Source organism: Panthera pardus, unplaced genomic scaffold, assembly GCF_024362965.1.
Source record: "Panthera pardus isolate Hobbes unplaced genomic scaffold, ASM2436296v1 HiC_scaffold_3, whole genome shotgun sequence".
NCBI lineage: Eukaryota > Metazoa > Chordata > Mammalia > Carnivora > Felidae > Panthera > Panthera pardus.
In genome coordinates this window covers 33,598-105,686 of record NW_026526876.1, presented here as the reverse complement: position 1 = coordinate 105,686, position 72,089 = coordinate 33,598, and the positions used below count along the sequence as shown (strand labels likewise).

Sequence of the window (72,089 nt, the reverse complement as noted above, 5' to 3'; positions counted from 1 at the left end):
GGTGGGTGGTTAACAGGCAAGGGCTGCGTGCTGCCGGTCTGTCCTCCTTTATCTCCTCGGTGGATAACGGAAGGCACGGGACAGGTGCAGGAAGGAAATGGAAAAGGGGCCTTTGGCTTCTACCTTAAGGGAATGTAATCAATTGGAAATTGTGAAACTTGAAAGGATAGACACTAAGATGACACTAAGATAGACACTAAGATCTGTCAAGGACAGATCCCATTTCAAAGCCCAGATAAATTCCCTTGCTGTCTTGAAACGTTAACGACATTTTCCTTCTTTATTTTTTTAAAGTATAGGTGGCACACAATGTTACGTTAGGTTCCAGTATACAACATAGTGATTCGACAAGTCTATGCATTATGCTGTGCCCACTGCAGTGTGCCTACCGTGGGTCACCATCCGTCGCTATGACAACACCATTGACTGTATCCCCTCTGCTGTGCCTTTTATCCCCATGACTTACTCATGCCAGAACCGGAAGCCTGTATCTCCCACTCCCCGTCACCCATTTTGCTCATTCTTCCTGCTAAAGACCCTTTCTGCTTCCATGCGCTCATACATGCTGCTACTGCAAATTCTCTTCGACTTTTTACTTTCTCATTGTAATGAAATATACATAATATTTATCCCTTCAATAATTTGTAAGTACGTTTGACTTTTGAACAACACGGGTTTGAAGAGTGCAGATTCACTTATATCGGGAATTTTCCCCAGTAAAGACACAGGAAAATGTTTCGAAGCATTGTGACAATTTGAAAAAACTTGCGGAGAAACTACATAACCGAGAAATATTTTAAAAATTAAGAAGAGATATGTGATGAATGCAAAAAATATATGTCGATATGAATCTATTTTATCACTTAGTATCATAAAACACGCACAAATCCATCATAAAAAGTTAGGATTTTTTAAATCCTTTGCATACAAACACAGACCATCTGGGGGCCCTTCTTAGTCTAGAGGAATGTACACAAGGGTAAAGGTGCAGAATCCACTCATAACTGCATAAAATTCACGGTAGTCACACTGTGCTGCGGTCATTTCATAACCACCTCCTGTTTTCATGGTTTTTGTTTACTTATTTTCTATCTTACAAAGAAAGAGAGAGCTTGAGCTGGGGAGAAGGGCAGAGGGAGGGAGACAGAACCTCAAGCAGGCTCCAAGCTCAGCCTGTATGTGGGGCTCGATCTACTGCCCTGGGATCAAGACTTGAGCTGAGATCAAGACTCGGTCTCTTGGGGCGCCTGGGTGGTTCAGTGGGTTGAGCATCTGACTTGGGCTCAGGTCGTGATCTCACGGTTTGTGAGTCTGAGTCCCGCGTCGGGCTCTGTGCTGACAGCTCAGAGCCTGGAGCCTGCTTCCGATTCTGTGTCTCGTTCTCTCTCTGCCCCTCCCCACTTGTGCTCTGTCTCTCTCTGTCTCTCAAAAATAAATAGATGTTAAAAAAAAAAAATTAAGAGCCAGTCTCTCAATTTCCTGAGCCACGCCGGTGCCCCTCATAACTCCCTCCTAGCGCTATTACTGAGAGCTCAGGTGTTGGGAGTATCTGCTTAAAACACTGGGACACTAATCTTTCCACGTGAGAAGCTTGTCTCTCTGGAAAATTCTTAATTGCAGTAAAAAGTCATCTCTGATGGGTCTTACATACTTTTCATTGTTGTCAGCACAATACCGAAAACCTGGAAAGAACATGGGGACGCCTACAAGGTGCCACTAGCGATCCTTGAACGGCTCTCTGGAAGCAGATTAAAGTCATGACGTGACTCAAAAGTAGAATTGCTTGATATGTACCGTAAGTTGAGATTACTATCCAAAGTACACAACTCCTACAACTCAATAGAAAAAGGTCTACACAATCCAACTTCAGTTTAGACGGAGGAATGGAATAGAAAACTTTCAGAGCAGACGTCGAGATGGCCAACAGGTAGGTACATGAAAAGGTGCCCCGCATCACTAATCATCAGGGAAGTGCAAATCCAGAGCAAGGCTCTGCACAGTCTCCTTCTGCACAGTCTCGTCCCTCCGCACCGTCTCCTCTTTCCGCCCACTCCCCGCACCCCCTCCCCCCACCCCGCACTCTTGATTTCCTGACCCCGCTTGTGTCTGCCCAGCACAGATCCTTCCAACGTGCTGCGGGCTGCTTATGTTCGTCTCCCCTCCACAGCCTGGCTTCACAGGAGCAGCAGGGGGGTGGTCTGTCTCATTCTCTGCCTTGCCTACGGCCTAGGCCAGTGCCAGGCACATGGCAGGGGCTCAATCAACAGTGAATGAACAACCCTTATTTCTCCTTGAAACGTTGCTGTTTGTGGTTTCCCTGTTGGGTGAACGTCTGTGCCCTCTAGAACATCAGGACTGTGATGTTTCCTAGCTGAGTCCCTGCCCCTAGCACAGACCTGGCACATACTGAATACTCGACAAGCTTTATGGGGAATGAATATGCCAGTCACTGTGCTTAACACAAGGACCCACCAATGCTAAACAGGGTTACTGCACTCAAGAGACTGTTAAAAACAAGGCAATACGCCCCAATTTGAGTTGCTTCCGGTAAGCCCCACATCACCAAATTGAGAATTAACTTTGTAACAGTTTCAGCTCTCCCAGAAAAGGAAACTGAAACCAGCTAGTCAGGTTTCCCTGATTAGCACAAGTCCGGTAATCTGCCTGGTAGACCTTGATTTCCCAAAGGGAAGTAACCTTGTGGTAACCATCCAGCTTTTTTAGGAGTAGGAGCATAACTTTCTGATTCCCATTCCTTTCTTCCTATAAACGTCTTTCACTATGTACAGCTCCTTGGAGCTCCTTTCTGTCTGCCAGATTGGTTGCTGCCTGATTCATGAAAACTTGAATAAAACGAAAGATCTTTAGGGGTGCATCGGTGGCTCAGTCAGAAGAGCATGAGCTCTTTTGATCTCAGGGTGGTGAGTTTGAGCCCCACGTTGGGTGTATGTGCTATCAAAACAACAACAACAACAACAACAACTGTAAAACTTACTCAGGTGTTTTTTGTTTGTTCAACAGACTTATAGGCTGGGAGAAAAGAAAGTGCAAAGGCCCTGAGGCCATGGTGAGCTGCATGTTTAGAGTCTTGGTTGTTAGTCAGGATTCTTAGTTTTCTCTTGAGTCTGTATAAAATGCTTTTATTTGTAATCCTTGGTATTACTTTCTTGGCTGAATAACCTGAGCTTTGTGAAATATGTCTTGATTTCAGCAAATTCTATTCTAGTGATTCAAAGTGGAAACAGAGGTGGACTTGGTCTGGTTAACACATATTCACTGAGTGGCCTTCCTGAGCCTGGTGCTCCAGGAGGAACTAGGAGGCTGTGAAATGGAAGGGCTGGGTCTCCACCTTGATGACTGCAGTTAATGAACCTCCTCTGTGTCCTCAGGCCCCTTCCACTGTGCCTCCTCCCCATCTCACATGGGTCACAATCTCCAACCCTGCCCTCTGTCAGGGTTGTCCCCAGCTTTGTCCCCTATGCTCAGCTGCTCCCAGCCCTCTCTGCCCAATCGTCCCTAGAGCTTCTCAAAGTTTGTGTGTTCCAAACTGACCTCCTCCCTTGCCTCACCATTGCCTCCTCTTTGGGAAGTTCCTCTCAGTGCAGGAAGCCCCTGATAGCCTCATCCTCAAGCCTCCAGGCCCAGGCTCTGCCCACCCCCACCCCAGCGCGTCCCCTGCCATAATTGTGCTGCTGCACCACTGTCACTCTCTCTTTCCTTTGGTTGACTTGGGCTATACATCAACCCCCACTCTGCAGAAAGTGGGGACAATTTCCCTTGAGGGGAGTACAATTACACGTGGGGACACTGAGTCTACACAGTCAAGGGTTGCTGGGAACGAGAAGCAGTATCCCAGGGAAGAGGACAGACAAGGGCTCCCTGAGCCACCAGGGCTCAAGCTAGTGTGGCAGCAAGGTGCCCACAAAGGGGGTGAGGCTGGCATCATGCTGCAGCCCCTCCCCTCTGTTCCCCCAGTGTGTCCTGTGTCTCCATGGCTCGGCCTGAATGAGCTGGCCCTCCTCATGTTGTGTTAGGGGAATGCCATTCATTCATTCATTCGTTCATGCACTGATTCATTCATTCATTCATTCATTCATTCATCTTGTATTTGGTTCCTGCTCAGTGCCATGCTTTGTCTAAATGATAACTCATCTGGGAGACCCAGTTCAGAAGTCACTTCTTCCTTGAAGCCTTTCTTGATCCCCACCCCTCCTCCTTGCACCCTCTGGCCTCGTGTGGGACCCCTAAATGTTGTGATCACACTTGATGACCTCTTCAGCCTGTAAACTCTGTGAGGACACTGGGCCCGATGCAGAAAGGGGTTCAGGAAAATGTGCTGGTGCCTCAGTGACTGAAAGATGAAAGGATTTAATGTAGGCCACTTATGGGTCAAGTTCACCAAAAGTCAGATTCTTCTCCTTCCCTTCCTGCAGGACCAGCAGACCAAGGGACTTGCTCTCACCCTCATCTCCTCTTGAGGATTTTATCTTTTTTTTTTTTTTAACGTTTATTTATTATTGAGAGACAGAGAGAGACAGAGCATGAACATGGGAGGGGCACAGAGAGGAGGAGACACAGAATCCGAAGCAGGCGCCAGGCTCCGAGCTGTCAGCACAGAACCTGACGCGGGGCTCGAACTCACAAACCACGAGATCATGACCTGAGCCGAAGTCGGACGCTTAACCGACTGAGCCACCCAGGCGCCCCAAGGGTTTTTATCTTTAACTTTACTTGTTGTTTCTACTTTGAAGACATTTCGTGACTGAACCCCTCGATATTGAGAAACTTAATGATCACTTAAGGGCAGGGATCCCCCTATTGTGTCTGGTGCCTGAGCCAACACTGGACAACATGGAAGCTTAGAATGTTGAGGAGGAGATGGCTCAGTGGCTGGGTCTCAGGGCAGCAGGAAATGGGGAAACAAACAGCTGGAGGCAGAAGCTCCCCCCTTCCCCCTCCCCCATCGTGACACCTGCCTCCTTTTTTGTATCGAACCAACCTAACTGTAATTACCTGGCGACCAACCCGTGTCCTTGGCAGACGATCTGTTCTTTGGGGACAGCTTTAGAGGCCACCTGACCTAGGTTCAAAGCCCTGTGTATGACTTAGGACCAGTTGCTGGCAACTCTGGAGCCTCTGTTCTAATCCTAAGTGAATCTGACAGTGATGCTGTGCTGGACCAGCTGCTGGAAGTGGGGCGGGGCAGAGGCAGGTCGCTGGTCACTGTGAGAGGCTGCCACTCTTGCTGTACCCTGTGACTACTGTCCCTGGAATCCCAGCCTGCAACGTAGCTATGCGTGGGGAATGCCGGGATGGGGCAGTGCAGGAGTGAGTCAGAGAAGCGCAGGTGCTTCTGGGGCAGCATTGAAACCCAGGAGACTTGACTTTCCTCAACCGTTTCCAGCTGACCCAGGCCCTGATGATGAGGGGCCAGAAGGCAAGCTGACACCCCACAATCACCACCACCCCCAGGTGGGATATGTGTGATAGCCCTCCGGTACCCCGACTGCTCAAGAACACAGGAAAGAAAGGAAAACAAGTTGCTAACTGATAGAGATGTCAGTCAGGCAAGACAGAGTCTCCATCAGTTTACAGACACCTTAGTGAATTACGAGAAAAGGTCAACCTTATCAATAGCTGAATCTCCAGAAACCTACAGATTCAATTTCCTGGAGTCCCAACATCACCCTCCCCTCCATAGTGATGTGGGGAACAAAGGCAAGAAGGAAATGGCGGGTAAAATTAAATCGCTTTATAACCTGCAGCCCACTGACAAATACTTGGGGCAAACACAAAGTATAACATTTCTCCAGAAACCCCTTACTGTCATAATGTTAATGCCTTACTAGAGGAAAAAAACCACCTTAGTTTGACAATAGCTAGGCCTCAGATATCTTTGGAGTCCTCTTTAGCATATGAAAGTCTTTCTGGAGGCCTCCTTTTTACCTTTACCTCCCCCAACTCCAGAGTATATAACCAGTCACTCTCTCCAACCCCAGTGTAGCTCTTTCTGCCCAGGGGTCCCCTTGCTTTAATAAAATCACCTTTGTACACCAAGGACCTCTCAAGAATTCTTTCCTGGCAGTCAGCTCCAGACCCCCACCACTCCAAAATGCCATCGCTGACACCACTGACCACAAACCCTGAGTGTGCACCATCTCCTAGGAACTCAGAAGGCACAACCTGATGATCTGGCCCGCAGAGCAATGGAGGAGGTGTTACCAGCACCCTGCCCACAGCAGCTGAAGATCACAGGGCTCCTTGAAGCACCCATCCGTGGGTGGAGCCTGGCATGGCAGGGCTGCGTAGCATAGACTCTTAGGGTGCCTGAGCTGCCGGTATCTCTGCTTGTGAAGACACCCAATGGCTCCTGATCTCACAAGCTAGGCAAGGTCAGACGTAGTCAGTACTTGGTTGTGAGAACAATAGGCAACTCCATACAGACAAAAACACCCTGGTAGTTGCCAAGAGAAGCGAGAGGGTGGAATGGAAAGTGACTGTTAATGGATAGTGGGTTGCTTTTTGAGGTGAAGTGTTCTAGATTAGGGAGAGATGAATTGTGTGCTTTTCAAAAGTGAATTTTATCGTATGTGAATTACGTCCCCATTTGAAACACTGGGATACACAAATCAAATAACTCTTAAAAAAAGTATTAACATGAGAAATGCATATTATCCTGAGTGCTTGTCTTGGTTCCCACTCTACTAACCAATGCAGACGTGAAGATTTCCCGAAGACCAGGCGCTTATTCAGAGCTATTCCACGTAGCAAGGGAGTCGGCCATCACATGTGCGCTTGGCAGAAGCCAAGGGAGGCGGAGGAGAGGGACAGCTCTGTGATGGGAAAGGAGGAAGCCTGTGCTGATCTCAGGTTGTGGTGTGGAGAAGCTGGAGACGGGCTGACTTACAAGGCAGGCATCTGACCCGATGGCTTAGGGGAACAGATTTGGCTTTCCCTCATGTGGTTTTAAATGGAAAGAAGGATTAAAAGTGAGGAAGCTGTCAGTCAGTGGGCAAGTCCTGACAGTTTGGGGCTGTCCCTGCACACGTTGTGCTGGTCTGGCTTTCTGGGCCGATGGTGCAGATTATTGTCAGGGCCTGGGGATTGGAGAGAGAGAGAGAGAGAGAGAGAGAGAGAGAGAGAGAGAGAGAGAGAAAGAAAAAGAGAGAGAAGAAGAGATATTCCCTGGTCTCTGGGGGGATTAGAACATTTTGCATACCAAAGTCTGGAGGAACTAGTTACATAAAAGTACGCAGCAGGTGTTGCCTGACACTTGGTAACATATCAGTGGGGTGGATCCGGATGGAGGGGTTAGTGGTGAACGGTGAGTTCCTCAGACACCCCATCTTGCCCTCGCCCACCTGTTGCCTCTCAGCCAGACAAAAGTGGAGTGTCTCTAGCACCAACGTAGCTGTCTACCTCCAGGACCTTGGCCGACACGGCCAATCCCGGCAGCAGAGAAAGGGCTTGGAAATGTTTTTCAGGAGGTCCTTGAGACATTTATTTTCTGCAGAGATGGCTACCGGGAGCCTCTCCGTGTAATTCTCTGCAGGTGGGGGCTGCCTCTGAGCTCCGGAGGGGACATGCAGATTTTCCTGAAGAGGTCAGGATATCCTTTGTAGTCTGTCTCCTCTTTCTCTCTCTCTCTCTCTCTCTCTCTCTCTCTCTGCCCCTTCCTCTCATGCTCTCTCTCTCTCTCAAAAATAAACATTTTTAAAAGTTCCATTTATCCTATATTTTACTCAGGATCAATGTGTTCCCATTTTAAAGGATACTAGAAAAGAAGACGTCTATTTGGATCAGTATATTGGGCTCCTAATTGCATTCTAATTTAATTTTAAGTAATCCAAAGCAATTCAAAAGAACACACTCTTACCATAAAAACTAGCATTTCACAAACTGTTTTATAGTTTACCTACACTATTGATAATGTTGAAGCAAAATGTATTTATAAATGCCTAAGATAAATACAAAATGTATTGATCTATAATGAACTTTTAAGAGGAAATGTATCAGGCTCAAGAATACCTAGAAGGTGCATGAAAACGCTTGATTCCTTTTGCATTTACTAACAGAAAAATGATATAATTCTAATAATTGGTTATTTTCATTGTTGTACTTTGGGTGTGTGTTTAAAAATGTTTATGTATTTATTTTGAGAGAGAGAGAGAGCACATAAACAGGGATAGGCACAGAGAGGAGGAGAGAGAGATTCCCAAGTAGGCTCCATGCTGCCAGCACAGAGTCCAATGTGGGGCTTGATATCATGAGCCATGAGACTACGACCCAAGCTGAAATCAGAGTCCAACACTGCAGCATCATAGAATGGGAGGCGTCCCTCCACGCTTTCTACCTGTACTTTCATGGTTTCAGTTTTTCGGTCCCCGCCCACCCTACCCCTGCAGATGTCCTGTCCATCTAGGACACCGAGAAGCAGCACTGTCGCTCTGCGAAAGAAGGTGGGCTATGGGACGCGGACGTGCCGGCGACTCTGGGGAATTTTGCGCCGGCTCACGAGTCGCCGCCTCCAGTCTGTCCCCTTCCCGCCCGCCGTCCCAGGCAGGGGAAGGCGATTCCAGGGAGATTTCCAGAAAAAGGTGTTCAAACTCCCCCTTCTGCTGTAGGTGCCGAGCCCTGTCAGGCAGGGCCGATCCATCCAGGCAGGGCCGATCCATCCAGGCAGGGAACTCCTGGGGGGAGGGCGGAGGCGGATACTACCCGGGGCCCCGCGGGACACCCTCCGCTCACCTGGCGCGGGGAAGCGCCTTCCGAGGGGACCGGGACGAGATCGGACTCGCAGGCGGCCGGTGGTGCGCCCTCGCCCGCCTGCGGTCCGGAGCCGGCCCGGTTGTCTAGCGCCACCTGGCGCCCGCCTCTCTAGCCTTTTCCCCCGGAGCTCCGCAACACTAGCGACGGCTGGGATTCGGCCGCAGTGAGCGCCGCAGAGTTCCAGGGGGCCGGCAGCGCCAGCAGGATCTGCTCGGCGGTGCCACGGCGTCGGCGGGTCTTGCCTTCGCTGGGGATTGGGCGAGTAGGTCTCTTAGGGAGGCTGTCGTCGCGTCTCCGGCAGGGGTTGTGGGGCTGCCCAGACGGGTCGACCAGCACACGCCGCTCGCCGCCTGTCGGCTCGCGGGAAGCGACCGCGGCCGCGGCGGGTAAGGGGAGAGGGCGGCCCGGGCTCGGAGACGGGGACCGGGCGCCACGGGTTTTCCCGTGGTCCTACGTGCACCACTGCCGTCGCACTTACCCGCGAGCGCGAATCCTCCTGGATTCCCGCTTCTTTCCCCACCTCGCCGTGGCTCAACGTGGGCGGGGACGGGGTTGGGGAGCCTTGGCAATGATGGAGAAAGGGGATGGGGGGCGGCTCGAGACTTCTAGTGTGCGACTGATGTGGCTGTTGCAGGGAGCGTGTGTGACCAAAGAGCCAGGTTGGATGCTGCCTTGCATGCCTCTTTCCGCAGCCCAGGTTGACCAGCAGTCTGCTAGGCTGGGGCTTGAGGGGGGAGGGGGGGGGCTTGGAGGGGGGAGGGGGGGGGGGTTTGGGGGGTTGACCAGCAAGCCGTCAGGATTCGTGCATGGATTGTTTGAATATGCTTGAGGTTTCGAATAATTGTTTGCACACAGTCACCCCCTGGGTCATTGGAAAATCGTCTTCAACTCTGGCTCCAAGATGCCTTCGAAATAAGCGGTCTTCATCTCTGGTGCCAAAATGAGGCATCCAAAACTTTTTTGGTCTCTCTCTCTCTCTGTCTCTCTCTCTCTCTCTCTCTTTCTCTCTCTCTCTCGCGCGCACACACACACACACACACACACACACAGAAGGTAGACCAGATGGAGGGACTGGAACCCCAAATAGACACTTTGACAGTTAAGGGTGAGATTTGTCTGGCAGGTGGAATAGGTATGTGTCCCGAGATTCACATCAATGATCATTTTTATTACCAACATAATTTATTATAAATACACAAATGGTAGACATTTTAAATACATAGGAATTCTATGAATTTCTAAAACTATAAATATGGAATACTAGAAATAGTAAAGAATGACGATTTTTGTCATTGCTCTAATCACATTATCGTGATGACTAGGAATATTATTTGTTGGTTTCTCTACCTACGAAGGGTATCCAATGGACTGCAGCTGAGGGGAAAGAATGAGTTTCGGTCTGTGGAAATTTCTGAATGATACCCGTGAGACCGGGGACCACTCACACCGGTGGGGGGGGGGGGCAAGAAACGGTCCAAGTTGGACCAGGATGTGCCTGGGAGAGTCCATCCTTTACCTGGCCGACGTCTCTGGCCCGGGGCCCCGCGGACCAATTTTCCAAGGCCCCCTTGGTTGTCGGTGTTGCATCTTTACAGCCAGTGCGGGCTGGGAAGCTCAGTAAAATACACTAGCCGTTAATGGATGAATACACAGGTGATTCTACCTTTGTTACCTCTGTGAAATCCATGCCGGCTTAAACTTTAGCTCGTATAAACTATCCTCCCTTTGGCGGTATAAAAAAATTCTTTTATGTATTCTTTTAAAAATCATTTTTCTCTATTTCAAACGTTTAAGACTTTTAGGCAAATTTACCTATGTGATATGCGGAGTGGTCTAGTCCATTAAAAAATACTTGAAGGTCATGTAATCGTAATTAGTGATGCCACATGCATTGTGCCTAAGTTTCCTCTAATTCCTCTCCAAAATTAAACTATGTCTGCTCTGAGGAGTGGAGTGAGGCTTCCGATGTAATCAAGGAAATGGACATGCTGTCTTTAAGGCTTTTTAAGTGAATTTTACTAAGGCGGGATGCTCCTTCTGACAAAGCGATTCACTGACATTTTTGGCACTTATTTTTCTCCTGACATATAAGGCTCCTATACCAAAAATGAAAAATGAAAACCCAAGAGATCTTGAAACCAATCGAGAGAGCATGGAAAGCACCGGTCACAGCACACTCCCCCCGGAGACCTAGGCTGACTTCTTCATAAGGGATTTGATTTTCCTGAGCCACAAAAGCCATCCATTTGAGCACAGAATTTAGAGGAAAAACTTACAACAGAAGGAGGAGGCATGCGGTGAGGATAATCAGTGGTAAGCAGAGAATCCATTCTCTCTGGGTTGTTTGTGCTTAATGTTAAGGCCAATGATAAATCGCCCGATTTACAGAATATTCACTTGAATAGAGAGAGGAGAGTCTGAGATAAGTAGACGCATATTGAAAGCAATCTAGACTTGATATCAAAATGAAATCATCATGAGAAACTAACATGATAGGTTCACGACCTTGGGGAACCCATTTTCTTTGCCAGATTTCACATTCTCACGGCTTCACACTGATCTTTTTCTTGTAACGAATTCATCAATTGAGAAAAGCTGTGTTTCGGTGCAGCTGTGTCATCTGCTGAGTCGAGCTGAAGATTCCAGCATTTTCCACATACCAGCGATTCAAATTCAAAATACCTTTGGCCTCTTGTACTGAGTGAGCACATGGCTTGTCTTGGACCATTGGTAAATAAGAAAAGGGATACATTGTATAATTGTGGGTGCACAAACAGCTGAGTGCAGTTCATTTCTAGCATTTCTCAGTCATCTTCCCAAGAGGCACTGACACACAACTATTACCTCTGAGATCCTTGGTAGTATTTCCAGTTTTTCAAGATATTATCCGCCTTCAAGTTTTCTTACATTCAAATGGCATTCTCACTTTTTTTTTTAAAGTAATCTCTACACCCACTGTGGGGAGCACCCTGAGATCGAGAGTTGCGTGCCACACCGCCTAAGCCAGCCAGGCAGCCCTCAAGATGACATTCTCCAATGGCACTGCCTTGACACAAAATCTGTGGTCAGCACGACCACTGTCAGGGCTTTCGCTACGGAACTCTGACCACACACTGGTCTCGCGAGAGTTCATGAGGCCTCCATAAATCAGATCCTAGTCTGGTCATGGAGGTGGCGGTCCCTTACAGCAAGGTGCTCTAAAATACTGATAATCCATGTACAGAAACACCTCAGTTATTGGAGAGCAGACATCTGGCAGCCCGAAGTACTGAGAATAGCTCGGAACAAGGGGGCAAAAAGCCGCATCTCTGATGCCAGTGCGCCAATGAGTTTTATTATAAAAATTTGATTATCACTTTGTTGATTTACCAACTACTTTATTAATTTAGTACATTGCTCATAAATATCATATTTATTATAAAAATGTTTAATGTTTATTTATTTTTGAGAGAGGCAGTGGGGGCGGGGCAGAGAGAGGGTGGCGGAGGACCCTATGCAGGCTCCGCGCTGACAGCAGAGAGCCCGATGCAGGGGCTCGAACCCATGAACTATGAGATCATGATTCAGATGAATCATGACCTGTGAGATCATGACCTGAGCTGAAGCCAGACACTTGACTGAGTGAGCCACCCAGGTGCCCTTATCATAATTATAAATATGTATAATTACAAATGTATTATAAAGTGGTGTGATAGAAATATAGATTATACAATTTTATAGATATTAACATTTACATCTCTCAAACAACATGTATATGATTACAATTAGTTTATCATTTTGTTTCACTGTGACAAATACGCAAACGAAACTATAGAACCTCAAACCTCAGGTTGAGGAACGGTGCCATCAGGTGAGCCCATACCCTCCCTGGGGCTTCAGGGAGGCTGAGAGGACCACGAATGGGACACCTAGCTTCCAGTCAGCCTGGGACCCTACAGTGTCCCCTCCTCGATACCAGGCCCTACCAAGCGCCCACAGGGATGGCAAATGGGGCTAGGTGAGTTGTCTGCATGAGCGCTGGGGTCCCGTGTCTCCTTCATGCTGTTCGCAGGAGGCCTGAATTGGGGGAGCCTCATCACACCTAATGATTCACTGGGGATGCTCCCTGCTGACGTGAGCAGATTGGGAGGGTAGGGCTGGACGGAGCAGACTAAGACTTTGGGCAAGTGCAGGGGAACTCCTCACACGGAGTAATGCACAGCTCATCCTCCGGTCCTGCCCATGGTGGCGCTCCAGGCACCCACAGCCCTCCCTCCAAATGAAGCAGCCATCGGAGGAGGTAGCCCAGCACCTCAGTGGGCTCCTATGCATGGGGCACCCCTTCCCTGGGGAAGATGTGCTCAGGGCATCCTTGAGTTGCCTGCACAGATCATCACCATCCGTTGTCTGCATTTCTGTGCCCGCATGCCACAGAGACCACCCCAGTGTTTCGGCTGGTTTCCCAGAAGGGCCAACCAGAAAGTCAGGGAATTGATGGAGAATATGTGCACCTGTTGGCCTTACCCTTCACATCCCAAACACCCCACATTCTCGTTTCCTTCTCCTGTTCTTCTTCACCGCAGATTCCTTCCTGTTCTCTCCTCTTGAATCCAGAATTGACAAGCCGAAGGAAGAGGAGAGGGGGCAGATCCAGAGCCACCCAGGGCAGGAAAAGACCATGTGGGGAGTGCCCAGGGCACAGCAGACTTCCCGGGGGGCCCCAGCAGGGATGGGCTTCCCTCTTCTGGCTCCCAGCCCAGTTCCCTGCTGGGGACAGTCAGGGCTGCTCAGCAGGATTCAGTGGTTCAGACCCAGGCTCGGGAGCCAGGACACTACCGTGAGTGTGGGTGAGGGGTGCTGCAGAGCGATTTGTGGACATTGAAGATTCAAGGACCTCAAGTACCTGACTGAGCCCTGGTCCTTCAGGATGAGCATCATAAGGGGAGGAAAAGGGGAAGAGCTACAAGGAGGAGCTTATGGATGGAAAGGACAAATGAAAAAGTGATGAGGGAAGAAATGCTCACCTGAAGGATGTTGTTCCTGCCGCTGGAGTCATCCAGACCCACGAGTGGTCTTCAGGTGTCCAGGCAGCAACAGTGTTGGGGTGGCCAAGGGAACGGGAAGAGATTTTGTTGAGGTGAGAACTCAGGTTCCCACTGCTCCTGGGATTACGTCCTCAGCCGTGCAGTCCTCCTATGGTCGCGGTCCCTTCACCTCTGCAATGAGGGAGGTGATCTCTGATCTCAGCCCTCCCATTCTCTAAATGACCGGGAGTGAATGCCTGGGTCTTCCTGTCCCTCCTACAGGCAGTCACGGTCCCCATGGGCTTCTGTGTGTGTGGGGGGTGGGGGGGGGAGGGAGCATTGTTTTTCCTCTCTCCTGGCTCTCTGCCCCCACTGCTCACCTTCCTCTCATCTCTCCTAATTATGGTCCACTTGCTTTCTGCCTGTCCACCTCCAACAATCATATTGTTGTCCACTGTGGGAACACTGGAGGAAAGGTAAAAGAGACACCACTACCTACCTCAATAAACCCATCCATCCCTTCCTGTGTCCGGAGCACTGGTAAGGGGGCTGGGATTCCTGTGGACCTGAGGGACAGACTGACAACCAACTCCACCTGTGCAGTGTCTGCTCTGTGCCTGCGGTGACCTCACCTGGGAGACATCTTAACCTTAGACAAGACCAAACGTTCCTGGAACCATTAGAGAGGATGAACCCGAAATCAGAGTAAAAAACTTGTCCAGTGTCCCTTAGTCTACGTCCCTTAGACAGTCCCCAACCTCAGACACAAGAACCCACACCACCTCAGTGTCATAGTTGTTTTCAGGGACTGTAGAACACGGCTGGCTGTAGCTCTTTACTGGATAATCATGTTTTCACTACATCCCCGATCCTCTCTGAAAGCAGAAAGGTGGAATCAGGGCTTCTCTCTAGACCAAAGCAGGCAAGAAAGCCCCACCTTGTTCATCACCTCGATTTTACTTCAGAAAGTGAGTGATTCCAGAATATGTACTATTTCCGCTTATTCTTTCCTCCACCCGTGATTAGATAAAAACCAAAACCCCTGTGAGGATGCCATTGTGCTGTGCACTGTCGGCACAGGTCGCTGTTCTCTCGATGACGTTATAAAATCAGACAAGACAGGACATAGTGGTACAGTCAATGGCCCGGGGAGAAAATATAGAGAAGAAGCTTTTCCTGGAAGATCTCTCACGTGTATTTTGTTTCAGTTGGTTCTAGATTTTCACTCAACATTCTCCCAAACAAGGAAGTCATGGATATCATCTATGATGTCCACGGTCAGATCTTCTGCATGCGTGATGCAGAAAATGCAATCTGCATCCGATTGCAAAAGATGGAAATGGAGCAGCATTTCTATGTCAGACAAGGAAAGGAAAGCTTGCCTTGGGCAGAGATGGAACCTCTTCCTTTGCCTGTCGCCAGGCAGGTTTTGTCACAGGCCCCCATGGGGGGATTAGAGGACGCAGAGAAACCGTCAGCGCATTGGTGGCGCTGCTCAGGAGCTACTCGGGGAGTTTTGCCTGATGTGGCCTGGGAGCCAGGGGACGGAGGTGGGTGGTTAACAGGCAAGGGCTGCGTGCTGCCGGTCTGTCCTCCTTTATCTCCTCGGTGGATAACGGAAGGCACGGGACAGGTGCAGGAAGGAAATGGAAAAGGGGCCTTTGGCTTCTACCTTAAGGGAATGTAATCAATTGGAAATTGTGAAACTTGAAAGGATAGACACTAAGATGACACTAAGATAGACACTAAGATCTGTCAAGGACAGATCCCATTTCAAAGCCCAGATAAATTCCCTTGCTGTCTTGAAACGTTAACGACATTTTCCTTCTTTATTTTTTTAAAGTATAGGTGGCACACAATGTTACGTTAGGTTCCAGTATACAACATAGTGATTCGACAAGTCTATGCATTATGCTGTGCCCACTGCAGTGTGCCTACCGTGGGTCACCATCCGTCGCTATGACAACACCATTGACTGTATCCCCTCTGCTGTGCCTTTTATCCCCATGACTTACTCATGCCAGAACCGGAAGCCTGTATCTCCCACTCCCCGTCACCCATTTTGCTCATTCTTCCTGCTAAAGACCCTTTCTGCTTCCATGCGCTCATACATGCTGCTACTGCAAATTCTCTTCGACTTTTTACTTTCTCATTGTAATGAAATATACATAATATTTATCCCTTCAATAATTTGTAAGTACGTTTGACTTTTGAACAACACGGGTTTGAAGAGTGCAGATTCACTTATATCGGGAATTTTCCCCAGTAAAGACACAGGAAAATGTTTCGAAGCATTGTGACAATTTGAAAAAACTTGCGGAGAAACTACATAACCGAGAAATATTTTAAAAATTAAGAAGAGATATGTGATGAATGCAAAAAATATATGTCGATATGAATCTATTTTATCACTTAGTATCATAAAACACGCACAAATCCATCATAAAAAGTTAGGATTTTTTAAATCCTTTGCATACAAACACAGACCATCTGGGGGCCCTTCTTAGTCTAGAGGAATGTACACAAGGGTAAAGGTGCAGAATCCACTCATAACTGCATAAAATTCACGGTAGTCACACTGTGCTGCGGTCATTTCATAACCACCTCCTGTTTTCATGGTTTTTGTTTACTTATTTTCTATCTTACAAAGAAAGAGAGAGCTTGAGCTGGGGAGAAGGGCAGAGGGAGGGAGACAGAACCTCAAGCAGGCTCCAAGCTCAGCCTGTATGTGGGGCTCGATCTACTGCCCTGGGATCAAGACTTGAGCTGAGATCAAGACTCGGTCTCTTGGGGCGCCTGGGTGGTTCAGTGGGTTGAGCATCTGACTTGGGCTCAGGTCGTGATCTCACGGTTTGTGAGTCTGAGTCCCGCGTCGGGCTCTGTGCTGACAGCTCAGAGCCTGGAGCCTGCTTCCGATTCTGTGTCTCGTTCTCTCTCTGCCCCTCCCCACTTGTGCTCTGTCTCTCTCTGTCTCTCAAAAATAAATAGATGTTAAAAAAAAAAAATTAAGAGCCAGTCTCTCAATTTCCTGAGCCACGCCGGTGCCCCTCATAACTCCCTCCTAGCGCTATTACTGAGAGCTCAGGTGTTGGGAGTATCTGCTTAAAACACTGGGACACTAATCTTTCCACGTGAGAAGCTTGTCTCTCTGGAAAATTCTTAATTGCAGTAAAAAGTCATCTCTGATGGGTCTTACATACTTTTCATTGTTGTCAGCACAATACCGAAAACCTGGAAAGAACATGGGGACGCCTACAAGGTGCCACTAGCGATCCTTGAACGGCTCTCTGGAAGCAGATTAAAGTCATGACGTGACTCAAAAGTAGAATTGCTTGATATGCACCGTAAGTTGAGATTACTATCCAAAGTACACAACTCCTACAACTCAATAGAAAAAGGTCTACACAATTCAACTTCAGTTTAGACGGAGGAATGGAATAGAAAACTTTCAGAGCAGACGTCGAGATGGCCAACAGGTAGGTACATGAAAAGGTGCCCCGCATCACTAATCATCAGGGAAGTGCAAATCCAGAGCAAGGCTCTGCACAGTCTCCTTCTGCACAGTCTCGTCCCTCCGCACCGTCTCCTCTTTCCGCCCACTCCCCGCACCCCCTCCCCCCACCCCGCACTCTTGATTTCCTGACCCCGCTTGTGTCTGCCCAGCACAGATCCTTCCAACGTGCTGCGGGCTGCTTATGTTCGTCTCCCCTCCACAGCCTGGCTTCACAGGAGCAGCAGGGGGGTGGTCTGTCTCATTCTCTGCCTTGCCTACGGCCTAGGCCAGTGCCAGGCACATGGCAGGGGCTCAATCAACAGTGAATGAACAACCCTTATTTCTCCTTGAAACGTTGCTGTTTGTGGTTTCCCTGTTGGGTGAACGTCTGTGCCCTCTAGAACATCAGGACTGTGATGTTTCCTAGCTGAGTCCCTGCCCCTAGCACAGACCTGGCACATACTGAATACTCGACAAGCTTTATGGGGAATGAATATGCCAGTCACTGTGCTTAACACAAGGACCCACCAATGCTAAACAGGGTTACTGCACTCAAGAGACTGTTAAAAACAAGGCAATACGCCCCAATTTGAGTTGCTTCCGGTAAGCCCCACATCACCAAATTGAGAATTAACTTTGTAACAGTTTCAGCTCTCCCAGAAAAGGAAACTGAAACCAGCTAGTCAGGTTTCCCTGATTAGCACAAGTCCGGTAATCTGCCTGGTAGACCTTGATTTCCCAAAGGGAAGTAACCTTGTGGTAACCATCCAGCTTTTTTAGGAGTAGGAGCATAACTTTCTGATTCCCATTCCTTTCTTCCTATAAACGTCTTTCACTATGTACAGCTCCTTGGAGCTCCTTTCTGTCTGCCAGATTGGTTGCTGCCTGATTCATGAAAACTCGAATAAAACGAAAGATCTTTAGGGGTGCATCGGTGGCTCAGTCAGAAGAGCATGAGCTCTTTTGATCTCAGGGTGGTGAGTTTGAGCCCCACGTTGGGTGTATGTGCTATCAAAACAACAACAACAACAACAACAACAACAACAACAACAACAACAACTGTAAAACTTACCCAGGTGTTTTTTGTTTGTTCAACAGACTTATAGGCTGGGAGAAAAAAAAGTGCAAAGGCCCTGAGGCCATGGTGAGCTGCATGTTTAGAGTCTTGGTTGTTAGTCAGGATTCTTAGTTTTCTCTTGAGTCTGTATAAAATGCTTTTATTTGTAATCCTTGGTATTACTTTCTTGGCTGAATAACCTGAGCTTTGTGAAACACCTCTTATTTCAGCAAATTCTATTCTAGTGATTCAAAGTGGAAACAGAGGTGGACTTGGTCTGGTTAACACATATTCACTGAGTGGCCTTCCTGAGCCTGGTGCTCCAGGAGGAACTAGGAGGCTGTGAAATGGAAGGGCTGGGTCTCCACCTTGATGACTGCAGTTAATGAACCTCCTCTGTGTCCTCAGGCCCCTTCCACTGTGCCTCCTCCCCATCTCACATGGGTCACAATCTCCAACCCTGCCCTCTGTCAGGGTTGTCCCCAGCTTTGTCCCCTATGCTCAGCTGCTCCCAGCCCTCTCTGCCCAATCGTCCCTAGAGCTTCTCAAAGTTTGTGTGTTCCAAACTGACCTCCTCCCTTGCCTCACCATTGCCTCCTCTTTGGGAAGTTCCTCTCAGTGCAGGAAGCCCCTGATAGCCTCATCCTCAAGCCTCCAGGCCCAGGCTCTGCCCACCCCCACCCCAGCGCGTCCCCTGCCATAATTGTGCTGCTGCACCACTGTCACTCTCTCTTTCCTTTGGTTGACTTGGGCTATACATCAACCCCCACTCTGCAGAAAGTGGGGACAATTTCCCTTGAGGGGAGTACAATTACACGTGGGGACACTGAGTCTACACAGTCAAGGGTTGCTGGGAACGAGAAGCAGTATCCCAGGGAAGAGGACAGACAAGGGCTCCCTGAGCCACCAGGGCTCAAGCTAGTGTGGCAGCAAGGTGCCCACAAAGGGGGTGAGGCTGGCATCATGCTGCAGCCCCTCCCCTCTGTTCCCCCAGTGTGTCCTGTGTCTCCATGGCTCGGCCTGAATGAGCTGGCCCTCCTCATGTTGTGTTAGGGGAATGCCATTCATTCATTCATTCGTTCATGCACTGATTCATTCATTCATTCATTCATTCATCTTGTATTTGGTTCCTGCTCAGTGCCATGCTTTGCCTAAATGATAACTCATCTGGGAGACCCAGTTCAGAAGTCACTTCTTCCTTGAAGCCTTTCTTGATCCCCACCCCTCCTCCTTGCACCCTCTGGCCTCGTGTGGGACCCCTAAATGTTGTGATCACACTTGATGACCTCTTCAGCCTGTAAACTCTGTGAGGACACTGGGCCAGATGCAGAAAGGGGTTCAGGAAAATGTGCTGGTGCCTCAGTGACTGAAAGATGAAAGGATTTAATGTAGGCCACTTATGGGTCAAGTTCACCAAAAGTCAGATTCTTCTCCTTCCCTTCCTGCAGGACCAGCAGACCAAGGGACTTGCTCTCACCCTCATCTCCTCTTGAGGATTTTATCTTTTTTTTTTTTTAACGTTTATTTATTATTGAGAGACAGAGAGAGACAGAGCATGAACATGGGAGGGGCACAGAGAGGAGGAGACACAGAATCCGAAGCAGGCGCCAGGCTCCGAGCTGTCAGCACAGAACCTGACGCGGGGCTCGAACTCACAAACCACGAGATCATGACCTGAGCCGAAGTCGGACGCTTAACCGACTGAGCCACCCAGGCGCCCCAAGGGTTTTTATCTTTAACTTTACTTGTTGTTTCTACTTTGAAGACATTTCGTGACTGAACCCCTCGATATTGAGAAACTTAATGATCACTTAAGGGCAGGGATCCCCCTATTGTGTCTGGTGCCTGAGCCAACACTGGACAACATGGAAGCTTAGAATGTTGAGGAGGAGATGGCTCAGTGGCTGGGTCTGAGGGCAGCAGGAAATGGGGAAACAAACAGCTGGAGGCAGAAGCTCCCCCCTTCCCCCTCCCCCATCGTGACACCTGCCTCCTTTTTTGTATCGAACCAACCTAACTGTAATTACCTGGCGACCAACCCGTGTCCTTGGCAGACGATCTGTTCTTTGGGGACAGCTTTAGAGGCCACCTGACCTAGGTTCAAAGCCCTGTGTATGACTTAGGACCAGTTGCTGGCAACTCTGGAGCCTCTGTTCTAATCCTAAGTGAATCTGACAGTGATGCTGTGCTGGACCAGCTGCTGGAAGTGGGGCGGGGCAGAGGCAGGTCGCTGGTCACTGTGAGAGGCTGCCACTCTTGCTGTACCCTGTGACTACTGTCCCTGGAATCCCAGCCTGCAACGTAGCTATGCGTGGGGAATGCCGGGATGGGGCAGTGCAGGAGTGAGTCAGAGAAGCGCAGGTGCTTCTGGGGCAGCACTGAAACCCAGGAGACTTGACTTTCCTCAACCGTTTCCAGCTGACCCAGGCCCTGATGATGAGGGGCCAGAAGGCAAGCTGACACCCCACAATCACCACCACCCCCAGGTGGGATATGTGTGATAGCCCTCCGGTACCCCGACTGCTCAAGAACACAGGAAAGAAAGGAAAACAAGTTGCTAACTGATAGAGATGTCAGTCAGGCAAGACAGAGTCTCCATCAGTTTACAGACACCTTAGTGAATTACGAGAAAAGGTCAACTTTATCAATAGCTGAATCTCCAGAAACCTACAGATTCAATTTCCTGGAGTCCCAACATCACCCTCCCCTCCATAGTGATGTGGGGAACAAAGGCAAGAAGGAAATGGCGGGTAAAATTAAATCGCTTTATAACCTGCAGCCCACTGACAAATACTTGGGGCAAACACAAAGTATAACATTTCTCCAGAAACCCCTTACTGTCATAATGTTAATGCCTTACTAGAGGAAAAAAACCACCTTAGTTTGACAATAGCTAGGCCTCAGATATCTTTGGAGTCCTCTTTAGCATATGAAAGTCTTTCTGGAGGCCTCCTTTTTACCTTTACCTCCCCCAACTCCAGAGTATATAACCAGTCACTCTCTCCAACCCCAGTGTAGCTCTTTCTGCCCAGGGGTCCCCTTGCTTTAATAAAATCACCTTTGTACACCAAGGACCTCTCAAGAATTCTTTCCTGGCAGTCAGCTCCAGACCCCCACCACTCCAAAATGCCATCGCTGACACCACTGACCACAAACCCTGAGTGTGCACCATCTCCTAGGAACTCAGAAGGCACAACCTGATGATCTGGCCCGCAGAGCAATGGAGGAGGTGTTACCAGCACCCTGCCCACAGCAGCTGAAGATCACAGGGCTCCTTGAAGCACCCATCCGTGGGTGGAGCCTGGCATGGCAGGGCTGCGTAGCATAGACTCTTAGGGTGCCTGAGCTGCCGGTATCTCTGCTTGTGAAGACACCCAATGGCTCCTGATCTCACAAGCTAGGCAAGGTCAGACGTAGTCAGTACTTGGTTGTGAGAACAATAGGCAACTCCATACAGACAAAAACACCCTGGTAGTTGCCAAGAGAAGCGAGAGGGTGGAATGGAAAGTGACTGTTAATGGATAGTGGGTTGCTTTTTGAGGTGAAGTGTTCTAGATTAGGGAGAGATGAATTGTGTGCTTTTCAAAAGTGAATTTTATCGTATGTGAATTACGTCCCCATTTGAAACACTGGGATACACAAATAAAATAACTCTTAAAAAAAGTATTAACATGAGAAATGCATATTATCCTGAGTGCTTGTCTTGGTTCCCACTCTACTAACCAATGCAGACGTGAAGATTCCCGAAGACCAGGCGCTTATTCAGAGCTATTCCACGTAGCAAGGGAGTCGGCCATCACATGTGCGCTTGGCAGAAGCCAAGGGAGGCGGAGGAGAGGGACAGCTCTGTGATGGGAAAGGAGGAAGCCTGTGCTGATCTCAGGTTGTGGTGTGGAGAAGCTGGAGACGGGCTGACTTACAAGGCAGGCATCTGACCCGATGGCTTAGGGGAACAGATTTGGCTTTCCCTCATGTGCTTTTAAATGGAAAGAAGGATTAAAAGTGAGGAAGCTGTCAGTCAGTGGGCAAGTCCTGACAGTTTGGGGCTGTCCCTGCACATGTTGTGCTGGTCTGGCTTTCTGGGCCGATGGTGCAGATTACTGTCAGGGCCTGGGGATTGGACAGAGAGAGAGAGAGAGAGAGAGGGAAAGAAAAAGAGAGAGAAGAAGAGATATTCCCTGGTCTCTGGGGGGATTAGAACATTTTGCATACCAAAGTCCCTCCTTCGTTATCTTCATTCAATCAGAAACCGTGTGGATACAGAAATTTTATTCAGTGTTTTTATCATCAACTGCAAGCAATAATGATGAAACAATGACAATAGTCGTTGGTAGTACCACAAACTTCAGGATTTGCCACCTTGCTAATGTCTACCTTGTTTCTTGTTTGTTTCGTATCAGCAAGAAAATTCTTAAATCACTCCCTTTTTTTTCACCCCCCACTGCTATCCAGCTATCGAGTGGCTCTTCTGGACCAGCCACCAGGTCACACCCAGCTGGTGAGAATGTCACCAGGAGGATCCCAGGATGCCACTAGGATGATCCCACCCTTGCAGACGGCCTCCCAAAGTCAATCTCTGGCAAAGCATTCAGGTCCACCCCCACGAATGTTTCCCGGGGAGCTCTGGGGAAATCTCCGAACTGCTGACAGGTAACGCACTACGACCTAGTAAGTCGGCACTGGATGGATTGAGGACAGGAGGTGAGGGGAATACATGGCCAGGTGGGACCACGGTCTTCTAGAGTCTCATCATTAGAAAGACAGGGAGGCCCTGGGAGGTCCTCTGCACGGTCCCTTGCCTCCGCCATGCCACGTTGCCTCCACTGCTAGGGAGAGGGGACTTATGGTAAATCTGACGTTCCCATGACTGGGATCCACCACTGTCGTGCTACTGGTGCTCTCCCAACCCCCGGGGGGAGGCCCCACCTCCAGATAAGTTGTGGAAAGATTGGGAAACGAAAGGACCACTGGGACCCACGAAGGAGGGCATAGGGCTTGGACACTGTCTCCTGTTGGCCTGTGGCAGTACTCTTAGTCCCCCTGCAGGCAGAGGGGCGCCAGAGCCTGCTGGTTGACCAACACATGCCAACCCCTAACAACCTCAGAGCACGGTGTGGGCCACACAGCGCACACTGCCACACATCCAACTGGGGCAAATGTGCCAACACCACAGCACAGCCTCCTGGAAGCTGCTTCCCACGCGGCGAATCCCATCCCTTGCTAATTTCACCAGCGCTCTGGAGGAACTAGTTACATAAAAGTACACAGCAGGTGTTGCCTGACACTTGGTAACATATCAGTGGGGTGGATCCGGATGGAGGGGTTAGTGGTGAACGGTGAGTTCCTCAGACACCCCATCTTGCCCTCGCCCACCTGTTGCCTCTCAGCCAGACAAAAGTGGAGTGTCTCTAGCACCAACGTAGCTGTCTACCTCCAGGACCTTGGCCGACACGGCCAATCCCGGCAGCAGAGAAAGGGCTTGGAAATGTTTTTCAGGAGGTCCTTGAGACATTTATTTTCTGCAGAGATGGCTACCGGGAGCCTCTCCGTGTAATTCTCTGCAGGTGGGGGCTGCCTCTGAGCTCCGGAGGGGACATGCAGATTTTCCTGAAGAGGTCAGGATATCCTTTGTAGTCTGTCTCCTCTTTCTCTCTCTCTCTCTCTCTCTCTCTCTCTCTCTCTCTCTCTCTGCCCCTTCCTCTCATGCTCTCTCTCTCTCTCAAAAATAAACATTTTTAAAAGTTCCATTTATCTTATATTTTACTCAGGATCAATGTGTTCCCATTTTAAAGGATACTAGAAAAGAAGACGTCTATTTGGATCAGTATATTGGGCTCCTAATTGCATTCTAATTTAATTTTAAGTAATCCAAAGCAATTCAAAAGAACACACTCTTACCATAAAAACTAGCATTTCACAAACTGTTTTATAGTTTACCTACACTATTGATAATGTTGAAGCAAAATGTATTTATAAATGCCTAAGATAAATACAAAATGTATTGATCTATAATGAACTTTTAAGAGGAAATGTATCAGGCTCAAGAATACCTAGAAGGTGCATGAAAACGCTTGAATCCTTTTGCATTTACTAACAGAAAAATGATATAATTCTAATAATTGGTTATTTTCATTGTTGTACTTTGGGTGTGTGTTTAAAAATGTTTATGTATTTATTTTGAGAGAGAGAGAGAGCACATAAGCAGGGATAGGCACAGAGAGGAGGAGAGAGAGATTCCCAAGTAGGCTCCATGCTGCCAGCACAGAGTCCAATGTGGGGCTTGATATCATGAGCCATGAGACTACGACCCAAGCTGAAATCAGAGTCCAACACTGCAGCATCATAGAATGGGAGGCGTCCCTCCACGCTTTCTACCTGTACTTTCATGGTTTCAGTTTTTCGGTCCCCGCCCACCCTACCCCTGCAGATGTCCTGTCCATCTAGGACACCGAGAAGCAGCACTGTCGCTCTGCGAAAGAAGGTGGGCTATGGGACGCGGACGTGCCGGCGACTCTGGGGAATTTTGCGCCGGCTCACGAGTCGCCGCCTCCAGTCTGTCCCCTTCCCGCCCGCCGTCCCAGGCAGGGGAAGGCGATTCCAGGGAGATTTCCAGAAAAAGGTGTTCAAACTCCCCCTTCTGCTGTAGGTGCCGAGCCCTGTCAGGCAGGGCCGATCCATCCAGGCAGGGCCGATCCATCCAGGCAGGGAACTCCTGGGGGGAGGGCGGAGGCGGATACTACCCGGGGCCCCGCGGGACACCCTCCGCTCACCTGGCGCGGGGAAGCGCCTTCCGAGGGGACCGGGACGAGATCGGACTCGCAGGCGGCCGGTGGTGCGCCCTCGCCCGCCTGCGGTCCGGAGCCGGCCCGGTTGTCTAGCGCCACCTGGCGCCCGCCTCTCTAGCCTTTTCCCCCGGAGCTCCGCAACACTAGCGACGGCTGGGATTCGGCCGCAGTGAGCGCCGCAGAGTTCCAGGGGGCCGGCAGCGCCAGCAGGATCTGCTCGGCGGTGCCACGGCGTCGGCGGGTCTTGCCTTCGCTGGGGATTGGGCGAGTAGGTCTCTTAGGGAGGCTGTCGTCGCGTCTCCGGCAGGGGTTGTGGGGCTGCCCAGACGGGTCGACCAGCACACGCCGCTCGCCGCCTGTCGGCTCGCGGGAAGCGACCGCGGCCGCGGCGGGTAAGGGGAGAGGGCGGCCCGGGCTCGGAGACGGGGACCGGGCGCCACGGGTTTTCCCGTGGTCCTACGTGCACCACTGCCGTCGCACTTACCCGCGAGCGCGAATCCTCCTGGATTCCCGCTTCTTTCCCCACCTCGCCGTGGCTCAACGTGGGCGGGGACGGGGTTGGGGAGCCTTGGCAATGATGGAGAAAGGGGATGGGGGGCGGCTCGAGACTTCTAGTGTGCGACTGTTGTGGCTGTTGCACGGTGCGAGTGTGAGGAAAGAGCCGGGTTGGACGCTGCCTTGCATGCCTCCCTCTGCAGTCCAGGTTGACCAGCAGTCTGCTAGGCTGGGGCTTGGGGGGGCGGGGTTTGGGCGGTTGACCAGCAAGCCGTCAGGATTCGTGCATGGATTATTTCCATATATTTGAGGTTTCAAATAACTTTTTGCACACAGTCACCCCCTGGGTCATTGGAAAATCGGTCTTCAACTCTGGCTCCAAGATGCCTTCGAAATAAGCGGACTTCCTCTCTGGTGCCAAAATGAGGCATCCAAAACTTTTTTGGTCTCTCTCTCTCTGTCTCTCTGTCTCTCTCTCTGTCTCTCTCTCTCTCTCTCTCTCTCTCGCGCGCACACACACACACACACACACACACGGAAGGTAGACCAGATGGAGGGACTGTTATCCCAAATAGACACTTTGACAGTTAAGGGTGAGATTTGTCTGGCAGGTGGAATAGGTATGTGTCCCGAGATTCACATCAATGATCATTTTTATTACCAACATAGTTTATTATAAATACACAAATGGTAGACATTTTATATACATAGGAATTCTATGAATTTCTAAAACTATAAATATGGAATACTAGAAATAGTAAAGAATGACGATTTTTGTCATTGCTCTAATCACATTATCGTGATGACTAGGAATATTATTTGTTAGTTTCTCTACCCACGAAGGGTATGCAATGGACTGCAGATGAGGAAGAAAGAATGAGTCTGTGGAAATTTGGTCTGTGGAAATTTCTGAATGATACCCGTGAGACCGGGGACCACTCACACTGGTTGGGGTGGGGGCAAGAAACGGTCCAAGTTGGACCAGGATGTGCCTGGGAGAGTCCATCCTTTACCTGGCCGACATGCCTGGACGGACAAATTTTCCAAGGCCCCCTTGGTTGTGGGTGTTGCACCTTTACAGCCAGTGCGGGCTGGAGAGCTCAGTAAAATACACTAGCCGTTAATGGATAAATACACAGGTGATTCTACCTTTGTTACCTCTGTGAAATCCATGCCGGCTTAAACTTTAGCTCGTATAAACTATCCTCCCTTTGGCGGTGTAAAAAAATTCTTTTATGTATTCTTTTAAAAATCATTTTTCTCTATTTCAAACGTTTAAGACTTTTAGGCAAATATACCTATGTGATATGCAGAGTGGTCTAGTCCATTAAAAAATACTTGAAGGTCATGTAATTGTAATTAGTGATGCCACATGCATTGTGCCTAAGTTTCCTCTAATTCCTCTCCAAAATTAAACTATGTCTGCTCTGAGGAGTGGAGTGAGGCTTCCGATGTAATCAAGGAAATGGACATGCTGTCTTTAAGGCTTTTTAAGTGAATTTTACTAAGGCGGGATGCTCCTTCTGACAAAGCGATTCACTGACATTTTTGGCACTTATTTTTCTCCTGACATATAAGGCTCCTATACCAAAAATGAAAAATGAAAACCCAAGAGATCTTGAAACCAATCGAGATAGCATGGAAAGCACCGGTCACAGCACACTCCCCCCGGAGACCTAGGCTGACTTCTTCATAAGGGATTTGATTTTCCTGAGCCACAAAAGCCATCCATTTGAGCACAGAATTTAGAGGAAAAACTTACAACAGAAGGAGGAGGCATGCGGTGAGGATAATCAGTGGTAAGCAGAGAATCCATTCTCTCTGGGTTGTTTGTGCTTAATGTTAAGGCCAATGATAAATCGCCCGATTTACAGAATATTCACTTGAATAGAGAGAGGAGAGTCTGAGATAAGTAGACGCATATTGAAAGCAATCTAGACTTGATATCAAAATGAAATCATCATGAGAAACTAACATGATAGGTTCACGACCTTGGGGAACCCATTTTCTTTGCCAGATTTCGCATTCTCACGGCTTCACACTGATCTTTTTCTTGTAACGAATTCATCAATTGAGAAAAGCTGGGTTTCGGTGCAGCTGAGTCGAGCTGAAGATTCCAGCATTTTCCACATACCAGCGATTCAAATTCAAAATACCTTTGGCCTCTTGTACTGAGTGAGCACATGGCTTGTCTTGGACCATTGGTAAATAAGAAAAGGGATACATTGTATAATTGTGGGTGCACAAACAGCTGAGTGCAGTTCATTTCTAGCATTTCTCAGTCATCTTCCCAAGAGGCACTGACACACAACTATTACCTCTGAGATCCTTGGTAGTATTTCCAGTTTTTCAAGATATTATCCGCCTTCAAGTTTTCTTACATTCAAATGGCATTCTCACTTTTTTTTTTAAAGTAATCTCTACACCCACTGTGGGGAGCACCCTGAGATCGAGAGTTGCGTGCCACACCGCCTAAGCCAGCCAGGCAGCCCTCAAGATGACATTCTCCAATGGCACTGCCTTGACACAAAATCTGTGGTCAGCACGACCACTGTCAGGGCTTTCGCTACGGAACTCTGACCACACACTGGTCTCGCGAGAGTTCATGAGGCCTCCATAAATCAGATCCTAGTCTGGTCATGGAGGTGGCGGTCCCTTACAGCAAGGTGCTCTAAAATACTGATAATCCATGTACAGAAACACCTCAGTTATTGGAGAGCAGACATCTGGCAGCCCGAAGTACTGAGAATAGCTCGGAACAAGGGGGCAAAAAGCAGCATCTCTGATGCCAGTGCGCCAATGAGTTTTATTATAAAAATTTGATTATCACTTTGTTGATTTACCAACTACTTTATTAATTTAGTACATTGCTCATAAATATCATATTTATTATAAAAATGTTTAATGTTTATTTATTTTTGAGAGAGGCAGTGGTGGCGGGGCAGAGAGAGGGTGGCGGAGGACCCTATGCAGGCTCCGCGCTGACAGCAGAGAGCCCGATGCAGGGGCTCGAACCCATGAACTATGAGATCATGATTCAGATGAATCATGACCTGTGAGATCATGACCTGAGCTGAAGCCAGACACTTGACTGAGTGAGCCACCCAGGTGCCCTTATCATAATTATAAATATGTATAATTACAAATGTATTATAAAGTGGTGTGATAGAAATATAGATTATACAATTTTATAGATATTAACATTTACATCTCTCAAACAACATGTATATGATTACAATTAGTTTATCATTTTGTTTCACTGTGACAAATACGCAAACGAAACTATAGAACCTCAAACCTCAGGTTGAGGAACGGTGCCATCAGGTGAGCCCATACCCTCCCTGGGGCTTCAGGGAGGCTGAGAGGACCACGAATGGGACACCTAGCTTCCAGTCAGCCTGGGACCCTACAGTGTCCCCTCCTCGATACCAGGCCCTACCAAGCGCCCACAGGGATGGCAAATGGGGCTAGGTGAGTTGTCTGCATGAGCGCTGGGGTCCCGTGTCTCCTTCATGCTGTTCGCAGGAGGCCTGAATTGGGGGAGCCTCATCACACCTAATGATTCACTGGGGATGCTCCCTGCTGACGTGAGCAGATTGGGAGGGTAGGGCTGGACGGAGCAGACTAAGACTTTGGGCAAGTGCAGGGGCACTCCTCACACGGAGTAATGCACAGCTCATCCTCCGGTCCTGCCCATGGTGGCCCTCCAGGCACCCACAGCCCTCCCTCCAAATGAAGCAGCCATCGGAGGAGGTAGCCCAGCACCTCAGTGGGCTCCTATGCATGGGGCACCCCTTCCCTGGGGAAGATGTGCTCAGGGCATCCTTGAGTTGCCTGCACAGATCATCACCATCCGTTGTCTGCATTTCTGTGCCCGCATGCCACAGAGACCACCCCAGTGTTTCGGCTGGTTTCCCAGAAGGGCCAACCAGAAAGTCAGGGAATTGATGGAGAATATGTGCACCTGTTGGCCTTACCCTTCACATCCCAAACACCCCACATTCTCGTTTCCTTCTCCTGTTCTTCTTCACCGCAGATTCCTTCCTGTTCTCTCCTCTTGAATCCAGAATTGACAAGCCGAAGGAAGAGGAGAGGGGGCAGATCCAGAGCCACCCAGGGCAGGAAAAGACCATGTGGGGAGTGCCCAGGGCACAGCAGACTTCCCGGGGGGCCCCAGCAGGGATGGGCTTCCCTCTTCTGGCTCCCAGCCCAGTTCCCTGCTGGGGACAGTCAGGGCTGCTCAGCAGGATTCAGTGGTTCAGACCCAGGCTCGGGAGCCAGGACACTACCGTGAGTGTGGGTGAGGGGTGCTGCAGAGCGATTTGTGGACATTGAAGATTCAAGGACCTCAAGTACCTGACTGAGCCCTGGTCCTTCAGGATGAGCATCATAAGGGGAGGAAAAGGGGAAGAGCTACAAGGAGGAGCTTATGGATGGAAAGGACAAATGAAAAAGTGATGAGGGAAGAAATGCTCACCTGAAGGATGTTGTTCCTGCCGCTGGAGTCATCCAGACCCACGAGTGGTCTTCAGGTGTCCAGGCAGCAACAGTGTTGGGGTGGCCAAGGGAACGGGAAGAGATTTTGTTGAGGTGAGAACTCAGGTTCCCACTGCTCCTGGGATTACGTCCTCAGCCGTGCAGTCCTCCTATGGTCGCGGTCCCTTCACCTCTGCAATGAGGGAGGTGATCTCTGATCTCAGCCCTCCCATTCTCTAAATGACCGGGAGTGAATGCCTGGGTCTTCCTGTCCCTCCTACAGGCAGTCACGGTCCCCGTGGGCTTCTGTGTGTGTGTGGGGGGGGGGGGGGGGGGGAGGGAGCATTGTTTTTCCTCTCTCCTGGCTCTCTGCCCCCACTGCTCACCTTCCTCTCATCTCTCCTAATTATGGTCCACTTGCTTTCTGCCTGTCCACCTCCAACAATCATATTGTTGTCCACTGTGGGAACACTGGAGGAAAGGTAAAAGAGACACCACTACCTACCCCAATAAACCCATCCATCCCTTCCTGTGTCCGGAGCACTGGTAAGGGGGCTGGGATTCCTGTGGACCTGAGGGACAGACTGACAACCAACTCCACCTGTGCAGTGTCTGCTCTGTGCCTGCGGTGACCTCACCTGGGAGACATCTTAACCTTAGACAAGACCAAACGTTCCTGGAACCATTAGAGAGGATGAACCCGAAATCAGAGTAAAAAACTTGTCCAGTGTCCCTTAGTCTACGTCCCTTAGACAGTCCCCAACCTCAGACACAAGAACCCACACCACCTCAGTGTCATAGTTGTTTTCAGGGACTGTAGAACACGGCTGGCTGTAGCTCTTTACTGGATAATCATGTTTTCACTACATCCCCGGTCCTCTCTGAAAGCAGAAAGGTGGAATCAGGGCTTCTCTCTAGACCAAAGCAGGCAAGAAAGCCCCACCTTGTTCATCACCTCGATTTTACTTCAGAAAGTGAGTGATTCCAGAATATGTACTATTTCCGCTTATTCTTTCCTCCACCCGTGATTAGATAAAAACCAAAACCCCTGTGAGGATGCCATTGTGCTGTGCACTGTCGGCACAGGTCGCTGTTCTCTCGATGACGTTATAAAATCAGACAAGACAGGACATAGTGGTACAGTCAATGGCCCGGGGAGAAAATATAGAGAAGAAGCTTTTCCTGGAAGATCTCTCACGTGTATTTTGTTTCAGTTGGTTCTAGATTTTCACTCAACATTCTCCCAAACAAGGAAGTCATGGATATCATCTATGATGTCCACGGTCAGATCTTCTGCATGCGTGATGCAGAAAATGCAATCTGCATCCGATTGCAAAAGATGGAAATGGAGCAGCATTTCTATGTCAGACAAGGAAAGGAAAGCTTGCCTTGGGCAGAGATGGAACCTCTTCCTTTGCCTGTCGCCAGGCAGGTTTTGCCACAGGCCCCCATGGGGGGATTAGAGGATGCAGAGAAACTGTCAGCGCATTGGTGGCGCTGCTCAGGAGCTACTCGGGGAGTTTTGCCTGATGTGGCCTGGGAGCCAGGGGACGGAGGTGGGTGGTTAACAGGCAAGGGCTGCGTGCTGCCAGTCTGTCCTCCTTTATCTCCTCGGTGGATAACGGAAGGCACGGGACAGGTGCAGGAAGGAAATGAGAAAAGGGGCCTTTGGCTTCTACCTTAAGGGAATGTAATCAATTGGAAATTGTGAAACTTGAAAGGATAGACACTAAGATGTGTGCCATGTGTCAAGGACAGATCCCATTTCAAAGCCCAGATAAATTGCCTTGCTGTCTTGAAACGTTAACGACATTTTCCTTCTTTATTTTTTTAAAGTATAGGTGGCACACAATGTTACGTTAGGTTCCAGTATACAACATAGTGATTCGACAAGTCTATGCATTATGCTGTGCCCACTGCAGTGTGCCTACCGTGGGTCACCATCCGTCGCTATGACAACACCATTGACTGTATCCCCTCTGCTGTGCCTTTTATCCCCATGACTTACTCATGCCAGAACCGGAAGCCTGTATCTCCCACTCCCCGTCACCCATTTTGCTCATTCTTCCTGCTAAAGACCCTTTCTGCTTCCATGCGCTCATACATGCTGCTACTGCAAATTCTCTTCGACTTTTTACTTTCTCATTGTAATGAAATATACATAATATTTATCCCTTCAATAATTTGTAAGTACGTTTGACTTTTGAACAACACGGGTTTGAAGAGTGCAGATTCACTTATATCGGGAATTTTCCCCAGTAAAGGCACAGGAAAATGTTTCGAAGCATTGTGACAATTTGAAAAAACTTGCGGAGAAACTACATAACCGAGAAATATTTTAAAAATTAAGAAGAGATATGTGATGAATGCAAAAAATATATGTCGATATGAATCTATTTTATCACTTAGTATCATAAAACACGCACAAATCCATCATAAAAAGTTAGGATTTTTTAAATCCTTTGCATACAAACACAGACCATCTGGGGGCCCTTCTTAGTCTAGAGGAATGTACACAAGGGTAAAGGTGCAGAATCCACTCATAACTGCATAAAATTCACGGTAGTCACACTGTGCTGCGGTCATTTCATAACCACCTCCTGTTTTCATGGTTTTTGTTTACTTATTTTCTATCTTACAAAGAAAGAGAGAGCTTGAGCTGGGGAGAAGGGCAGAGGGAGGGAGACAGAACCTCAAGCAGGCTCCAAGCTCAGCCTGTATGTGGGGCTCGATCTACTGCCCTGGGATCAAGACTTGAGCTGAGATCAAGACTCGGTCTCTTGGGGCGCCTGGGTGGTTCAGTGGGTTGAGCATCTGACTTGGGCTCAGGTCGTGATCTCACGGTTTGTGAGTCTGAGTCCCGCGTCGGGCTCTGTGCTGACAGCTCAGAGCCTGGAGCCTGCTTCCGATTCTGTGTCTCGTTCTCTCTCTGCCCCTCCCCACTTGTGCTCTGTCTCTCTCTGTCTCTCAAAAATAAATAGATGTTAAAAACAAAAATTAAGAGCCAGTCTCTCAATTTCCTGAGCCACGCCGGTGCCCCTCATAACTCCCTCCTAGCGCTATTACTGAGAGCTCAGGTGTTGGGAGTATCTGCTTAAAACACTGGGACACTAATCTTTCCACGTGAGAAGCTTGTCTCTCTGGAAAATTCTTAATTGCAGTAAAAAGTCATCTCTGATGGGTCTTACATACTTTTCATTGTTGTCAGCACAATACCGAAAACCTGGAAAGAACATGGGGACGCCTACAAGGTGCCACTAGCGATCCTTGAACGGCTCTCTGGAAGCAGATTAAAGTCATGACGTGACTCAAAAGTAGAATTGCTTGATATGTACCGTAAGTTGAGATTACTATCCAAAGTACACAACTCCTACAACTCAATAGAAAAAGGTCTACACAATCCAACTTCAGTTTAGACGGAGGAATGGAATAGAAAACTTTCAGAGCAGACGTCGAGATGGCCAACAGGTAGGTACATGAAAAGGTGCCCCGCATCACTAATCATCAGGGAAGTGCAAATCCAGAGCAAGGCTCTGCACAGTCTCGTCCCTCCGCACCGTCTCCTCTTTCCGCCCACTCCCCGCACCCCCTCCCCCCACCCCGCACTCTTGATTTCCTGACCCCGCTTGTGTCTGCCCAGCACAGATCCTTCCAACGTGCTGCGGGCTGCTTATGTTCGTCTCCCCTCCACAGCCTGGCTTCACAGGAGCAGCAGGGGGGTGGTCTGTCTCATTCTCTGCCTTGCCTACGGCCTAGGCCAGTGCCAGGCACATGGCAGGGGCTCAACCAACAGTGAATGAACAACCCTTATTTCTCCTTGAAACGTTGCTGTTTGTGGTTTCCCTGTTGGGTGAACGTCTGTGCCCTCTAGAACATCAGGACTGTGATGTTTCCTAGCTGAGTCCCTGCCCCTAGCACAGACCTGGCACATACTGAATACTCGACAAGCTTTATGGGGAATGAATATGCCAGTCACTGTGCTTAACACAAGGACCCACCAATGCTAAACAGGGTTACTGCACTCAAGAGACTGTTAAAAACAAGGCAATACGCCCCAATTTGAGTTGCTCCGGTAAGCCCCACATCACCAAATTGAGAATTAACTTTGTAACAGTTTCAGCTCTCCCAGAAAAGGAAACTGAAACCAGCTAGTCAGGTTTCCCTGATTAGCACAAGTCCGGTAATCTGCCTGGTAGACCTTGATTTCCCAAAGGGAAGTAACCTTGTGGTAACCATCCAGCTTTTTTAGGAGCATAACTTTCTGATTCCCATTCCTTTCTTCCTATAAACGTCTTTCACTATGTACAGCTCCTTGGAGCTCCTTTCTGTCTGCCAGATTGGTTGCTGCCTGATTCATGAAAACTTGAATAAAACGAAAGATCTTTAGGGGTGCATCGGTGGCTCAGTCAGAAGAGCATGAGCTCTTTTGATCTCAGGGTGGTGAGTTTGAGCCCCACGTTGGGTGTATGTGCTATCAAAACAACAACAACAACAACAACAACAACAACAACAACAACAACAACTGTAAAACTTACCCAGGTGTTTTTTGTTTGTTCAACAGACTTATAGGCTGGGAGAAAAAAAAGTGCAAAGGCCCTGAGGCCATGGTGAGCTGCATGTTTAGAGTCTTGGTTGTTAGTCAGGATTCTTAGTTTTCTCTTGAGTCTGTATAAAATGCTTTTATTTGTAATCCTTGGTATTACTTTCTTGGCTGAATAACCTGAGCTTTGTGAAACACCTCTTATTTCAGCAAATTCTATTCTAGTGATTCAAAGTGGAAACAGAGGTGGACTTGGTCTGGTTAACACATATTCACTGAGTGGCCTTCCTGAGCCTGGTGCTCCAGGAGGAACTAGGAGGCTGTGAAATGGAAGGGATGGGTCTCCACCTTGATGACTGCAGTTAATGAACCTCCTCTGTGTCCTCAGGCCCCTTCCACTGTACCTCCTCCCCATCTCACATGGGTCACAATCTCCAACCCTGCCCTCTGTCAGGGTTGTCCCCAGCTTTGTCCCCTATGCTCAGCTGCTCCCAGCCCTCTCTGCCCAATCGTCCCTAGAGCTTCTCAAAGTTTGTGTGTTCCAAACTGACCTCCTCCGTTGCCTCACCATTGCCTCCTCTTTGGGAAGTTCCTCTCAGTGCAGGAAGCCCCTGATAGCCTCATCCTCAAGCCTCCAGGCCCAGGCTCTGCCCACCCCCACCCCAGCGCGTCCCCTGCCATAATTGTGCTGCTGCACCACTGTCACTCTCTCTTTCCTTTGGTTGACTTGGGCTATACATCAACCCCCACTCTGCAGAAAGTGGGGACAATTTCCCTTGAGGGGAGTACAATTACACGTGGGGACACTGAGTCTACACAGTCAAGGGTTGCTGGGAACGAGAAGCAGTATCCCAGGGAAGAGGACAGACAAGGGCTCCCTGAGCCACCAGGGCTCAAGCTAGTGTGGCAGCAAGGTGCCCACAAAGGGGGTGAGGCTGGCATCATGCTGCAGCCCCTCCCCTCTGTTCCCCCAGTGTGTCCTGTGTCTCCATGGCTCGGCCTGAATGAGCTGGCCCTCCTCATGTTGTGTTAGGGGAATGCCATTCATTCATTCATTCGTTCATGCACTGATTCATTCATTCATTCATTCATTCATTCATCTTGTATTTGGTTCCTGCTCAGTGCCATGCTTTGCCTAAATGATAACTCATCTGGGAGACCCAGTTCAGAAGTCACTTCTTCCTTGAAGCCTTTCTTGATCCCCACCCCTCCTCCTTGCACCCTCTGGCCTCGTGTGGGACCCCTAAATGTTGTGATCACACTTGATGACCTCTTCAGCCTGTAAACTCTGTGAGGACACTGGGCCAGATGCAGAAAGGGGTTCAGGAAAATGTGCTGGTGCCTCAGTGACTGAAAGATGAAAGGATTTAATGTAGGCCACTTATGGGTCAAGTTCACCAAAAGTCAGATTCTTCTCCTTCCCTTCCTGCAGGACCAGCAGACCAAGGGACTTGCTCTCACCCTCATCTCCTCTTGAGGATTTTATCTTTTTTTTTTTTAACGTTTATTTATTATTGAGAGACAGAGAGAGACAGAGCATGAACATGGGAGGGGCACAGAGAGGAGGAGACACAGAATCCGAAGCAGGCGCCAGGCTCCGAGCTGTCAGCACAGAACCTGACGCGGGGCTCGAACTCACAAACCACGAGATCATGACCTGAGCCGAAGTCGGACGCTTAACCGACTGAGCCACCCAGGCGCCCCAAGGGTTTTTATCTTTAACTTTACTTGTTGTTTCTACTTTGAAGACATTTCGTGACTGAACCCCTCGATATTGAGAAACTTAATGATCACTTAAGGGCAGGGATCCCCCTATTGTGTCTGGTGCCTGAGCCAACACTGGACAACATGGAAGCTTAGAATGTTGAGGAGGAGATGGCTCAGTGGCTGGGTCTGAGGGCAGCAGGAAATGGGGAAACAAACAGCTGGAGGCAGAAGCTCCCCCCTTCCCCCTCCCCCATCGTGACACCTGCCTCCTTTTTTGTATCGAACCAACCTAACTGTAATTACCTGGCGACCAACCCGTGTCCTTGGCAGACGATCTGTTCTTTGGGGACAGCTTTAGAGGCCACCTGACCTAGGTTCAAAGCCCTGTGTATGACTTAGGACCAGTTGCTGGCAACTCTGGAGCCTCTGTTCTAATCCTAAGTGAATCTGACAGTGATGCTGTGCTGGACCAGCTGCTGGAAGTGGGGCGGGGCAGAGGCAGGTCGCTGGTCACTGTGAGAGGCTGCCACTCTTGCTGTACCCTGTGACTACTGTCCCTGGAATCCCAGCCTGCAACGTAGCTATGCGTGGGGAATGCCGGGATGGGGCAGTGCAGGAGTGAGTCAGAGAAGCGCAGGTGCTTCTGGGGCAGCATTGAAACCCAGGAGACTTGACTTTCCTCAACCGTTTCCAGCTGACCCAGGCCCTGATGATGAGGGGCCAGAAGGCAAGCTGACACCCCACAATCACCACCACCCCCAGGTGGGATATGTGTGATAGCCCTCCGGTACCCCGACTGCTCAAGAACACAGGAAAGAAAGGAAAACAAGTTGCTAACTGATAGAGATGTCAGTCAGGCAAGACAGAGTCTCCATCAGTTTACAGACACCTTAGTGAATTACGAGAAAAGGTCAACTTTATCAATAGCTGAATCTCCAGAAACCTACAGATTCAATTTCCTGGAGTCCCAACATCACCCTCCCCTCCATAGTGATGTGGGGAACAAAGGCAAGAAGGAAATGGCGGGTAAAATTAAATCGCTTTATAACCTGCAGCCCACTGACAAATACTTGGGGCAAACACAAAGTATAACATTTCTCCAGAAACCCCTTACTGTCATAATGTTAATGCCTTACTAGAGGAAAAAAACCACCTTAGTTTGACAATAGCTAGGCCTCAGATATCTTTGGAGTCCTCTTTAGCATATGAAAGTCTTTCTGGAGGCCTCCTTTTTACCTTTACCTCCCCCAACTCCAGAGTATATAACCAGTCACTCTCTCCAACCCCAGTGTAGCTCTTTCTGCCCAGGGGTCCCCTTGCTTTAATAAAATCACCTTTGTACACCAAGGACCTCTCAAGAATTCTTTCCTGGCAGTCAGCTCCAGACCCCCACCACTCCAAAATGCCATCGCTGACACCACTGACCACAAACCCTGAGTGTGCACCATCTCCTAGGAACTCAGAAGGCACAACCTGATGATCTGGCCCGCAGAGCAATGGAGGAGGTGTTACCAGCACCCTGCCCACAGCAGCTGAAGATCACAGGGCTCCTTGAAGCACCCATCCGTGGGTGGAGCCTGGCATGGCAGGGCTGCGTAGCATAGACTCTTAGGGTGCCTGAGCTGCCGGTATCTCTGCTTGTGAAGACACCCAATGGCTCCTGATCTCACAAGCTAGGCAAGGTCAGACGTAGTCAGTACTTGGTTGTGAGAACAATAGGCAACTCCATACAGACAAAAACACCCTGGTAGTTGCCAAGAGAAGCGAGAGGGTGGAATGGAAAGTGACTGTTAATGGATAGTGGGTTGCTTTTTGAGGTGAAGTGTTCTAGATTAGGGAGAGATGAATTGTGTGCTTTTCAAAAGTGAATTTTATCGTATGTGAATTACGTCCCCATTTGAAACACTGGGATACACAAATAAAATAACTCTTAAAAAAAGTATTAACATGAGAAATGCATATTATCCTGAGTGCTTGTCTTGGTTCCCACTCTACTAACCAATGCAGACGTGAAGATTCCCGAAGACCAGGCGCTTATTCAGAGCTATTCCACGTAGCAAGGGAGTCGGCCATCACATGTGCGCTTGGCAGAAGCCAAGGGAGGCGGAGGAGAGGGACAGCTCTGTGATGGGAAAGGAGGAAGCCTGTGCTGATCTCAGGTTGTGGTGTGGAGAAGCTGGAGACGGGCTGACTTACAAGGCAGGCATCTGACCCGATGGCTTAGGGGAACAGATTTGGCTTTCCCTCATGTGCTTTTAAATGGAAAGAAGGATTAAAAGTGAGGAAGCTGTCAGTCAGTGGGCAAGTCCTGACAGTTTGGGGCTGTCCCTGCACATGTTGTGCTGGTCTGGCTTTCTGGGCCGATGGTGCAGATTACTGTCAGGGCCTGGGGATTGGACAGAGAGAGAGAGAGAGAGGGAAAGAAAAAGAGAGAGAAGAAGAGATATTCCCTGGTCTCTGGGGGGATTAGAACATTTTGCATACCAAAGTCCCTCCTTCGTTATCTTCATTCAATCAGAAACCGTGTGGATACAGAAATTTTATTCAGTGTTTTTATCATCAACTGCAAGCAATAATGATGAAACAATGACAATAGTCGTTGGTAGTACCACAAACTTCAGGATTTGCCACCTTGCTAATGTCTACCTTGTTTCTTGTTTGTTTCGTATCAGCAAGAAAATTCTTAAATCACTCCCTTTTTTTTCACCCCCCACTGCTATCCAGCTATCGAGTGGCTCTTCTGGACCAGCCACCAGGTCACACCCAGCTGGTGAGAATGTCACCAGGAGGATCCCAGGATGCCACTAGGATGATCCCACCCTTGCAGACGGCCTCCCAAAGTCAATCTCTGGCAAAGCATTCAGGTCCACCCCCACGAATGTTTCCCGGGGAGCTCTGGGGAAATCTCCGAACTGCTGACAGGTAACGCACTACGACCTAGTAAGTCGGCACTGGATGGATTGAGGACAGGAGGTGAGGGGAATACATGGCCAGGTGGGACCACGGTCTTCTAGAGTCTCATCATTAGAAAGACAGGGAGGCCCTGGGAGGTCCTCTGCACGGTCCCTTGCCTCCGCCATGCCACGTTGCCTCCACTGCTAGGGAGAGGGGACTTATGGTAAATCTGACGTTCCCATGACTGGGATCCACCACTGTCGTGCTACTGGTGCTCTCCCAACCCCCGGGGGGAGGCCCCACCTCCAGATAAGTTGTGGAAAGATTGGGAAACGAAAGGACCACTGGGACCCACGAAGGAGGGCATAGGGCTTGGACACTGTCTCCTGTTGGCCTGTGGCAGTACTCTTAGTCCCCCTGCAGGCAGAGGGGCGCCAGAGCCTGCTGGTTGACCAACACATGCCAACCCCTAACAACCTCAGAGCACGGTGTGGGCCACACAGCGCACACTGCCACACATCCAACTGGGGCAAATGTGCCAACACCACAGCACAGCCTCCTGGAAGCTGCTTCCCACGCGGCGAATCCCATCCCTTGCTAATTTCACCAGCGCTCTGGAGGAACTAGTTACATAAAAGTACACAGCAGGTGTTGCCTGACACTTGGTAACATATCAGTGGGGTGGATCCGGATGGAGGGGTTAGTGGTGAACGGTGAGTTCCTCAGACACCCCATCTTGCCCTCGCCCACCTGTTGCCTCTCAGCCAGACAAAAGTGGAGTGTCTCTAGCACCAACGTAGCTGTCTACCTCCAGGACCTTGGCCGACACGGCCAATCCCGGCAGCAGAGAAAGGGCTTGGAAATGTTTTTCAGGAGGTCCTTGAGACATTTATTTTCTGCAGAGATGGCTACCGGGAGCCTCTCCGTGTAATTCTCTGCAGGTGGGGGCTGCCTCTGAGCTCCGGAGGGGACATGCAGATTTTCCTGAAGAGGTGAGGATATCCTTTGTAGTCTGTCTCCTCTCTCTCTCTCTCTCTCTCTCTCTCTCTGCCCCTTCCTCTCATGCTCTCTCTCTCTCTCAAAAATAAACATTTTTAAAAGTTCCATTTATCCTATATTTTACTCAGGATCAATGTGTTCCCATTTTAAAGGGTACTAGAAAAGAAGACGTCTATTTGGATCAGTATATTGGGCTCCTAATTGCATTCTAATTTAATTTTAAGTAATCCAAAGCAATTCAAAAGAACACACTCTTACCATAAAAACTAGCATTTCACAAACTGTTTTATAGTTTACCTACACTATTGATAATGTTGAAGCAAAATGTATTTATAAATGCCTAAGATAAATACAAAATGTATTGATCTATAATGAACTTTTAAGAGGAAATGTATCAGGCTCAAGAATACCTAGAAGGTGCATGAAAACGCTTGAATCCTTTTGCATTTACTAACAGAAAAATGATATAATTCTAATAATTGGTTATTTTCATTGTTGTACTTTGGGTGTGTGTATGTTTAAAAATGTTTATGTATTTATTTTGAGAGAGAGAGAGAGAGAGAGAGAGCACATAAGCAGGGATAGGCACAGAGAGGAGGAGAGAGAGATTCCCAAGTAGGCTCCATGCTGCCAGCACAGAGTCCAATGTGGGGCTTGATATCATGAACCATGAGACTATGACCCAAGCTGAAATCAGAGTCCAACACTTAACTGGCTGAGACACCCAGGTGCCTCTCACTGTTGCAAAATTTTTATAAGCTTATGTAAATTGTTCTTCCGCTGGATGTGAACATATTGTATAGCATGCTTTACTCAAAGTGTCAGTTCTAATTCAATGATTTCTAACAGTATTCTATCAAAAAATTAGTATTTGAGAAATTCACCATCAATGAATTTAGGCAAACACTGCCACAGTCGAAAAGGATGACTCCAAACCAGAGTGAAAAGTAAATAATTCTACAATTCAGACACCTGGTTTTGATGGACAGAAGTATTTGGCAGCTTTTGTAGTTGATGCTAATGCAGATGCTATATTTCAGTTACACTGATTATTTCTTAGATGAAACAGGGCAGCAGGGAGATTCCCCTCCCCAGTACAGCAATAATTGCACATTTGGTGTTTTCTTATTTATTTTAACCTACCTCACTGAGAGAAAGGAAACATTTTCAAAGACTTTATTTGTAAGTAATCTCTACACCCAAAGTGGGCTTGAATTTACAACAATCCTGAGATCAAGAGCTGCATGCTCTACTGACTGAGCCACCCAGGATTCCTGAGAAATGTAAACATTTTTACCTTTACCCAAAGGTGGTTTGTAAGTGGCAAAATTCACTAAAAATTTAGCTGCTTTTTAAGTACAGTTTTCAGCATATAAAGTTTAAAAATTACTACTTTCTAGAGCAGTGTTTGGCAAACTTTTGTAAATATTTTGGAGCTTGCCACATGACCTCGGCTGCATCCACTGAAGTCTGCCATTGTAGCCAGAAAGCGGCCATGGAGAAAAGGTAAATGAAGGAACATGGCTGTGCTCAAATAAAACTTTATTTATGAATCCTGACATCTAAGCATGATACAATTCTTCAGGCTTCTTTCTGAAAATTATTTCAACTATTAAAAAACATGAAAGCAGTTCGTAGCTTGTAGGTCCTACCAAAACAGGCCATAGGAAGAATTTGGCTACAGAGCAAGAGCCAAACTAGTCGTCCTTAGAGACTACCATTCCACAATGAATGGATTACAGTAGCCACGTGCTGAAAACATAAACACTGAGAGCAGACAAATTACCAAGACCTGACCAGGGTGTGAAGGATCAAGTCCTCACCCAGGATGCCCATCTACCCTGCTCACGCATGGCCACCTCATCTTGGCATCCCCAGCCTCTAGGAGTGAGTGCAGGTGCCCAGACCTGGTGCCCACAGTTCTGCAGAGTGCAGGGTGCCCATGTAGTTCTGACACCGTTTACTTACTGGGCATAGTTTCCGCATCCATCAAGTCACCGCCTCCTTCTGGGGCTCCAGGAGGAACAGAAAGACACTTTCCACCCTCCATCTCCTGTGCTTATAGTTCAGACACTGAGTACAGCTTCTCTCACTGCTAAGGGCCAAATGGAGCCTACGGGTCATTTGTGCGTTGTCTCCACAAATGGGGTTGGGGTCTGTGACGGGCCCTAGGGCTCACAGGGAAGGGCCTAATCTTAACTGTGACATTTCAGTTCACCAAATATCTTTTTTTTGGGGGGGGGGGGGGCGGGGGTGGACCAAATTTTACTGCTTTTTGGAGGGTCACCAAACATCTTATTTTGGCAGGGGGAGAGAACACCTTCTACAAAATATGTGAAAGAACATTTTTTGCCCCATATGGAAATTAGCGGGGCAGCCGGCACCCAGCTGGAGCGCGTCACCTCCACCATCCCAAGCGCCAAAGGGCCTGGGGACTCAGGCTGCTTCCACCGGCGCTGCGACCAGAGCTCTGAAGGTGGCGGGAAGAAGGCCGCCAGCTCCGGACCCTGAGCTGCTCCGGGCCCTTGGCGCGCGGAGGGAAGCGGCGGAGGCGGCGGCGGCACCTGCGGCTCTTAGGCTTCGCTGCAGGGCTTCCCGCGGGCCAGGCTGGGCGGCGGGGTGTCCCCAAGGAGACAGGTCAAGGCCTCCGAGCTCCGCGGATGCGCCCCCGGGTCTCCAGGACGCCGTCCTACAGCAGGACACTCGTCCCGCGCGCACAGCGCCGCCGCGCAATCCCGCCGCGGAGGGACTCCTCCCGCGCGGTGAAGGGCGAACTTGCCGGCCGGGCGCAGCCTCCCTGCGGAAGAGGAGCCGAAGGCCGCCCGTCCCGCGGACGGAGAACCTGGAGCGCCTGCGTCACCGCCACGCGTTGCTTCACCGAACCGCCGGGCGGCCGGGCTCCAGTCCCAGGTGGAACCCGGAGTCCCCACTCCCTCCCGGACAGGCTGGCGCCCGGTGCTGCCGAAAGCCTGGCGGCCCCAGCGGCTGCCTTCGCCTCCCCGTGGCTGCGCTGCGTGGGCTTCGGGGAGTCTGGGACGGACCCTGCCCGGAGCCCGCACGGAGCTGGTGACTGCCAAGGCCATTCGCCCCCGGACCCAGGTCAGCAGCAAGTCTCGGCTCCCTGCCCTTTCCTGGCTCCGCGGCAGAAAAAGAAAGTAGGTTTTCACGGTCTTAACTAACGGCTTTTTGCCTCTTCCCAGTCTTTCTCCTCCACCCTAGTGGTCCTGAGCTCCCTCTGTGGCCCTCAATACGCTACTGGTCATTGTTTGTGTTTTTGTCTTTGTTTTGAATGTATTCTAGAGCAGAGACTCAAGGGGAGAGCAGAGGTAAAAGAGGGCAGGGTACTTGCACAAATAAACTGAAGGGAGGAGCGTATAGCATCCGGGGAGAATCCACACCCAAAGCTGCTTAGTGCCAAGCCCTGCTCATCGACCCTAATGTCTTGGTCTCCTCCTGCATACACCCGGGAGCAGGACTGGCCGTCTTCCTGGACTCTGGGCCTGTGTATACCCGGGTCCTGTCCTTTCTCATCCCAGGCTGTGCTGCCCCCCCCCCCCCCCCCCCGCCCGCCCTTCCCCACCTTCTCCTGCATGAACCTGCCCTGACAGGTTTCATCTGTTAGAGTCTCTGTCTCCTTGCTGCCTCCTGGAGCAAAATTAGGAAAGCACTGTTCTAGATCCATCTGTTGTGATCTATGCTGATTCTCCCCATTGTTTTATTATCTGCCACTCATACTTTGGCAAATTGAGTCTTTAAAAAATTTTTTAATGTTTATTTTTGAGAGAGAGCATGAGTGGGAGAGGAGCAGAGAGAGAGGGGCACACAGAATCCAAAGCAGGCTCCAGTCTCTGAGCTGTCAGCACAAAGCCTGACATGGGACTTGAACCCAGGAACTGTGAGATCATGACCTGAGCTGAAGTCTGTCACTTAACCGACTGAGCCACCCAGGTGTTCCCGTAAATTAATTCTGAATTGTATAAGATAATTTTCTTTCAAGTTGGGCAGGTAGGGTAGGTAGGCATGAATAATGGTTCCCTAAAGATGTCCATGTGCTAATCCCCAGAAGCTATGAACGTATTACTTTGCATAGCAGAAGGAAAATGTCCTGATGTGATTTAATTAAGAATGTGGACCTGAGGAGACACTCTTGGATTGTGATTGTGCGTGCGTGCGTGTGTGCGTGTGTGATATAAATCATGGGGACCTCATAGGTGAAAGAGGGAGACAGGAGGATCAGAGTCACGGGAGACATGAGTACAGAAGCAGAGGCAGGGGTGAGGTGAGAGCTGGCTAGGGCCCTGAGGAAGGACTGTGGGTGGCCTCTAGAAGCTGGTAAAGGCATGGAAGAGATTCTGCCCTAGAACTTGCAGAAGGAGTGCAGCCCTGCCAAGCGTCAGCACCTTCCTTGAGGTTTGCACCGTAAGACACACGGGACTCCGGATTCCAGAATTGCAAGAGAATATGTGTTGTGTTTTGTTGCAGCAGCGATCGGAAACTAACAGAGGCCAGTGAGGTGCATCTTTTTGAACAGCACAGATACTGTCCTATTGGTAAGTGGGGCTTCCTTGTACCAGGAAGTTCAAATGAAAAAGGGTAACCCTGATCATATGTTTCCTCAGAGAATCAATGGAGAAGTCGCTCTCCTGGGAGAGAGAGGGGGGAGCTGTGGGCAGAGGCTGAGGATCCTCCCCTGTGGACAGGCAGGGACCATGAGCAGAGGAGCCTCAGGACAGGCCAAGCAAAGAGGGGCTGTGTGTCCGGGACCTTGCTTGAGGGCTTCTGAGGGCAGCTGAGCTGGGGGAGGGAGATCCCAAGAGGGCCTCCTGAGGTCTGTGCCTCTGTACCTTCAGCAGCAGCTGAGCACAGTCCCTAAGCGATGAGCGTCCAGAAGCTTCGAAGATGGCCCGCTGACAGAAGACAGGGAGTTAACCTTGGAAATTAATTAATTGATTAAATTATGTTTTATTTAAAGTCCGTTTCTTTCTATTCCATATTATCCTTAGGAGAAAGTGACAGCATGTTTGATTTGATACTTAACCCTACGTCTGTAATTTTTTATTTTACAAAAAGTAAGAATAAGCTTTCTGAGTGGAAGACCATTGATCGGCACAGTTCCCCAAACCAGAATGGAGCAACGTGTGTTAGATGTGGCTTGTCCATTTAGAAATGGGGATGCTTACAGGAAATACACAAGCTGGCTCTGGGTTAGACAAAACGCCAGTCCCAGTGCCATGCCTTCCTCCTTGTGTGATGTTGTACGGGTCACCTGACCTCTCTGACCCTGGCGTCCTTCCTTCTCAATCAGAGACGATGATCCCTCCACCACAGAGCTGTTCGAGACTTACCTGAGGCAGAGCGTGCGTCAGCACATATCTAAGGACAGGTAGCAATCCCCAATAATGCCAGCGAATGATTAGAGGTCATTTTTAGTCACTTGCCTAAATGGCACGGGGTGACCAGTCTTGGGGTCTGTTGGTTCTGGTCCTGCTTCTGTGCTTTTTCGTGTCTCATGGCCTGTTTCTACTTCTAGGCCCCCCTTGATCCACACTGACCTTGTGTGTTTGGAGGGCTGGGCGGCATGCAGCCCCCTCCGTGCCCACCCTGAGTCCTTAAGTTCCGAGTCTCTTATTTAATCTTACTAACAATGCTCTGAGCCAGTACTAACACCGTCCTTGCTTTTTAGATGACAAAACTGAGCCATGGTGCGTTTAGGACTTGTCCAGGACCACAGGGGGAGGAAGTGACCAAGACTCAGCCTGAGGTGAGTCTGATTCCTGGGCCCTCACAGCCACACAAAGTTTATGTCTCACAAAGCTCTACTACTGTCTTCACCCACAATTCAGCCAGTGTGTTCCTGTTTCTCTTGAACTAGCTTTTGTATATTTTCTTGTTACCAAAGTATTGTATGTTTATTGTAGCAAACTTTGAAAATATTGACATACATTAAAGAAGAAATTTACATTCTCCTGTAATTCCACAGTCCAGAGAATCTGTATGTCAGCGATTTTCTGTCTTCATGTTTTGGTTTATTTCCTTTCCATTTTAAATATTTGCATGATATAAAAGAGACTATGCTTTCTTTAACCAAATCCTTAGTGTTGATTTGGTTCAGGTTATTTCTCACGTTAGAGTAAATATTCTTATAATTACAATAGTGTATCTAATTATTTATTTGGTACACATTTCCAGAAATGAGAATTTCAATTTTAGGCCAAACAGAAACCTTTTAAAGCTTTGTGATTTGTACATATCACCAATGGGCCGAGCCCGAAGGGCTGTAGAATATATAGCTCCAGTCTTTGTCAAGTGGTATGGTATTATATCAAAAGATTCTTATCTTTCAATAGAAGAGAACATCATCTCAGTCTCCATTCATTCAAGAGGTTTATGTTTTTGCTCTTTTCTTGCAGGCATTTGTATTTGTTTATGAGAAACTTCCAGCTTATGTGTCTTACCATTTTTTTCTCGTTGGAATGTTTATTTTATTATAGATTTGTAGAAGCTGTTTATTAGGAATATCAGACTTCTATCAAATATGTCCCAAATAGCATTTTGAGTTTGTGGTGTTGCTATTATATTTGACATGAAAATATTTAACAATGTTGTTTAGCAAAACCCATTAAGCTTTTTTCTATGTAGTTCAGCATTCAGGATGATGCTTACGTATGATTTGGCTGGGGCTGCCATAACAAAATCCCACAGACCAATGTGCTTAATCAACAGATTCTGAATTTCTCACAGTTCTGGACTCTAGAAGCACAAAATCACTGTGTGGTCAGGGCTGGTTTCTCCTGAGGCCTCTCTGCTTGTCTTGCAGATGACGACTTCTCACTGTGTCCTCATGTAGTCTTTCTGTATATTCATCCGTGGTGTTTCTTTGTGTGTCCAAATTTCCTCTTCCTCTAGGGACACCAGGCATATTGAAGTAAGGTATACTTTAATGATACTTCATTTTTTTTTTTTTTTTTTTTACTCATCTCTTTAAAGGTCCTATCTACAAACACAGTCACCTTCTTTTTGTTTTTAACGTTTATTTATTTTTGAGAGATGGAGACAGAGCACAAGTGGGGGACGGGCAGAGAGAGAGGGAGACACAGAATCCGAAGCAGGCGCCAGGCTCTGAGCTGCCAGCACAGAGCCCAACGCAGGGCTGGAACCCACGAACCCTGAGATCATGACCTGAGCCAAAGTCAGATGCTTAACCGGCTGAGCCACCCAAGCGCCCCCAAACACAGTCACCTTCTAAGGCACTGGGAGTTAGGGCTTCAACATATGAATTTTGGGGAACACAAGTCAGGCCATAACAGTTTATAAAGGTCTTCCCCATGTCAAGATTTATAGTTTCATCTTGATGTTTATGGTATCAAAGTTTATATTTCAATGCCACTTGGAATTTATTTTGATGTGTGGCATGGTTTTTATTGAGAAAAATATAAAGAAAGGTTTATAGGTAACATAAATGACAGTTTAAAGAATACTAATAAAATAAATACTCATGTTGTCACCACCCAGCCTCAGAAATAGAATATTCTACTTCTTCTGTGTATCTCAGCCTATGATATTTCCTTGCTTTTACTACAGATTTTCACCTGCACGTGTAATCTTTTTAAAAATGTTTTTAATGTTTATTTTAGAGAGAGACAGAGACAGAGACAGAGACAGAGATAGTGAGTGGGGGAGGGGCAGCGAGAGAGGGAGACATGGAATCTGAAGAAGGCTCCAGGCTCTGAGCTATCAGCACAGATCCCGATGCGGGGCTCGAACCCACGAGCTGGTGAGATCATGACCTGAGCCGAAGTTGGATGCTTCACTGACTGAGCCACCCAGGCAGCCCTGCATGTGTATTCTTGAACAGTATAGTGGCTTTTCCTCACATAGGGACTATCCTTTTGTGACATAATTTTTATTTTGTGTGTAATGTTGTCTCTGAGATTCATCCATGTTGTGGCATGCGGTTGACATACTTTTACAGTTTACCAGTCCATACTTTGCTATACCAAAATCTGTCTCATCATTTTAATGGACATTTAAGTGTTTCCAGCTTGTTGCTATTATGGGAATGCATCTGCTTTATGCTTTAGATAAGAATTAATGAAACAAGCAAGATACTCATTCAAACGTAGAATACAATGACAACAGTGGATGCTTCTGGTAACAGGGATCACGGTTCCTGCTATTCCTCATCCAAGCCTGCCTTTTCATTATTATTCTTAAACATTTGCCCAACTGTGAAATGCGAAAGGGTGTTTGACTTTGATTTCAGTTTGCATTTTATGTATTACTAATGACATTCAGCATCTTTAAAAAAATTTTTTTAACATTTTATTTATTTTATTGTTTAAAAAAATTTTTTTTTAATGTTTATTTATTTTTAATGTCAGAGCATGAATGGGGGAGGGTCAGAGAGAGGGAGACACAAAATCTGAAACAGGCTCCAGGCTCTGAGCTGTCAGCACAGAGCCCGACACGGGGCTTGAACTCACTGACCGTGAGATCATGACCTGAGCCGAAGTCAGCCGCTTAACCGACTGAGCCACCCAGGCGCCCCAGCATTTTATTTTAGAGAGACAGACAGACAGAGTGTGAACAGGGGAGGGACAGAGAGAGAGGGAGACACAGAATCCTAAGCAGGATCCAGGCTGTGAGCTGTTGGCACAGAGCCTGACACGGGGCTTGAACTCACGAGCTGGGAGTTCATGACCTGAGCCGAAGTTGGATGCTCAACTGACTGAGCCACCCAGGTGCCCCAACATTCAGCATCTTTTAAAATCCTCATTGGCCATCCATAGTTCCCCTTCCATGAGATGCCTATTTTTTTTCTTTTTGCCATCTTTTAATATTTATTTGTGAAAGTTCTTACAGGTATCACCTCCCACTTCATGGCTCTTCTCTTCCTTCTCTTCATGATGTCTCTAGATGAGCATGAGTTCTTAATTATAATATGATCATATTTATCAATGTTTCTCTTTATGTTTTACACTTTGTGTGACTCTTAAAGACATTTTTCATTCCCCTGACATAATAACATTCTCTTATGTACACTTCTAAAGATTTCATGCTTTCTGTCTTCCACCTTTAATCTTAAATTTACTTAGAGTTGATATTTATGCGTTATCTCTGATGAAAGGCAGCTTCCCTTCCAACAAAGCCTGGGGGAAGAAATTCCATACCACCCCCTCCATATCCACCTTCACCCAAAGCTACATATGGGCTTAAGATTCCATCTCTGAGGCTATTGAGGCTACAAGAAAAGGTAGAACAGGACAAGGGGGCAGAGAGAGATGGGGGGCTGCTATTTGCAGTGGATGATGGAGAAGCTCTAAAAGGGGGCATTTAAGTAGAAGCTATGAAGACAAAAAAGGAACGAGCCACTTAAATGCAAGAGGAGAAGCACATTTCAGGCAGACCAAAGTGAACATGGAAATGCTCTGCAGCAGGGCAGTGCCTGGAGATTTCAAAGAATGTCAAGGAGACTAGTGTGTTTGAAGCATGTGTGTGAGGAGGAGAGGGTGACGGGATTCTGATTTATTGTCACAAACTCCTTCTCTCCAAATCAGCCCCTATCCCTCTATCCGCTTGGAAAACTTCTCCCTGCCTTTCAAGAAACAACTCAGAGCTTCTTCTGGTTCCTGGACAGATCAAGCTGTAGCTCTAGTACACTGTGGTGGCCTTAACTCCCTGTCACCACTAGACAGTGAGTTTCGTAGAGACAGATTGCACTTGTTTCATTTTTGTATCCTTAGTGATAAGAATGGTCACAGCTCACTAAATACTGAACGAGTGAACAAATAAATGCAACAATGAGTGATTGTAATGAATGACATTTCCTTTTGTCTTTACCTTAGGCCACTGAGAGCCAGGTATAGGAGTTCAGGGCCACTGCTACACAGAATCTAGAAATGGTCAGTTCTGCCTTTCCCCATCTAGGAGCATTTTAGAAATGAGTTCAGGCCACAGCTTCCTACCAGGTCCCCTCAGTGAGAGGTAGTGATTGGCCAGCCCCATGGCTGTCTGTGCTCTCCCTGTTGGCTTGGAGGGTTGACCTCTCCCTGGCTCGGTGCTCCTTGACTCCCCTTGGCTGTCCCTGATTCGCAGGTACCTAATTGGTACAGGGAACTGAAGATGTGAAGTTTTTCCTTGACTTGGGTTGGACATCAGAACCCTGATTGGTATGAGCTTGCTTGAGTCAGCAGGATGTCAGCTGTCCATGGACAAAGGGCTGGCCATGCCTCCCTGGTCAGCTTTGCCTCAAAGACAACCTCTTGTCCTTTCAGCCCTGACTCTGCCTGTTCCCTAGCCTCACTGGGACCTCCTACATATCACAACGTCTGCTGCTCCTCACCCTAAGTACAGGAAGTAGATAACTTCTTCCTGATACTGAGAATGTCTGGGGCAGTGAGTTACGTGGCCAGCCCCAGCTTTAGAGTACAGTGATCAGCAGGGACCTGGCCAGCAATGTTGCATAGTCAGGATGAGCATAGTGGGCAAAGATGTTTGTGACCAAATAAGTCTTACCCAATAGGGTCAGGGGGACCAGGGCGGAATGAGATGTCCTAGAGGTTCAGGATTTCATAGAGCAGATCACAGCCCAGGAGAAGCCAGAGCCTTCACAGCAGATGGAGAGAGGAATAGGAAAACTGGGAATTGAATGTGAACCTAGTGCAGGGAAGGCAATACAAGAGGGAAAAAAGAAGCAGGGGTACCATTTAAAAAAAAAAAAGAAGCAGGGGTGCCTGGGTGGCTCAGTTGGTTAAGCATCCAACTTCAGTGCAGGTCATGATCTCACAGTATGTGGGTTTGAGCCCCGTGACAGGCTCTGAGCTGACAGTGAACACTTAAGAGGATAGATTTGATTTGCTAACTACGTTAATACCTTTAAAACCAGATGAAGATAATTCTTGTCTAGGAATCACAAGAAGTTCAACTGCCTTTGTGTTTTGTGCATTGGTTTCCGCTTGTTCCTGGCACTCCGAATTCCCTTTCCCTGTGCACACAGATGACCGTCACGGGGTCTTTTGTAGATGCCCAGTGATACTGGTTTCCAGTTCTGCACTTCACACATGTGTGGGCATCACCAGTCCTCCTCAGGCTCCTGATGGTCTTCCCTAAGGAATTCACAAGTGCTCCTGGTTTCAACTGCAGAGTTTTATTTTTATTTATTTTTCAGTTAGAGACAGAGACAGAGACAGAGCACGATCAGGGGAGGAGCAGAGAGAGAGGGAGACACAGAATCTGAAGCAGGCTTCAGGCTCTGAGCTGTCAGCACAGAGCCCGACGCGGGGCTTGAACCCACAAACCCTGAGGTTGTGATCTGGGCCAAAGTTGGATGCTTAACTGACGGAGCCACCCAGGTGCCCCTCAGCTGCAAATTTTATATACAAGTATCTACACTGCATGCTGAAGAGTTTAGTTTTAGTGATGCAGGAAGAAATTTGATCATGACTTGTTTTGGGGAAAGGCAGTGAAGTATCTTAAATTTCTGCTCCCAATTGATGCTAGCAAAAGACAATGGTTCTAATGAAGAAATGATCTCTTGAAAACTTTATACACACACACACACACACACACACACACACACACATATAATAATGATCAACCAGCATAAATGTGACCAGGCACAATCAGGCACCTTGCCCAAATCCACACACCTGTGACTGGTAGGCTTCCCGGAATGTTTCCCCATTGTGGCTTTTATTTCTTATGTTGGAGCACTCATTTCTTCTTTCTTTTTAAGGAGTGCAAAATTATATGTGTTTAGTGTAGACTATCTGGAACATGTAACATGTGTAAAGGAGAAAATAAAATTTTTCCTATGCAGAGATGGCCATTGTTAACATTTTGGTAATTTTTTGTTAGTCTTTAAGAAAATTGTATATGCGTACATATAATTTTTACAAAATTGTTACTCAGTTTTCACTGATACGACTTTGTATTTTGTCTATCGTTTTCAACCACCACAGCAGCAGGTACAAGATTGCTACTCCCTCACAAGGAGCTCTGGCTGTGAAGCAGGCTCAAACGAGTGTTTTGGGTTGTTTTTTTTTTTTTTTTTAATTTTTTTTAACGTGTATATATTTTGAGAGACACAGAGACAGAGCGTGAGTGGGGGAGGGGGAGAGAGAGGGAGACACAGGATCTGAAGCAGGCTCCAGGCTCTGGGCTGTCAACACAGAGCTCAACATGGGGCTTGAACTCACAAACCGTGAGACCATGAGCTGAAGTCTGACGCTTAACTGACTGAGCCACCCAAGTGCCCCAAACAGGTGTTTGAAATGAGAAATGAGGTATGATTATTTCATGGCCCTGATAAGACCAAGAAAGGCATTGTTATGTTTTTGAATGGCAGGTCTCAGATATTTGAATAGGATATTAAACAGCATCTCACACAGGGGTACTGGGGTGACTCAGATGGTTGAGTGTCCCAACTCTTGATTTTTGCTCCAGTCATGATCCCAGTGTTGTGGATCAAGCCCCACATTGGGCTCCGTGCTGAACATGGAGCCTGCTTAAGATTTTCTCTCTCCTCCCTCTGTGCCTCTCCCCCACTGGTTCTCTCTGTCTCTGTCTCTCTCTCTCTCTCTCTCTCTCAAAACAAGACAAACAACAGCATCTCCCGACTAAACAATCATGATATTTATTAATGAGGTTTAGATACCAATATTTCTTAATGAAACTAAACCGTAGTGAAAACCAACCTGACCACCAAAAATCTGACCGCTCACAACGTGATGATCTTTTCTCATGTTTAGGAAACAAATAATTCTGTGCTGTCGGCACACTCAAGCGCCCCGACATATTTAGAAACCACATCCAAATACTGGCATCTTCAAATTTGAAATATAATGCCTTTGATGATAACATACTCAGAGTTAGCATCTGAAAAACAAATTGCCCTCGATGATAAATCTCTGTAACTCGTGGGCCCAATTTCACTAGAATATCCTGCACAATCTGACACGGCCCACAGAACACTTGATGTTATTTCTGATCATCTGTAGTGTGAATTTGAAGTTTGTAATTTAGAGAAATAGAGAACGAGAGAGGAGACAAGTACTTGGAATCTGATCATTTCCTTACATATAAATGAGTCAGTGAAGTATGACTATTTTTATTTTTATGGCATTTAAAATCAATTTTTAAGTTTATTTATTTATTTTGAAAGAGAGAGAGAGAGAGAGAGAGAGAACCAGTGGGGGAGGGGCAAAGAGAGAGGGGGGCAGAGGATCCAAAGTGGGCTCCGCACTGACAGGAGTGAGCCTGACATGGGGCTACAAGCCCATGAACCATGAGATCATGACCTGAACCAAAGTCTAACACTTAACTGACTGAGCCGCACTGGTGCCCTAAGTATCACTATTTTTTAAAGATTGTTGCACACTTTACGTTTTCTGATGAATATATTATAAATTTTACTTACATTTTGTGGTGAGCATGTGTAACCAGTGTCCATTAATTGGTCTGCATGGACAAGAAAGTTTTGTTGCAAAGCAAGGTATCAGTAGGGGTTATTTGAGGTGAAGAGAGGAAAAAAGTGACCCAGTTTCATGATTTTACCTAAATCAAAATTAAGAGTTGAATATGCTCTCTCATGACAATGTATGGCTGGCTAGGATGAAGGGAGGGGAAGCAGGAAGGTGAACACAGGTGGAGAGTGAAGGTTGCAGTGAGGGCTAAAAAGGTACATGAATAACATGGAAGAAATCAGCAATGATTTGTCACAAGCTAACTAATGGCCATCGATAATTCTCCAAAGTAGAAAATAAAAATGATGTAAAATCAAAATAAAACAACTATATAAAGTAATAAAAAATGCAATGATATGAAAATAAAAGTTACATAATTATATTAAAAATTATATAAAATTGATACAATAAAATTATAAAATAATCGTATAAAATAGGATAATATATATACTAATAAAAATAAAATAAATATACACATAATTATATAAAATAAATATATAAAATAAAAGTATACCAAAGATCACAGTGAAAGGATCTATTGTTTAAATTCTAGTTTTATACGTTTCTTATTCTGCAATTTAACATTATACTAAGAAATTTGTCATATTTTTTTGGATAGAACTTTTTGTGAAAAGGAAGAAAGAAAGAAAAAGAAAGACAGAAAAGAAGAAAAGAAGAAAAAGAAAGGAAGAAAGAAAGAGTTTCTGCCTATAGAGTAGGGAGATTTGGCAACAGTTGTCTAGTGAAATTTCATAACTGTTATGGATCAGTGACTTGCACATGCTACCTATTCATCCCCCTTCAAAACAGGAGAGTCTAGGGGCGCCTGGGTGGCTCAGTCAGTTAAGCGTTCAACCTCAGCTCAGGTCATGATCTCACAGTTCATGAGTTCAAGCCCTACGTCAGACTCTGTGTTGACAGCTTGGAGGCTGGAGCCTGCTTCAGATTCTGTGTCTCCCTCTCTCTCTGCTCTGCCCCTGCTCATGCATGCACCCCCCCCCCCCCGCACTCTCAAAAATAAATAAACGTTAAAAAAATTTTAAACAAAAAAACCAGGAGGATCTATGTGCTTACTTTGTCTCAGTCTCACTATTATATGTCAAGTGTACATACTGGAAAATAACTTGCGTTTTCAATCACTTAGTCCTCCGATCGAGAGTGGCAGCCAGACCCAGTGTAGGTGACGAGATCCTAGACTTGAAACATGATAAGATTGGGTAAACCTCTCTGGGGTCTTGAGAGGAAGGGAGTATATTTTGTATGTGGGACTTATTTGAATAATTATGGTCGAGGAGAGGAAGATGGTATGTTATTTTTCCCTCTGTGTCTAAATCCCTTTACAGTATTACTTTGAAGACTTTCCCGTTAAGTCATGAAGTCTGTCTCCCCACCACCTGAATCAGGGCTGGCCTTGTGACTTCCTTTAACAAATAGAATGCGACAGAGGTGACTTGTGCCAGTTTCAAGCATAGACCTCAAGTTTTTGTTCTCTCTTAGAACCCCATTTGAAGACTGAGCTAGCCTCCTGGATACTGAGACACGTGGCTCAGGTGCCTCCAGTATGTCTCAAGCTGCAGCTGACCTTAGACACGTGAAAGAACCCAGCTGAAAGGAGAAGCGCCACCCAGCTGAGCCCAGACTAAAACTGTCCGTCCTACAGAAGCATGACCTAAATAGTTGTTTTAAACCAGTAAATTTTAGCAGGAGCTAATTTATACCGCCCCAGACAACTTATTACCTTGTAAAATCTTAGTAGACGAAAGGCTTTCTTTAAAAAGTGTAAAGTAGCAGAAGGATTCACTGCTACTTTCTAATTGAAAAGCCACCAATCCCAAACTATTATTTTATTGTCACAAAGGATTTTCTAAGTACCTGGCTGGCTCAGTCGGTAGAGCATATGACGCTCATGTGACACATGAGTTCAAGCCCCACATTGGACAAGGAGCCTACAGATAATTTTCTTTCCTTTTATTGTACATACAACTTGCACTTCATATAATGGGCTTATTGAAACTTTTGAGTCTGGTGTGCTTAAACACGTGTATGAGCTGTGTGAAGCTAATAAAAAGCACTGGATATTTATAGCGTCTTTCATAGTGATTATGCAGACAAGTCATGAATTGACTCTCCAGTGAAAAAGAGAAAAACTTCCATTATTTTACTAATTGTACAGATCAAAGGAGCATTTCATTTGATGATGATTTCACATTAGCTTCATGGAATAATTGTTTTCCAGTCTTCTTTAATCCTAAGGCTATATAAGCTTCTTGTTTCACTGGAAACTTGGCCCCAAAAGGGATCTATTTATTCTATTACTGCTTTTATTCAGGAGATAACTATGGGGAACTATACCAGTTTTTTTTTTTTAACACTTATTCATTTTTGAGAGAGAGAGAGAGAGAGAGAGAGAGAGAACACGAGTGGGGGAGGGGCAGAGAGAAAGGGAGACACAGAATCTGAAGCAGTCTCCATGCTCTGAGCTGTCAGCACAGAGCCGGATGCGGAGCTCGAACTCACGGACCGCCAGATCTCATGGACCTGAGCTGAAGTCAGACACTTAACCGAATAAGCCACCCCGGTGCCCCCAAAAGTATTCCAGTTTTAATGGAACATATCATAAACAGAATGGAAATGAAGCTCATCTTTTATAGCAGGACCTGTTCATGAAGACAGTCATACTGATTTTCTACCATATACAACTAAAAGGGAAACAATTCCATTTGCAATGGCATCCAAAAGGACAAAATACCCAGGAATAAATTTAACCAAGGAGGTGAAAACGTATACACTGCAAAGTATAAGACATTAATGAAGGAAATTGAAGAAGACACAAATAAATGGAAAGATATTCTTTGCTCATGGATTGGAAGAAATAATGTTGTTAAACACACTACCCAAAGCAATGCACAGATTCTGGGCAATCCCTATCAAAATTCCAGTGGCATTTTTCACGGAAATAGAATAATTCTAAAATTTGTATGGAGCCACAAAAGACCCTGAAAAGTTGACGCAATCTTGAGAAAGAAGAAGGTGGAAGATGATTAAATTACGAAATTTTGCAAATTTTGGGTTTGAAAGTGAATGGCTAAGAAAGAATTCTTCAGATATTTTGGGTACAAAAAGGTCATTTTATTATAGCATAGGGACAGGACCTGTGGGCAGAGAGAGTTGCACTGGAATTGTGAGGAGTGATTGATTATATACTTTTTTTTTGGTTAAAGTTTATTTATTTTGAGAGAGAGCGAGAGCGAGCAGGGGGAGGGCAGAGAGAGGGAGAGAGAATCCCAAGCAGATTCCATATTGCCAGCACAGAGCTCTGACGTGGGACTCCATCTCACAAACCCAAATGGTGAGATCGTGACCTGAGCTAAGATCAGGAGAGGGACACTGTAACCCACTGAGCCACCCAGGTGCCCCTGATTGTATACTTTTAATTAGTGGGGGTTAGGATAGTGTAAGTCTCTAAAGAATTTGGAAGTGAGGCTTTCAGGACCTTGAGGGGCTAGCTGCTGTTAAGACGATTTTTATCTTAGTCTTTAATAAAACATAAACATGAAGGCATGAATGCAGCCATGAGGTCCTTGAGGAAGGTCACGCTCTGCATGTTTCAGGTATCTGTCAGTGGGCTGCAGGCTGTAAGATTTAATTTAAGCTCTATTTCTCTTGCCTTTGTTTCTCTCATCATTTCCCTCCTCGCCAACAACTTTGACCCTTAAATCTTTAAGGTTGTTGAAGGTGGAAGGTCTCAAGTTCTGTAACTCCTTCCTGTTGAACAGGAGGGTAGAGATGTCCTCATCCTTACTTGTGGGTCAAGGTTGGTCAGTTGAGAATTTAATAGGATTAGGAAAGGTTAAGGCAGCTGTATCTAGAGTTGATAACCTATGGGTATCTCCTTGAGTAGAAAGGATCATCTGTCAGCTTGAAGTTAAGGCAGTGAGGGAGTCTCAGCACCAGGTGGAGAGACATGGGGAAAAAACATCAAAACATGATTGGAATAACAAAAAGAAAAAAGAAGCCCAAATAAGAGTCTTTTGAGGGGCCCCTGGGTGGCTCAGTCGGTTGAGCGTCTTACTTCGGCTCAGATCATGATCTCACGGTCTGTGAGTTTGAGCCCCGCATCGGGCTCTGTGCTGACAGCTCAGAGCCTGGAGCCTGCTTCGGATTCTGTCTCTCTCTCTCTCTCTCTCTCTCTCTGTCCCTCCCCCACTCATGCTCTGTCTCCCTCTGTCAAAAATAAATAAACATTAGGAAAAAAAGGGTCTTTTGATAGCTGACAAACATCTTCCTTTAGTCCAGGAATTTAACCAATTATTAAAGGAAAGAGAGGGATTGTTTAAAACACCAACTTTGAGTATTTATGTCAGAAACCCAGAAGAATTTTTGTGGTAATCTGAAATGTATACACAGTGTTCTGTTTTTATGAGAACACAAGTTTCACCATGTGCAGCTGTTAAAACATCTAATGCCATTTTATTTTGTAGAACTGCTTCATGCATTTATTTCAGTGTTTAATAATATAATGCAGTTTTGAGTGTCATTTAAGGCCTTAATTGTGTAGCAGGTGGTGTTAACTATCAAAATGATTTGTTTAGTAAGCAATGAGGTAATTAATAAGAGGCACTTCTATGGAAACAAAAGAAAAAATATAGGTTAATGGTTAGAGCAAATTATAAACCCAGTATCTTAGTCTCGTGTGCTGCAGGTGAGAAGATTTTTTAGATGTCAGGTTTTAAGTGTCCTCAGATGGAGTGGGAACAGGCAGCAGCAGGAAGCAAGATGGGTATTTCTGGTTTGTAATTCAAATACCTCTGATGATCTTTTTGAATGGTCTATAGAGCAGCAGGCACAGAGATTGTCTATACGTGAGTTTTTGTGGCAATTTCTCTTAGGTTTACCTCAAGGTGTTAGCTTTGATAAAAAACATTTAAAGACAATCAGAACTAGAATTTAACATCTGCAAAGATATGTTATCGAAACCTAATTTTTCATGATCACCCTTATTTCCAGAGATAGCCAAAGCAAGACTAATGTGTTTATAAAACAGGTCCAATTTTAACAAACTTGGCCTAATTATGTACGTAAGTTCAGCAAGAATCACGATTGATCATATAAATCTTTTAAAATTTGCTTTTCTGGAACTTTTTGTAAGGAATCTGTTGAAATTTTAGTAGCCTCTCAAGGCCAGAAGCCAAGCCAAGTACTTGTCCTCAGACATGCCTACAATACTTGTAGATTTGGGTGAATTCCTCAAAATATCCGAGGTTCCTGCACCTGCCAGGAAGTGACATTCTTTATTCACCTTGGTAAGGCCGCTGGATAAGCAAGGTATCAGGTCAACATTTCCAAGGGGCTTTATGGCTTCATATTTCAGAAAGTCAACCTCAGTTCCTTCAAGTTGTATGGTCATATCTGAGTCTATTCATGTGTCTCAAATATGACATTTCCAGTCAAAGCCTTGGCAAAGTAACCAATCTTTCCAATGGTGTCCTATTGCAAGCAGAACAAATTGTTATTGAACTTACACAAATTATTATAATTGCTATGAAAGAAAGAATATTCACTGAAGGTTTCTGAATTTCAGACCGTTCAGGCAGAGAGAAAAGTTAAATGCTTCTAATTGTTCACAAAGGAATATTTTATTACGCTTTTGTATATTATAGATAGCCTAAGAGAAAATTTCCTTAATCTGGAAGAGCAAATATTAGAGAACCAGCAATGTTTCAAAACAAGATCATTAAAACTATATTCATTTTCTTCAGTTCATTTAGTTTCATATTACTAATTCTTGATCAGTTTGAATGCAGCTTTTCCCATTAGTTCAGGAAATTCTTGCCCATTTCAGTTTTACGCTTTTATTTTATTTTGTAAAGTTTACGTATTTATTTTTGAGAGAGACAGAGAGCATGAGCAGGGGAGGTGCAGAGAGAGAAGGGGACAGAGGATCTGAAGCTGCCTCTGTGCTGACAGCAGAGTCTGATGTGGGGCTTGAACTCACAAACTGTGAAATCATGACCTGAGCCGAAGTCAGACACTTAACCAGCTGAGCCACCCAAGCGCCCCCAAGTTTTACAATTTTAAAGATATCAAAAACATGTATTTGTCTTAAAAAGTACTTTTTTATGAATCTTCTTGAAGATGAAATTCATTTTATAAAAGACAAAAGACTATAATGCAGTTGACAAAGAAATTTAGTTATTTATGACATAACATTCCAATGATCAGGATATCAAGTGAGGACCTTCTATCCAAAACAAATTAAAACATCAGGAATTTTATACATATATATGTATGTATAAATATATGTGTGTGTGTGTGTGTGTGTATTTGAACAGTTACAACATTTGCCCAAGTGCAACACAAACTAAGGTTTATCATTATTTGTTGACAGTGCTTTGGAAGTAACCAAATAAGCCTAATTTGTCAAAAAGACTTCATTTACAATCCAAATATTAGGGAAGTTTATTGCCACCTCAGGAAGTTTTAAAGTACATGCCTAAATAGAGTTATGGATCATTATAAAACTTAATTATTTATTTAACCAAGGTGGCAATAAGAGATTTTTAAGGCAAATATGTAGGGTTATATAGTTGTTACCAAAACTTAGCTCTGACAGTACTGAGAAGTTTTAACTTTTTTTAAGTTACCAAAGACCAGATAAAGACAAAACACAGAAACTTGGGTTTTCTGGGCAGACAAAATAGAAGAAAACAAACAAACAAACAAACTTGGTTTACATTTTCATATCAAGAGTAAACCAACATTCCAAGAAAACGTTGTCTTTTTAATAGAGAGAAAAGCAGAATTTTAATTTTGTGACAGTGTGCTTTTAAAATTCATTTTTTAATTTTTTATTTAATTTTATTAAAATTTTTAAACATTTATTTATTATTGAGAGACAGAGAGAGACAGAGCATGAGCAGGGGAGGAGCTGAGAGACAGGGAGACACAGAATGTGAAGCAGGATCCAGGCTCCGGGCTGTCAGCACAGAGCTTGATGCGGGGCTAGAACTCACAAAACTGTGAGATCTTGACCTGAGCCGAAGTCAGATGCTCAACCGACTGAGCCACCCAGGTGCCACTAAAATTCATATTTTAAATCTTAGTCTGACCACACAAAATTCTTTCTAAGGCTTTCTCTTTACAGACCTTCTACAACTTTCTTTTGCATTCAGATTTTGACCTAAGCCACTTTTCTCCAAAGAACCAGTCTCCTTTAGGACAAAATTACTTTCTTTTACCCTCAACTAAAATGTATTCCCATTTCTTAGATCTTTGTTACATATCTCCTGCTTTTCTTTTTTTTTCAAACTACTAACTCCCTTTTTTTTCTTTAAATTTTATTTTTTTAATTTATATCCAAATTAGCATATAGTGCAGCAATGATTTCAGGAGTAGATTCCTTAATGCCCCTTACCCATTTAGTCCATCCCCCCTCCCACAACCCCTCCAGCAACCCTCTGTTTGTTCTCCATATTTAAGAGTCTCTTCTGTTTTGTCCCCCTCCCTGTTTTTATATTATTTTTGCTTCCCTTCCCTTGTGTTCATCTGTTCTGTGTCTTTAAGTCCTCATATGAGTGAAGTCACTGATATTTGTCTTTTTCTGCCTAACTTTGCTTAGCATATTACTCTCTAGTTCCATCCACGTAGTTGCAAATGGTAAGGTTTCATTCTTTTGCATTGCCAAGTAATAATCATATGTATATACACAACATCTTCTTTATCCATTCATCCATCGATGGACATTTGGGCTCTTTCCGTACTTTGGCTATTGTTGATAGCACTGCTATAAACATTGGGATGCATGTGGCCCTTCAAAACAGCATACCTGTATCCCTTGGATAAATACCTAGTAGTGCAATTGCTGGGTCTTGGGGTATTCCTATTTTTAATTTTTGGAGGAACCTCCATACTGTTTTCCAGAGTGGCCACACCAGCTTGCATTCCCACCAGCAATGCAAAAGAGATCCTCTTTCTCTGCATCCTTGCCAACGTCTGTTGTTGCCTGAGTGGTTAATGTTAGCCATTCTGACAGGTGTGAGGTGGTATCTCATTGTGGTTTTGATTTGTATTTCCCTGATGAAGAGTGATGTGGAACATTTTTTCATGTGTCTGTCGGTGGGCCATCAGGATGTCTTCTTTGAAGAATTGTCTATTCATGTCTTTTGCCCATTTCTTCCCTGGATTATTTGTTTTTTGGGTGTTGAGTTTGATAAGTTCTTTATAGATTTTGGTTACTACCCTGTGTCTGATATGTCATTTGCAAATATCTTCTCCCATTCTGTCAGTTGCCTTTTAGTTTTGCTGATTGTTTCCTTAGCTGTGCAGAAGTTTTATTTTGATGAGGTCCCAATAGTTCAGTTTTGCTTTTGTTTCTCTTGCCTCCAGAGATGCGTTGAGTAAGAAGTTGCTGCAGCCAAGATCAAAAAGGTTTTTGCCTGCTTTCTCCTGTAGCATTTGGATGGCTTCCTGACTTACATTTAGGTCTTTCTTCCATTTTGAGTTTATTTTTGTGTATGGTATAAGAAGGTGGTCTAGGTTCATTCTCCTGCATGTTGGTGTCCAATTTTCCCAGCACCACTTGCTGAAGAGACTTTTTATTCCATTGGATATTCCTTCCTGCTTTGTCAAAGATTAGTTGGCCATACGTTTGTGGGTCCATTTCTGGGTTCTCTATTCTGTTCCATTGATTTGAGTGTTTTTGTGCCAGTACCATACTGTCTTGATGATTACAACTTTGTATTACAGCTTGAAGTTGGGATTGTGATGCCTCCTGCTTTGGTTTTCTCTTTCAAGATTGCTTTGGCTATTTGGGGTCTTTTCTGGTTCCATACAAATTGTAGGCTCATTTGTTCTAGCTCTGCGAAGGATGCTGGTGTCATTTTGATAGGGATTGCATTGAATATGTAGATTGCTTTGGGTAGTATCAACATTTTAACAATATTTGTTCTTCCTATCCAGGAGCATAGAATCTTTTTCCACTTTTTTGTGTCTTCTTCAGTTTCTTGCATAAGCTTTCTATAGTTTTCATTGTATAGATTTTCCACCTTTTTGGTTAGATTTATTCCTAGGTGTTTTATGGACTTTGGTGCAATTGTAAATGGGATCGATTTCTTGATTTCTCTTTCTGTTGCTTCATTGTTGATATATAGGAATGCAACTGATTTCTGTGCATTGATTTTATATCCTGCAACTTTGCTGAATTCATGAATCTGTTCTAGCAGTGTTTTGGTGGAATCTTTTGGGTTTTCCATATAGAGTATCATGTCATTTGCCAAGAGTGAAAGTTTGACGTCCTCCTGGCTGATTTGGGTGCCTTTTATTTCTTTGTATTGTCTGATTGCAGAGGCTAATACTTCCAATACTAGGTTAAATAAGAGTGGTGACAGTGGACATCCCTGTTGTATTTCTGATCTTAGGGGGAAAACTCTCAATCTTTCCCCATTGAGGATGATATTAGCATTGGGTCTTTTGTTTATGGCTTTTATGATCTCAAGGTATGATCCTTCTATCCTTACATTCTTCAGGGTTTTTATCAAGAAAGGATGCTGTATTCTGTCAAATGCTTTCTCTGCATCTATTGAGAGGATCATATGGTTCTTGTCCTTTCTTTTATGGATGTGATGAATCACATTGACTGTTTTGTGGATATGGAACCAGCCCTGCATCCCAGGTAAAAATCCCACTTGGTCGTGGTGAATAATTTTTTTAATGTATTGTTGGATCTGGTTGGCTAATATCTTGTTGAGGATATTTGCATGCATGTTCATCAGGGAAATTGGTCTCTAGTTCTCCTTTTTAGTGGGGTCTCTGTCTGGTTTTGGAATCAAGGTAATGCTGGCTTCATAGAAAGAGTTTGGAAGTTTTCTTTCCATTTCTATTTTTTGGAACAGCTTCAAGAGAATAGGTGTAAAGTCTTCCTTAAATGTTTGGTGGAATTCCCTTGGAAAGGCATCCAGCCCTGGACTCTTGTTTTTTGGAAGATTTTTGATTACTAATTCGATTTCTTTACTGGTTATGGGTCTGTTAAAATTTTCTGTTTCTTCCTGTTTCAGTTTTGGTAGTGTATATGTTTCTAGAAAATTGTCCATTCCTTCCAGATTGCCCATTTTATTGGCATTTAATTGCTCATAATACTGTCTTATTATTGTTTTTATTTCTGCTGTGTTGGTTGTGATCTCTCCTTCTTCATTATTGATTTTTTTTATTTAGTTCCTTTCCTTTTTTTTTTTTTTCATCCAACTGGCTAGTGGTTTATCAATTTTGTGAATTCTTCCAAAGAACCAGCTTCTGGTTTCATCGATCTGTTCTACTGGTTTGGTTTGGTTTGGTTTGGTTTGGTTTGGTTTTGATAGCAATAATTTCTTCTCTAATCTTTATTATTTCCTGTATTCTGCAGGTTTTGGGTTTTATTTGCTATTCTTTTTCCAGCTCTTTAAGGCGTAAGGTTAGGTTGTATATCTGAGATCTTCTTCCTTCTTTAGGAAGGCCTGGATTGCTATATATTTTCCTCTTATGACCACCTTTCTTGCATCCTAGAGGTTTTGGGTTGTGATGTTATCATTTTCATTGGCTTCCATGAACTTCTTAACTTCTTGGTTAGCCCATTCATTCTTTAGTAAGATGTTCTTTAGTCTCCAAATATTTGTTACCTTTCCAAAATTTTTCTTGTGATTTATTTCGAGTTTCATAGCGTTGTGGTCTAAAAATATGCACTGTACGATCTCAGTCTTTTTGTACTTGTTGAGGGATGATTTGTGTCCCAGTATGTGGTCTATTCTGGAGAACATTCTGTGTACACTGGAGAAGAATGTATATTCTGCTACTTTCGGATGAAATGTTCTGAATATATCTGTTGAGTCCATCTGGTCCAGCGTGTCATTCAAAGCCATTGTTTCCTTGTTGATTTTCTTAAAAAAATTTTTTTTTAAATATTTACTTATTTTTGAGAGAGAGACAGAGTGTGAGCAGGGGAAGAGAAGAGAGAGAGGGAGACACAGGATCTAAAGCAGGCTCCAGGCCCTGAGCTGTCAGCACAAAGCCTGACATGGGGCTCGAACTCACGAACTGTGAGATCGTGACCTGAGCCGAAATCAGATGCTCAACCAACTGAGCCACCCAGGTGCCCCCTTGTTGATTGTCTGATTAGATGGTCTCTCCATTGCTGTGAGTGGGATGTTGAAGTCCCTTACTATTATGGTATTACTATCGATGAGTTTCTTTATGTTTCTGATTAATCGATTTATGTATTTGGGTGCTGTCACATTTGGTGCATAAATGTTTACAATTGTTAGGCCTTCTTGGTGGATAGACTCTGTGATTATGATATAATGCCCTTCTTCATCGCTTGATACAGTCTTTATTTTAAAGTCTAGATTGTCTGATAAAAATATGGCTACTCCAGCTTTCTTTTGTTGACCATTAGCATGATAGATGGTTCTCCATCCCCTTACTTTCAATATGAAGGTATCTTGTAAACAGCATATGGATGGATCTTGTTTTCTTATCCATTATGTTACTCTGTGTCTTTTGGTTGGAGCATTTAGTCCATTGACGTTTAGCATGAGTACTGAAAGATGTGAATGTTATGTTGCTTGTAGAATTGGAGTTCTGGTGGTGTTCTCTGGTCCTTTCTAGTGTTTGTTGCTTTTGGTATGTATGTATGTATGTATGTATGTATGTATTTCATCTTTTTTCCCCTCAGAGTCCCCCTTAAAATTTCTTGCAGGGCTGGTTTAGTGGTCACAAACTCCATTAATTTTTGTTTGTCTGGGAACTTTTTATCTCTCCTTCTATTTTGAATGACAGCCTTGCTGCATAAAGAATTCTTGGCTGCATATTTTTCTGATTCAGCACATGGAATATATCTTGCCACTCCTTTCTGGCCTGCCAAGTTTCTGTGGATAGGTCTGCTGCAAACCTGATCTCTCTTCCCTTGTAGGTTAAGGACTTTTTTCCCTTGCTGCTTTCATGATTCTTTCCTTGACTGAGTATTTTGTGAATTTGACTATGATATGCCTTGTGATGGTCAGTTTTTGTTGACTCTAATGGGAGTTCTCTGTGCTTCCTAGATTTCGATGCCTGTGTCTTTCCCCAGATTAGGAAAGTTTTCTGCTATGATTTGCTCACATAATCCTTCTACCCCTATTTCTCTCTCTTCCTCTTCTAGGACCCCTATGATTCTGATGTTGTTCCTTTTTAATGAGTCACAGATTTCTCTAATTCCTTTTTTTTTTTTTAATTTTTTTTAACATTTATTTATTTTTGAGACAGAGAGAGACAGAGCATGAATGGGGGAGGGGCAGAGAGAGAGGGAGACACAGAATCGGAAGCAGGCTCCAGTCTCTGAGCCATCAGCCCAGAGCCCGACGCGGGGCTCGAACTCACGGACCGCGAGATCGCGATCTGAGCTGAAGTCGAACGCTCAACCGACTGAGCCACCCAGGTGCCCCGAGAGCGAGTTTCAAAAGCACAAAGGTTTTATAGGGGTCTAGGGGCAGTTGGTGAGGTAATGGCTGTGGCCTCAGCCGATTGGCTGGGGAAGGGTCGTGGCCTCAGCCGATTGGCTGGGGAAGGGTTGGAGTCCCGTTACGCAGGTCGCCAGGCATGTTTTGATCGGGAAGTTTGAACGGGTGAGTGGGAGGTTACTCAAGGGGAGGAGGTGTGGTCTGAGGTTTCTGTGATTTTCCCGGAAAGGGGCCATGTTGGGGACATAGTCACTCAAGGTAGAGGACACAAAATAAGATGGAGTTGGCTGGTGTAGGTCCGCTGTTTCATTCCCCCCTTGTCGTGTAGCTTGCGGACCCAATCATGGGACTGGCTGCATTTCTATTTTGTAAAGGTTCTGCGCATGGAATCCGGGGGTGTATGGTGACAAGGGGAACAGAGTTTGGAGGTCAACGCAGAGTTCTGGGAACCAAGTGTCCCTGGGGTGGCTCTGGGAGGTCTGATTAAGTATTGTCCCCAAGCTGGTGTCTGTGATCTGTCAGGTGATGTTTTGGGGGGCGTGGGGACTCCCGGCAGCATGAGCAGTGACAAGCAGAGCTAACAGAGTTACCAATATTAGGTGTGTCAAATGCACTGTAGCTTGAGCTTGAGTGGGTTGTGTTGGTCCCGATTGACAGCCCATCACATGACGAAGTCCTTCCAGATCGAGGAGGGGTCCGCTGTCCAAACGTGGGTGTGATGGACCCAGGTCACGATGCTGTCTACTTTGAGAGCGGTAGGGGTTGTCAGCACCACGATGTAGGGTCCCTTCCAGCGTGGCTCGAGGGTCTCTCGGTGGTGTCTCTTGACATAGACCCAGTTTCCCGGCCTGTACTGATGAGGTGTCGGGGTCGGGCCAGCCTCGTAGATGGTACGGAGGTGCGGCCAAATGTCCTCGTGCACCCTCTGGAGCCCTCTCAAGGAAAGAAAAATTTCTTGATCTTTAAACTCAGCAAGAAGTTCAGCTCGAAGGTTGGGAATAACAGGGGGTGGCCTGCCAAACATGATCTCGTAGGGAGTAAAACCCAAGGTGTAAGGAGTGTTCCTAACCCAGTAAAGGGCATATGGTAGGAGAGTCACCCAGTCCCCGCCAGTCTCCATGGTTAATTTGGTAAGGATCTCTTTTAGGGTTCTATTCATTCTTTCTACCTGTCCTGAGCTCTGGGGCCTATAAGCACAATGTAATTTCCAGTTTGCCCCCACCGCCTTGGCTACTGCTTGCGTTACCTGCGAGATAAAAGCTGGTCCATTGTCTGATCCTATCATGGCAGGAAAACCATACCTGGGTAAGATGTCTTCTAGTAGCTTCTTAGCCACTGTCTGAGCCATTTCATGCTTGGTTGGGTATGCCTCCACCCAGCCAGAGAAGGTGTCTGTAAATACTAAGATATTTATAACCGTCCTTTCCTAGTTTGACTTCAGTGAAGTCGACTTCCCATTGGGCTCCCGGTCTGGTGCCTCTGAGCCTGGTTCCTTTTTTATTTGATGTGGCTCTCGTGTTGGTGAGTTGGCAGGTCTTGCAGGCAGATACAACTTGCTCTATTTTGGTGTCCTGTTGGTGAATCTTGATTCCGGCATGTCGGATTAAGTCTTTTAATTTTCGGGCCCCCATGTGAGTAGACCGATGCATTTGCTCTAATATTGAGACTCCGAGCCGGTCTGGCAGCACGAGCTCCTTGTTAGGTGTATACCACCATCCCTTTATCTCCTAGGCCATGGGGAGTTTCTTGATCTACTGTAACTCCTCCTGGGAGTATTTGGGCTGGTCTGGTAAAACTGGGTCTCCTGGGTCCAGTAGTTATATGGTCATGGTGGGGACTGAAGTAAGGGCTACTGCCTTGGCTGCCTGGTCAGCCTTTCGATTACCTCTAGCTACTGGGTTATCAGCTTTCTGGTGCCCTTGGCAGTGGATAATGGCTAGCTTGGCAGGAAGCCATAAGGCCGTAAGCAGGTTAAGTATCTCCTGCTTAATTTTTATAGTCCGTCCTTCTGCCATCAGTAACCCCTCTCCTGATAAATTGCCTCATGAATATGAGCTGTGGCAAACGCATAACGGCTGTCTGTGTAGATGTTAAGCCGTTTTCCAGCTCCCAGCATCAGCGCCTTGGTGAGGGCTATGAGCTCTGCTCGCTGGGCTGACGTTCCAGAGGGTAGAGCCTCCGCCCATACGGTGTCCGTTTCGGTGACCACTGCTGCACCCGCATACCTGTGTCCATCTCGCACAAAGCTGCTGCCATCAGTGAACCAAGTAGCCTCAGCATCGGAGAGGGGCCGGTCGGTCAGGTCCGTCCGGAATCCGTGTACTTGTTCCAGGATTCCCGAAGTCATGTAGTGGAGCACCTAGGTCAGGGTCGGGCAGCAGTGTTGCAGGATTGAGGGCTGCACTGGGGTGGAACCGCACTCGTGGAGGGTTGAGTAGGAGGCTCTGGTAATGAGTCATACGTGTGTAGCTCATCCATCTATCGGGAGGCTGTTTCAGGACCCCTTCAATGGCGTGTGGGGTTGTGATCCAGATCTCCTGTCCTAGGGTCAGTTTGTCTGTGTCCTTGACTAGGAGTGCTGTCACTGCAATAATTCTTATGCATGGCGGCCAGCCGGCAGCCACTGGGTCTAGTTTCTTGGACAGGTAAGCCACTGGGTAGTTCCAGGGGCCTAAGGCTTGAGTTAGAACCCCTTTTGTTATTCCCTTATGTTCGTCTACAAAGAGGTGAAAGGGCTTCATAATGTCTGGTAGGCCCAGGGCTGGGGCACTTAGGAGCGCCTTTTTTAACTGATTAAAGGCAGTTTCTTCTTTTTCAGCCCGTTTAAATGTTTTCCCCTCTTTGGTAGCTTCATATAGGGGCCTGGCGATCTCAGCAAAACCTGGAACCCAGAGGCGGCAGTAGCCGGCTGATCCTAGGAATTCCCTTACTTCTCTTCGGGAGGTGGGAGTAGGGATCTTTAGGACACTTTCTTTTCTGGCATCTGATAACCGCCGCTGTCCGCCCTCCAGGATATATCCCAGGTAACTTACCCTCTCCCTGCATATCTGAGCCTTCTTTGCGGATGCCTGGTACCCTAAGGCCCCCAGGGTAGCCAGCAGGTCCTGGGTCCCTCGCTCACAGTCTTTGGCCGTGTCAGCAACAAGCAGGATGTCATCTATGTACTGTAGAAGGGTGAGGCCAGGGTGCTCCCTTCTGTACTCACCCAGGTCCTCGTGTAGTGCCTCATCGAAGATGGTGGGCGAATTTTTGAATCCCTGAGGTAGCCATGTCCAGGTGAGTTGCCCACTGGAGCCCTCCTCTGGATCATGCCACTCGAAGGCGAACAAGGGTTGGCTCTGGGGTGCCAGCGGCAGACTGAAGAAGGCGTCCTTTAAATCTAGTACAGTATACCAGACCTTGGAGGGCGCCAAGGAGCTCAAGAGAGTATATGGGTTGGGAACAGTTGCGTGTATGTCCGTGACCCTCTTATTTACTTCCCGGAGGCCTTGTACCAGTCGGTAGTCATTTGTGTGAGGCTTTTTGACCGGCAGTAGGGGGGTGTTCCAGGGAGACTGGCAAGGAACTAGTACCCCTAGGCTTCGTAGTCTCCGGATGTGTGGCTGGATCCCCTTCTGGGCCTCCTGAGACATGGGGTATTGTTTGATCCTTACCGGACTCTCTCCTGGCTTGAGCTCTACCAGGACAGGGGGCCTGTGAGTGGCTAGTCCTATCCCTCCCCTCTCTGCCCAAATCTAGGGGAATTCTTGTAGCCATCTGTCTATATTATTCTCTCGGGAGTGCCTCCTGGTGGAGGCAGTAGTATTCATTCTCCAGTTTCATGGTCAGGACCTGGACGGGGTGGCCCTTGCCATCGGTGACCTGAGGCCCCCCCCCCCCCTTGTCTGAAAGTTATCTGAGCTCCAATCTTGGTCAGTAAGTCCCGTCCTTACAGCGGGTAGGGGCATTCTGCTATTACCATAAAGGAGTGGGATACCCGTCCCGTCCCCAAATCTACCGTTCTTTGGGTAGTCCATGAATACTGGCTCATACCAGTTGCCCCTTGTACCCAGGACTTCTTGCTGGCTAGTTTTCCTTGTGGGGTGCAGAGGACCGAATGTTGTGCTCCGGTGTGGACGAGGAAGTCAACAGGAGTCCCCTCCACTTTAAGAGTTACCCTGGGTTCGGGGAGAGGGTCCGAACCCCGACTCCCCTAATCACTTAGTTCATCTAGCTCTAGGGCTTTTACTCGATCAGTCTTGCTTCCCTTCCCACCGGCCCTTTTTGAACAATCTCGGGCCCAATGCCCTATCTCCTTGCAGTATGCACACTGATCTTTCTGCAGCCTCTGCTTCCCCCCCTTGGTGGTTCCTTTACCTTTTCTTGTGTCATCTGCCAGCTGCCGGAGACGGCGGTCTCGTTCCTTGGGGAGTCAGCAGTGGTAGCTAGTAGTATTCTGGCCAGGTCTCGAGTCTGCTTACTGCTGGCAACCGCCATGGCGCGAGCCTGCTTGTCCTCAGGAGGCTCCTGGTTATTATATACCTTTTCGGCTACCACCAGTAAGTCCTGCAGACTTTTTTCTCCTAGTCTATCTATTTTCTGTAATTTTTTCCTAATGTCTATGGCCGATTGGTTTACAAAGGCCATGATAACAGCTGCCTTGCTTTCCGGAGCCTCTGGATTCATGGGGGTATAGGTACGGAATGCCTCCATGATCTGTTCTAAAAAGGCAGCCGGAGATTCATCTTTTCCCTGTTGTACATTTCCTACCTTGGCCAAATTGGTTGGCTTTCTAGCAGCCATTCGGAGACCCCCCCCCCCCCCCACCATTAGAGTCTGGCGATAGACCCGGAGCCTCTCCTTACCTTCTGCCGTGTTGAAATCCCACTGGGGCCGAGTTAAGGGGAAGGAGGCATCTATCTGAGCCTGGTTGGTGGTGGGATTCCCGTCTGCACCCGGAACTAGTTTTCGGGCATCATTGAGGATTCTTTCTCTTTCCTCAGTCGTGAACAGGACCTGCAAAAGCTGCTGGCAGTCGTCCCACGTGGGCTGATGAGTAAAAAGAACAGAGTCTAATATATCAATAAGCCCTGCCGGTTTCTCGGAAAATTTAGGATTCTGAGCTTTCCAATTGTAGAGGTCACTAGTGGCGAAAGGCCAATAGTGATGGGGCTGATTCCCGTCCACGTCTGGGGGTCCGGTGGCTCGCAGGGGCAGAATAGTGGAGTTGGCAGTGGAGGCAGATTGCTCCCTCTGAGCCCTTTGTCTGGTAAAGGGCGGGCTTCCCACTGGAGCGTTTCTGCCTCCCACTCTTGGAGCATCGTCTGCCTCCCCTGGAGGGGGTGGATGGTGTTCTTCCGGCATCCTAGGGGGGTTATACAGGGGAGGAAAAATTAATTCTTCTTCAGTCCCCCCTGTAGGACAGGGTAGAGGGGTGTTAAAGGCTGGGTACGACTTTTCTTGTTTTCCTTCTTCTCTGTCCCCTGCAAAGCAAGAATGGGTTTTGGCTCCGGAGGGAATGGGGCTAGGAAGGGCTTAAGCCAAGAGGGTGGGTCTTCTACAAGGTCCTGCCAAGTGATAATGGTTAGAGGGGTAGTCTGAGTCTGTCCCATAATGTCCGTCCAGTAAGTCCACAGGACAAAACAGAGAAACACAGAAACAGACAAACAGAGGGCCCCTAGAAAGTCTTCCAACTCCATGGAAGCAAAACTGAAAGCTAGACGACGGCCTCGCGCCGACCGGCGGGAGTGACCTGCCTCGTCTCAGACCTTTGAGGGGATTCCACGTCCCTCCAAAACCGATGAGGGGATTCCACGTCCCTCCAGAAGGGAGGATCGGAACATCTTCTGAAACTCCCGGCCTGTGGTCCTCCAGTGCGTCCACTTAGATCGCGCTGGGCAGAGAATTTCAGAAATGAGCTCATGCAGAAAAGACGGAACGAACAGACACTAACCGTGGCCAGTC

General features: G+C 46.8%; 1 long non-coding RNA gene across 1 annotated transcript; it reads left to right on the top strand.

Annotated features, from left to right (window-relative positions):
• The first annotated feature begins 43,142 nt into the window (after positions 1–43,142).
• Positions 43,143–45,981, top strand: LOC128774278 (uncharacterized). The gene is made up of 3 exons (XR_008418831.1): positions 43,143–43,374; positions 44,702–44,769; positions 45,903–45,981. It is a non-coding gene; the product is annotated as an uncharacterized LOC128774278 (long non-coding RNA).
• Positions 45,982–72,089: the final 26,108 nt, after the last annotated feature.